The sequence below is a fragment of the Bubalus bubalis genome, chromosome 1, assembly GCF_019923935.1.
Source record: "Bubalus bubalis isolate 160015118507 breed Murrah chromosome 1, NDDB_SH_1, whole genome shotgun sequence".
NCBI lineage: Eukaryota > Metazoa > Chordata > Mammalia > Artiodactyla > Bovidae > Bubalus > Bubalus bubalis.
In genome coordinates, this window is record NC_059157.1 from 176644497 (window position 1) to 176716585 (window position 72089).

Here is a 72089-nt window from a genome sequence, read left to right on the forward strand (position 1 = left end):
CCATTCTTAGTTGAATTCTCTGCTGCTGCTGCTAAGTCACTTCACTGGACCTTTATAATTTGTGTGTTGAAGTTTTTCATGTAATAAATTTGTTGTATTTCTGATTCTACTTGTATTTCTGATTCTACTATCCACATGACTGGTCTTTCTCATTTCCTTTAGTACCTCTTTTATTTATGAATTTCCTCTATATTATCTAAGAATTTACATGGCTTTCCACCTCTCTTCATTAGGTTTTTATACATCCTTGAGTTTTTGAGCCTCTGTTTTAGACTTTGCTTTTAGCCTCCTATTACCTTTTTAAGTCTTTACAGTATTTACACATTTTTCTGCAGTTTTTCAGTTTTGTAACTTTTTTCATTTTTAGCAATCTTTATTTATTTTAAACTTATCAACTCATCCAAGCCTCCTTGAAGAGTTGGTTCTGCTTCTCTGGTAGCTTCTTCAGCAGATGTTGCAGAATTGATGAATTGATTCAGGGTTGTTGCATTTACTTAGATTTATTCATTGTTTCCTAAGCCTACTCTGGAGGGTGGGGTGGGGTATTGCTTTTGTTTTTATCAGAGAAGGCCATTGTTTTTCTGTCACTGTAGTCGGAAGAATTTGGGCCTGTTTTTAAATCCACAATCTTCCAAGAAATCTTTGGTCATCTTTAAACCTTTTGCACCAGTCAAAACTCTTTCTCCTGATACTTCTTCATTTCCTTAAGTTTCTTTTCACACACCAAATGTCTCACTTGGAAGTTTAGCTTTGCATCGATTTTGGTATCAATTCTTTGTTCTCATAAGTCACTCCATGTGACTACAATGGAAATAACATATTTACTTCCTACAATAGCTAGCACAGGATTGACTTGTTTACTCTTACCTAGGGATTTAAAACTTTCCCTGTTAAAGTACCATTTTTTATTAGAGAAAATTTGGAATCTTGTATATACTTTTCTATCATCATTATTAAAAATATTTCTACATGTTATTACAAGGATGTGCATAAACCTACTTTTTTTAAAAAAAAGTACAAATATTGCTTTTGAGGCATTAATTTTTTATTTGGAAGCATCCAGTTTTATTTGTGTCACGTGGAATCTTAATTGTGCCATGTGGGTTCTTTTGTTGTGACACAGAATCTCTAGCTGTGGCGATGGCTTCAGTAGTTACAGTACATGGACTTACTTGTAGTTGCTCTGCAGCATGTGGGATCCTTAGTTCCCCAACCAAGGATTAAGCCAGCATTCCTTGCATTGCAAGGCAGATTCTTAACCACTGGATTACCAGGAAAGTCCCCATAAACTCACTTTTAATGGCTGAATCAGTTTGGTTCAGTTCAGTCGCTCAGTCGTGTCCGACTCTTTGCGACCCCATGAACCGCAGCACTCCAAGCCTCCCTGTCCATCACCAACTCCCAGAGTCTACCCAAACCCATGTCCATTGAGTCGGTGATGCCATACAACCATCTCATCCTCTGTCATCCCCTTCTCCTCCTGCCCTCAATCTTTCCCAGCATCAGGGTCTTTTCCAATGAGTCAGTTCTTCGCATCAGGTGGCCAAAGTACTGGAGTTTCAGCTTCAACACCAGTCCTACCAATGAACACCCAGGACTGATCTCCTTTATGATGGACTGGTTGGATCTCCTTGCAGTCCAAGGGACTCTCAAGAGTCTTCTTCACCACCACAATTAAAAAGCATCAATTCTTCAGTGCTGAGCTTTCTTTATAGTCCAACTCTCACATCCATATATGACCACAGGAAAAACCATAGCCTTGACTAGATGAACCTTTGTTGGCAAAGTAATGTCTCTGCTTTTTAATATGCTGTCTAAGCTGGTCATAACTTTCCTTCCAAAGAGTAAGCGTCTTTTAATTTCTTGGTTGCAGTCACCATCTGCACCGATATTAGAGCCCCCAAAAATAAAGTCTGACACTGTTTCCACTGTTTCCCCATCTATTTCCCATGAAGTGATGGGACCAGATGCCATGATCTTAGTTTTCTGAATGTTGAGCTTTAAGTCAACTTTTTCACTCTCCTCTTTCACTTTCATCAAGAGGCTTTTTAGTTCCTCTTCACTTTCTGCCATAAGGGTGGTGTCATCTGCATGTCTGAGGTGATTGATATTTCTCCTGGAAATCTTGATTCCAGCTTGTGCTTCATCCAGCCCAGCGTTTCTCATGATGTACTCTGCATATAAGTTAAATAAGCAGGGTGACAATATACAGCCTTGACATACTCCTTTTCCTATTTGGAACCAGTCTGTTGTTCCAGGTCCAGTTCTAACTGTTGCTTCCTGACCTGCATATAGGTTTCTCAAGAGGCAGGTCAAGTGGTCTGGTATTCCCATCTCTTTCAGATTTTCCACAGTTTATTGTGATCCACACAGTCAAAGGCTTTGGCATAGTCAATAAAGCAGGAATAGATGTTTTTTCTGGAACTCTCTTGCTTTTTCCATGATCCAGCAGATGTTGGCAATTTGATCTCTGGCTCCTCTGCCTTTTTAAAAACCAGCTTGAACATCAGGAAGTTCACAGTTCATGTATTGCTGAAGCCTGGCTTGGATAATTTTGAGCATTACTTTACTAGCATGTGAGATGAGTGCAATTGTGCAGTAGTTTGAACATTCTTTGGCACTGCCTTTCTTTGGGATTGGAGTGAAAACTGACCTTTTCCAGTCCTGTGGCCACTGCTGAGTTTTCCAAATGTGCTGGCATATTGAGTGCAGCACTTTCACAGCATCATCTTTGGCTGAATAGTATTCCATTAAGAGGCAGCACTAGTCCCCCACAGTGAGATATTTAATTTGTGAAGTTGGTGTGTGTTGTTTTGAGCTGCTAAGAATCCTTGTCTCCTTCTCCAGGTAATTACACTATCTCAACCCACCTTCTCTTTGGAGAACTGTCCTTCCCTTACCTCACATGTGGTCTTGGTGGTATTAATCTCAGTACCTGACTTCCAACCTCCCCCTGCCTCCAGCCCCAGTGACAGATGGGCATGTATCTCAGGTCTGGTTAATCCTAATTCCTATGGCACTTTGCACCTATTCCCAACAGTGCTTTTGGAACTATAGTCCTTCCCAGGTTCTATCATTTGGAATGCATTTGCTGATAGTGACAAAAAATCTAAAGAATGGCTTAGGGCTTCCCTCACCAGGGCTTCCCTCCAGTGGTTAAGAGCCTGTCTTGCAATGCAGAGGACACTGGTTCAATCCCTGGTCTACCAAGATCCTATATGCGACAGAGCTACTAAGCCTGCCAGCTGCAGCTACTGAAGCCCTCATGCTATAGAGTCTGGGCTCACAACAAGAGAAGGCACCACAATGAGAAGCCTGTGCACCACAACTAGAGAGTAGTCCCTGCTCACCTCATCTAGAGAAAGCCTGTGCAGCAATGAAAGACCAGTGAAGCCAAAAATAAACAATTGGTTAAAAAAAAGAACCATGACTTAAATCTTAGGGACATTTATCATTTTACTTAAGAAGTCTACAGGTAGTGATTGTTATGGGTTGATTTGTATCCCCCAAAAAGATTTGTTCAAGTCCTAACCCCAGTTCCTATCAGTGTGACCTTTTTTGGAAATAGAGATTTTTTCAAATGTTATCAAGTTAAGATGAGGTCTTTGGGGTGGGTGCTAATCTGGTATGCCTGCTGCCCTTATAAGAAGAGGAAAACTGGTGCGAAGACAGACACTCAGGGAGAAGGCCATGCAACAACAGAGGCAGAGACTAGAGTGATAGGGCTGCAAGCCAAGGAAAACTAAGGAGTGATGGCCACCTCAAGAAGCTTGGGAGAAGCAAGGAAAGATTCTCCCCTATGATTTTCAGAGGTAACGCAACCCTGCTGACATTTTGACTTGGACTTCTGGCCTTCAAACCCCCAAGAAATTTCTGTCGTTTCAAGTCACCCAGTTTAAGGTAACTTGTTACAGCAGTCTTAAAGAACTAACACAGCAATGCATGGAAGATCCCAGGAGACTCATAAAAAAAAACAAAAAGAAAACATCATCATATGTGCACAGAGACAAACTGGTCAATAAAGTCATATGACATGAAAGCTAGTACTCACTCATTAAAAAACAAACAAACAAACACATACATATTTATATAATGCTTACTATGGACCAAGAGCTGCAAAGTGGTAAAAGGGCAGCATCACCCAAATAATGCAGTGTAGGAATTTGTTATGATCGCTACTATTATTAATGTGGCATTTAACAAATGCACCTTTTGCTGAATATTATTACATGCCCAATCAAATACTTGGTACTTTCAAGGAATTATCTCTTTGTTATTTTAGCAACCCCATGAAATGACAGGTACCCTGATCTTTCACATGTCTAACAAAGAGAAAGCAAAGCTCTCAATGATGCATTTTTATGAACTATTGAGTTTAAGGAACATATGCAAGAGAACCTAGTGACAGCATCCACATCTCAGTCTTTGGAAAAAGCCCCAATAGTTCTCCCAGTACATGCATTGAAAACTCAGACCAAATTTGCTGGCCACTGCAGACGTGGCTCAGGACATTTGGCTTCTGCATGACCCCACACCAGGGCATCACATTCTATGAGGCATTCTCACAGCAAATTCCTTTCTAGGTCAGCATGAGGGCCCAGCCTTCACTACCCACCAGTCAACAGGTGTTTCTTAGGGTCCCACAGTTTATATTCACATTCCAAGTATAGTCTGAAATTTTCCAGTCCTCAAACACTGCATTGTCCAACACGTGTTTTGGTCAACATTATTTTATATATGAAAACACCAGTTAGAAATATACTTTGAGGTAGAAAATGAGTCCAGGATGTCTATGTTTAAGAGCTGAAGAGTGCTTACCAAACTGTGGATAGGTACAGGATTGTAGACGTTAGCTGGAGCCTCTCCAAAGTGGCTTCCTTATTTTAATAAATAAACAGACATAAGAAATACTGCATAGTAGGGACTCTGTGAAGTACTGCTCTCCAGAAACCAATTTCAACAGCACTTTTGATGCTGTTTGACCTAGTTTTCTCCCCTTGCCCTTTTCTCTCTCTCAATTACCTGGTAATGTCCAACAGAACCATGTATGTAGGACATCAGTTATGAAACCCTGAGTTAAAGTACATTGTAAAAGTGCCCTGGGAATGCTCACAGGAAGGTGAAGAGCCAGGTAATGGCGTGGATCATTTTAGGAAGGAGGTTCTGACTATACACATTGGAAAATACACACTGGGTAATACACACTGGGTAAAAGCTCCTTGGAAGAAGTTGGGTCCATCATAATGCCAAATAAGAGTAACAGAATTTGTTACAGAATTGTTAATAAAAATCATCTTTCATTGAGACATTCTTTGTAACTTATGGTTGGAATTTTAGCAACCCCAAACATTTTTGAAAGAATGCCATCTATCTCTCTCCCGAACTAGGCACACTGCTGACACCCAGTGCAGCAGTTTCACAGCCATAGTTTCAAGTAGTAAGACAGAAACCAGAGGCTTGCAATAGAAACAAGCATGTCTTCCCTTTTAAAAGTGAAGATCTATAATACATAGCACACGGAACTCTGCTTAACGTTATGTGGCAGCCTGGATGCAAGGGGAGTTTGGGGAAGAATGTATACATGTATATGTATGGCTGAATCCCTTCACTCTTCACCTGAAACTATCAAAACATTGTTAATTGGCTGGAAAGGCAAAAAGATATGGCACTGAAAGATGTACTTGCCAGGTCAGTGGCTGCCCAATACGCTACTGAAGAAGAGCAGAGAACTAGCTCCAGAAGGAATGAAGAGGCTGAGTCAAAGAGGAAACAATACCCAGTTGTGGATGTGTCTGGTGATGAAAGTAAAGTCTGATGCTGTAAAGAACAATATTGCATAGGAACCTGGATGTTAGGTCCATGAATCAAGGTAAATTGGAAGTGGTCAAACAGGAGATGGCAAGAGCGAACATCAACATTTTAGGAATCAGAGAATTAAAATGGACTGGAATGGGGAAATTTAATTCAGATGACCATTATATCTACTACTGTGGGCAAGAATCTCTTGGAAGAAAGGAAGAAGCCCTCATAGTGAACAAAGAGTCTATGAAGACCTGCAACAACTTTTAGAACTAGCACCAAAATAAAAAGACGTCCTTTTTATTATAGGGGACTGGAATGCGAAAGTAGTAAGTCAAGAGATATCTGGAGTGACAGGCAAGTTTGACCTTGGAGTACAAAATGAAATAGGGCAAAGGATAACAGAGTTTTGCCAAAGAGAACACACTGGTCATAGCAAACACCCTCTTCCAACAATACAAGAGACCACTCTAAGCATGGACATCACCAGATGGTCAATACCAAAATCAGATTGATTATATTGTTTGCAACCAAAGATGGAGAAGCTCTATATAGTCAGTAAAAACAAGACTGGGAGCTGACTGTGGCTCAGACCATGAACTCCATATTGCAAAATTCAGACTTAAATTGAAGAAAGTAGGGAAAATAACAAGGCCATTCAGGTATGACCTAAATCAACCCTTTATGATTAAACAGTGGAAGTGACAAATAGTTTCAAGGGATTACATCTGATAGAGTGCCTGAAGAACTACAGATGGAGGTTCATAACATTGTACAGGGGACAGTGATCAAAACGATTCCCAAGAAAAAGAACTGCAAAAAGGCAAAATAGTTGTCTGAGGAGTCCTTACAAATAGCTGAGAAAAGAAGAGGAGTGAAAGGCAAAGGCTAAAAGGAAAGATACATTTATCTGAATGCAGAGTTCCAAAGAATAGCAAGGAGAGATCAGAAAGCCTTCCTAAGTAAACAATGCAAAGAAATAGAGGAAAACATTAGAATGGGAAAGACTAGAGGTATCTTCAGGAAAATTAGAGATACCAAGGGAATATTTCATACACAGCTGGGCACAATAAAGGACAGAAATTATATGGACCTAACAGAAGCAGAAGATATTAAGAAGAGGTGGCAAGACTACACAGAAGAACTATACAAAAAAGATCTTCAGTTCAGTTCAGTTGCTCAGTCGTGTTTGACTCTTTGGGACCCCATGAATCGCAGCACGCCAGGCTCTCTGTCCATCACCAACTCCCAAAGTTCACTCAGACTCACGTCCATCGAGTCAGTGACGCCATCCAGCCATCTCATCCTCTGTTGTCCCCTTCTCCTCCTGCCTCCAATCCCTCCCAGCATCAGAGTCTTTTCCAATGAGTCAACTCTTCGCATGAGGTGGCCAAAGGACTGGAGTTTCAGCTTTAGCATCATTCCTTCCAAAGAAATCCCAGGGCTGATCTCCTTCAGAATGGACTGGTTGGATCTCCTGGCAGTCCAAGGGACTCTCAAGATTCTTCTCCAACACCACAGTTCAAAAGCATCAATTCTTCAGTGCTCAGCTTTCTTCACAGTCCAACTCTCACAATCCATACCTGACCACAGGAAAAACCATAGCCTTGACTAGATGGACCTTTGTTGGCAAAGTAATGTCTCTCCTTTTGAATATGCTATCTAGGTTGGTCATAACTTTCCTTCCAAGGAGTAAACGTCTTTTAATTTCCTGGCTGCAGTCACCATCTGCAGTGATTTTGGAACCCCAAAAAATAAAGTCTGACACTGTTTCCACTGTTTCTCCATCTATTTCCCATGAAGTGATGGGACCGGATGCCATGATCTTCGTTTTCTGAATGTTGAGCTTTAAGCCAACTTTTTCACTCTCCACTTTCACTTTCATCAAGAAGCTTTATAGTTCCTCTTCACTTTCTGCCATAAGGGTGGTGTCATCTGCATATCTGAGATTATTGGTATTTCTCCCGGCAATCTTGATTCCAGCTTGTGCTTCTTCCAGCCCAGCGTTTCTCATCATGTACTCTGCATAGAAGTTAAATAAGCAGGGTGACAATATACAGCTTTGATGTACTCCTTTTCCTGTTTGGAACCAGTCTGTTGTTCCATGACCAGTTCTAACTGTTGCTTCCTGACCTGCATACAGATTTCTCAAGAGGCAGGTCAGGTGGTCTGGTATTCCCATCTCTTTCAGATTTTTCCACAGTTTATTGTGATCCACACAGTCAAAGGCTTTGGCATAGTCAATAAAGCAGAAATAGATGTTGTTTTGGAACTCGCTTGCTTTTTCCATGATCCAGCAGATGTTGGCAATTTGGTCTCTGGTTCCTCTGCCTTTTCTAAAACCAGCTTGAACATCAGAAGTTCATGGTTCACGTATTGCTGAAGCCTGGCTTGGAGAATTATGAGCATTACTTTACTAGCATGTGAGATGAATGCAATTGTGCAGTAGTTTGAGCATTCTTTGGCATTGCCTTTCTTTGGGATTGGAATGAAAACTGACCTTTTCCAGTCCTGTGGTCACTGCTGAGTTTTCCAAATTTGCTGGCATATTGAGTGCGGCACTTTCACAGCATCATCTTTCAGGATTTGAAATAGCTCCACTGGAATTCCATCACCTCCACTAGCTTTGTTTATAGTGATGCTTTCTAAGGCCCACTTGACTTCACATTCCAGGATGTCTGGCTCTAGGTCAGTGATCACCTATCGTGATTATCTGGGTCGTGAAGATCTTTTTTGTACAGTTCTTCTGTGTATTCTTGCCACCTCTTCTTAATATCTTCTGCTTCTGTTAGGTCCATACCATCAGTCACTCAGTCATGTCCAACTCTTTGCGACCACATGAATTGCAGCATGCCAGGCCTCCCTGTCCATCACCAACTCCTGGAGTTCACTCAGACTCACGTCCATTGAGTTGGTGATGCCATCCAGCCATCTCATCCTCTGTCATCCCCTTCTCCTCTTGCCCCCAATCCCTCTCAGCATCAGAGTCTTTTCCAATGAGTCAACTCTTCGCATGAGGTGGCCAAAGTACTGGAGTTTCAGCTTTAGCATCATTCCTTCCAAAGAAATCCCAGGGCTGATCTCCTTCAGAATGGACTGGTTGGATCTCCTTGCAGTCCAAGGGACTCTCAAGATTCTTCTCCAACACCACAGTTCAAAAGCATCAATTCTTCGGTGCTCAGCTTTCTTCACAGTCCAACTCTCGCATCCATACCTGACCACTGGAAAAACCATAGTCTTGACTAAACGGACCTTTGTTGGCAAAGTAATGTCTCTGCTTTTGAATATGCTATCTAGGTTGGTCATAACTTTCCTTCCAAGGGGTAAGTATCTTTTAATTTCCTGGCTGCAGTCACCATCTGCAGTGATTTTAGAGACCAAAAAGATAAAGTCTGACACTGTTTCCACTGTTTCTCCATCTATTTCCCATGAAGTGATGGGACCGGATCCCATGATCTTCATTTTCTGAATGTTGAGCTTTAAGCCAACTTTTTCACTCTCCTCTTTCACTTTCATCAAGAGGCTTTTTAAGATAAGAACAATGGTGTGATCACTCACCTAAAGACAGACATCCTGGAATGTGAAGTCAAGTGGGCCTTAGAAAGCATCACTACAAGCAAAGCTAGTGAAGGTGATGGAATTCCAGTTGAGCTATTTCAAATCCTGAAAGATGATGCTGTGAAAGTGCTGCACTCAATATGCCAGCAAATTTGGAAAACTCAGCAGTGGCCACAGGACTGGAAAAGGTCAGTTTTCATTCCAGTCCCAAAGAAGAACAATGTGGCATCCAGTCCCATCACTTCATGGCAAGTAGATGGGGAAACAATGGAAACAGTGACAGACTTTATTTTCTTGGACTCCAAAATCACTACAGATGGTGACTGCAGCCATGAGATTAAAAGATGCTTACTCCTAGGAAGAAAAGCTTTGACAAATCTAGACAGAGTACTAAAAAGTAGATACATTACTTTGCCATCAAAGGTCCATATAGTCAAAGCTATGGTTTTTCCAGCAGTCATGTATGAATGTGAGAGTTGGACCATAAAGAAGGCACAGTGCCAAAGAACCGATGCTTTGAACTCTGGTTCATAGATAAGACTCTTTAGAGTCCCTTGGGCTGCAAGGAGATCAAACCAGTCAATCCTAAAGGAAATAAACCCCAAATATTCTTTGGAAGCTGCAATATTGATGCTGAAACTGAAGCTCCAATGCTTTGGCTACCTGATGTGTAGTGCCAACTCATTAGAAAGGACCTTGATGCTGGGAAAGATTCAAGGTAGGAGGAGAGGGGGATGACAGAGGACAAGATGGTTGGATGGCATCACAGACTCAATGGACATGAGTTTGAGCAAGCTCTGGGAGATGGTGAGGGAAAGGGAAGCCTGGCATGCTGCACTCCATGGTGTCACAAAAAATCAGACACGACTGAGTGATTGAACATCAACAGAACAAATAGTCTAAAAAATAAAAGTGAAAATTGTCTTGATATAGTTTAGGGAAAACCACTCAACTAGGCACTTAGACAAGCACAGTTCCAGGCACCAGAAATAGAGGGAGGTAGAACTTAGTCTTTGCCCTTAAAGGGCTCATAGTCTGCTGGAAAAGACAAGGACAGGCCAATGGGATGAATGGGATAGAAAAAGGATATCAAGAAGAGAACCACACCTGCATAGGTTCTTGGGAGACTCACTGAGGAGGTGCTTATGGAGCTGAGCCTTGAAGGATGAGTGAGATATGCCCAACAGGACATGAAGAAAACACATGTCCAAAGACACAGAGACTAACAACTATCTCTGCAGGGCTCAGGCACAGAGTGGTAGGTGTACAGGGTGGGGAGGAGAATGAGAGAGAGGCTGACGGGTATGTTGAGAGAAACTTAAAAACCTAGTAGAGGATGCAGATCTACCACTGAATTGACTGTGTGACCTTCGTCAATATGTCATCTGCCCTTTATGGGCCTCGTGTATTTCATTAAAAGCAGTTTCTAGAGGCAGATTCTCACTCTAGCACTTACTTATGTGCTCTAGAGCAAGTTACTTAACCTCTCTTTGATTTAGTTTTTACCACTATGAAATAGTATCAACCTTCAAGAGTTGTTGAAAGAGTTGTTGTAATGTTATCTGTGCTTGATACAAAATGAACATGTGTCAGTGTCTGGGATTGTTGTTGTTATTGATGATACTATTATCATTATAGCCAACATCCAGAAGGATAAGGCTAAGATAATGTTCGTGAAAGTGCTTGGTAAACTGAAAAGCAGAATATAATAGCTGTTCTCACCATGCCAAGTGATCTGCTCATTAGACCAGTATCCCTTCACCAAGGCTGCTTGCTGGGCCACCATGAATGTCCCCACAGATGGTGCAGTGTGCACCTGCAGGAACACGAGTCATACATCAGGGTTAGTAGAGATGTTTCATGTGTCCTTTGGAGTGTTGGTCACATGGGTATAACCCTATTTCAAAGCCAATAAAGCCATTCATTTAAGACCTGTTTATTTTTTTAAAAAATTAAGAGCAAAATTTTGTCATTTGCAGCAACTTGGATGGACTTGGAGGGCATTATGCTTAGTGAAATAAGTCAGACAGGGAAGGACAAATACTATATAATATCACTTATGTGGAATCTAAAAAAAATACAATAAGCTAGTGAATGTAACAAAAAAAGGAGCAGTGTTATGGAGAGAACAGACCAGCGGTGGGGGGACAATATAAGGGTAGAAGAATGGGAGGTACAAACTATTGCATGTAAGGTTACAAAGCTCTATTGTACAACATGGGGAGTATAGCCAATATCCTGGAATAACTAAATGGAATGTAAGACTTGAAAATTGTATAAAAATTTTATAAAATAATAAAAATCAAAAATACATTTTAAAAATCAAAAATATATATGATATTTTAAATATATATTTAAAAATCAAAAATATGTTTTAAAAATCAAAGGGGCAGCGTGGAGACTGCCCCTTTGTCTCTGATTCAGTGCTGGCCCAGATTCATTCCTCCACAGGCTGGAAAGACCTCAAATGACCTCCCTTTCTCCATTTCTACCAGTTCCCTGTCTCTTCAGGTAAAGAAGTGAGGGTGGGGAGAGGGGGATCACTCTGCTTGTAAGTGAAATGTTTGCCTCGATCTAGTCCTGGGATTCTCTCTCCTCACAGCTGGCTGGGGGCGCTCAGCTTGGCTCACTTGCCTCAGGACAAGTTTTGAATTCCCAAACTGCCCCAGGTTGCAGAATGCCTTTTTGAGAAGCCAGTTTCCCTTACGCAAAACAACACCTTTGAAAATCCAAATGATTTATTTTTTTGCATATTCTTAAATCACTTGACATCACCAGTACTTGCCAGCAGTGCGCAGCCACATTATCAATCAAGGTGTGGGGTCTGCAGGGAGCAGGACACCGAACAAAGCAAGAGGCACAAATTAAGGATGTTTTCTGTGCTGAGCCTCTGGTGATCAGGGGCCCTGTCTGGCTGAATTGCTTTGTGCCACACAGACGAGAAGAAAGGAATGATTTTTGATATTAGTGATGGTTAAGTGTGCTTGCTGTGGGCCTACAGAAGTGAGTAAAGGCCAGAGCTATCTGGGGTGTTTGAGAGATTTTCTTGAGGGGAACACAGCACCTAAATCCTCAAGCAGGATGAAATCTCCTGGTGCAGAAATCATGGAAAAAAGACTAGAATTGCCTCTGAGTGCCAGATGCCTCACAGGATTCCCACTGATTTGTTTATGACTCTTGAAAGACATGCCATCAACTACAAATGGTTTCACAAAAACTGGGGACCAAGTATCTATTTCAGAGGGTGTTCTAAGCAGCTTCCCATGCCCAGAGCCCCCAAGGAGACCACCGTCCCCCTGCTCACCTTATGAGCCTCTTTCATCCAAGCTGCATTTCCCTGACTCTGCTAGGGTGTGTTCTAAGAGAGATCACGGAGTCAAACAACTGTGTGGGTCTTGCTTTCTCTGTCTTTTCTTCTCTCCTTTTTCCCTTCTCCCTCCCTCTATTCCTCTCTCCTCTCCTCTCTCTCTAAACCTTTTACACTGCAGTTGAACAAGCCCCTGGATAAAGACTTTATCCAAAAACCCCCTCTTTAAAGTTATTTCAAATTTCTCTGCAAGGCTTTCAGAAATCTGTTTGTTTGAGGGCAGAATTAGATGTGACCGGCGTTTTATTGTGACATAAAACCATATTTCTTCCCTGGAAGATTAAAAAATAAAATCGGTTAATAAGAAAAGCTGTCAGCAACAGAAAATGGCTGACATAATCCGTTTATCCTCCGAGCAATAAAGATATTGGTCCTTGGGAGTCTATCCTCTCTCTCATGTTATTTCGCCCAAAACATTATCTTCCCAGCATTCTGATGGATTAAGAAGTCATATGGGAGATAGCAGGGAAATGACAGATACAAAAAAATATATAATATCCTTTCATTTCCCCTCCTCCCTCCACACTCACTCATATTCCCCCTTTCTCCCTCCTCCACCCAAAACACACACACACACACACACACACACACACACATTTTATTTTCTGTCTTTTCCCTCTCCCTGACACCCTCCCATTTTTCTCACCCTTTGGAAAAGAAATAGATCTTCTTTTACCCACAATTCCAATACTCTGATAATCCTAATAGGGGTGATGATGCAAACTGGCACTGAAGTCAGTTCCTGCTGTGTGTGTGTGTTTGACTTGCACACATCTATCAATACATAGACATAGATCGCCAAATGAAGAGATGGACCCTTGATATGGGTGTTGAACACATACAGAAAAAGAGAGTTAAGTATATCTAGCTACACTACTAGATTTTTAATCTAGGATTTCTGACAATAGCATAAATTTCAGGAACAAAGCTGAAGGCACCACAAGCTAAGGGAAACAATAAAAGGAACTTTGAAAAGGCAGCAACTAAATTACTGTTTAGGTTTTAGAGGATTGAGAAAACCATTTTTTAAAAAGCAGTGTGGCCAAACTTGTTTTTGTCTGTTCTCAATTAATGGTACCAATCACCATCTTTTCTCTGATGCTTGCAGGTTGTTCTGGGGCAAAGATTCCTGAGATTACCCATCAGAAGCCTCGGGATACTTTGAACTGCTTTGCAAATATCGCTAAAACCCCTCCTAGGATGTGAAGGAGGGATAATAGGAATGCAAATAGAAACTAAGTGCATCTCTCAGATATAGTCTTCAGCTTCTCTTTTCCAACCAAGTCTCTCCACTCATTTTTCTAACTCAGCACGTCTCTCAGGTAGAATCCAGCATTTGGTGAGTCATCTGAATTTTGTACAAACAGCTAAATGGTTAGAGTCCTATTGACAAAGCCTTAGTTGTGTTTCATAGCAATTTGAACAAAAGAGTTTACCCTGGACATGTGTGCTATTAGGTAAGATGACAGGAATGTGTAGAGGGAATCATAAATATCATTAAGAGATAGTAAGTCCAATAAATGGGTGTATAATGGAGGATTTCTGGAAATGATTTTCAGTGTTTCCATGAGAGTGGACAATTGCATACGCACATATGTATAAATACACATATATCTCAATATCTAAAAATCAGCTAAAACATACCATTCACAATTACTTAAGTTTATCAATCTATCCTCACTCAAGTTACCAGAAATGGAAAACAGTAAAAGTTTCCACTTTTCTAATAGCTAATCCTCACATACATCTGTGGCTACAATATCCTCACATGGTTTTAGGGATGAGACTAGACCAGATTAAGGGTCAGAGAGGAGGCAGGATGAGGGAGAAGGAGGATGTGGTTTAGGGCTTCCATTCTATAAATTACCTTTTTTTTCTCAAAACATTTGACAGTTTGCAAATAATTTAACAGAAATACCATCAGTGTTCCATGGAGAAAATAATTTTGATTCCTTTTAATACATATACTTCTATTTGGTCACATCTTTCTATAGCAAATGTCTTTGGGGATCATAACTTTCCATACATTTTGAGAGCCAGTTGTTATAGAAGCCTTTACTTGAATTACGCAAGCAAGATAAACTCCCATAAAAAATGATGTTACCCACTCAAAACAAATATACACACTTTATTACAGCAAAACTGTTTATTTAAATGGCTATAAAACTAGATGTTGAGCAAATGTCTACAGCAATTAAAAACAGGGAGTAAATTCATAAACTTCATTTACTGAAGCTAAATGTTTAATTGAAATAAAGGCTGTTCTTCAATTAAAGGCCTTTAGTAAATAAAGCTGCCTGAATTTTAAGTATGTTTAAATTCTAAAACATGAAACAACTCCTCATATACCTCCATGTGATAGTATTCATGGTTAAAATGGAAGCTCTGAATTAAATTAATTCCTAGTTTGACAATTGACCATGTCTAAAACACAATTCATTTATTACTTCATTGAGTCTGTTATTGTTGTTGTGTTAAACCAGGCATCATAAATCATTCTAATGCAAGGTTTAATATGGCCATAAGCCACAACTAGGAATTGACTGGGAATTAGCTTGGAGTTGATTGCAATCCCTGGATTATACACTTTGCCTATAACATTTGTTCATTCTTTCAACAATCATTTATTGATCACTCATTGTGTGCCGGGTGCAATGCTAGACACTGGAGAACTGCAGATCAACAGGACAAGATTGCTGCCCTCTGGAATGCCACCATCTGGCAGGAGAGGCAGATCAAAGACAAGCAGTGACACCTCAGTGTGGTGGGTACTCTGACAGAGGAGGTAGAGGGCTGGGGAATGGCCAGTCATCCTGCAGATGTAGAGGCTCTAACCCAGCCTGGGGGTACTGCCATGGAAACCCATTCTTCACACATTACTGGGCCACTCAGTTACCCAAAAACATCCTGATTCTAGGAGAAAGACTCCAAGGTCTTGTTCCCAGAGTCCTTCCACAATTTATCTGCAGGAGAGTTTATGGGAATTGCAATGGTAAACACTTGTTGTATCTCTACTGTGGGTTATTTGCCCATCACTCTTCTAATCTAGTGGCCCTGAAATCATTACAGATGACTAAAATGGAAGAGGTTAAACACAGATATGAATATTTTCTCCAAAAACACTTTAGCACTTATCAGATTATTTTTTATTACAAAAATCACAAAGTCAAGACACTTGTGTTGCCACCATCATAGCACTGATACCATGTACAGAAATTCTTAATGACATGTCTGTCTTCCCCCATGATATTAAGAGATCTTTGGGAACTGGATTGGTTCAAGGAGTGTCTGTCAAATAGAAATATTTTTTAGTTAATGAAAAATATGAGCCATCAATGTTTAAAGTAATTCAGTTTGTCAATAACAAAGTTACTTTTCCCTCAGTGGTAATCTTAGCAAGATTTCTAGACTGTTGATCTACATAACTCTTGATCTGATCATGGACCAGGTTGTTCTCTTTAATTGTTCAATTTTACAGTTTACCCAAAATACTTTGAGTTACCAATTTAGGAAAGATATCTTAGAATACAATATAATTCACTGTGCACTATAACTAAATGGACAGGATTAAATTGTTGAAGAATCAGGAGACAGGTCACTGTGAAGATCATGTATTACTTGCTTAGAAGGTGCACATGCCAGTTAACAGCATTCTTTCATGAATACCACTGAAGTGAGAGACTGTTCTGAAATGAAACCCTAGATTTGTTCAAGTCTACAATAAACTGTGGAAAATTCTGAAAGAGATGGGAATACCAGACCACCTGACCTGCCTCTTGAGAAACCTGTATGCAGGTCAGGAATCAACAGTTAGAACTGGACATGGAACAACAGACTAGTTCCAAATAGGAAAAGGAGTATATAGGGGCTGTACATTGTCACTCTGCTTATTTAACTTATATGCAGAATACATTGTGAGAAACGCTAGGCTGGAGGAAGCACAAGCTGGAATCAAAATTGCCAGGACAAATATCAATCACCTCAGATAAGCAGATGACACCACCCTTATGGCAAAAAGTGAAGAAGAATTAAAGAGTCTCTTGATGAAAGTGAAAGGGGAGCGTGAAAAATTTAGCTTAAAGCTCAACATTCAGAAAACTAAGATCATGGCATCCGGTCCTATCACTTCATGGCAAATAGATGGAGAAACAGTGGAAACAGTGGCTGACCTTTTTTGGAGGGCTCCAAGATTGCTGCAGATGGTGACTGCAGCCATGAATTTAAAAGACACTTACTCCTTGGAAGGAAAGTTATGACCAGCCTAGACAGCATATTAAAAAGCAGAGACATTACTTTGCCAACAGAGGTCCGTCTAGTCAAGGTTATGGTTTTTCCAGTAGTCATGTATGGATGTGAGAGTTGGACTATAAAAAAAAAAAAAGAAAGAAAGAAAGAAAGTTGAGCGCTGAAGAATTGATGCTTTTGAACTGTAATGTTGGAGAAGACTCTTGAGAGTCCCTTGGACTGTGAGGAGATACAACCAGTCCATCCTAAAAGAGATCAATCCTGCGTGTTCATTGGAAGGAATGATGCTGAAGCTGAAACTCCAGTACTTTGGCCACCTCATGCGAAGAGTTGACTCATTGGAAAAGACTCTGATGCTGGGAGGGATTGGGGGCAGGAGGAGAAGGGGACGACAGAGGATGAGATGGCTGGATGGCATCACTGACTTGATGGACATGAGTTTGAGTGAACTCAAGGAGTTGGTGATGGACAGGGAGGCCTGGTGTGCTGTGACTCATGGGGTCACAAAGAGTCAGACACGACTGAGTGACTGAACTGAACTGAACTGAACTGATGTACAGTATCATATCATCTGCAGACAATCAGAGTTTTACTTCTTTTCCAATCTGAATTCCTTTTATTTCTTTCTCTTCTCTGATTGCTGTAGCTAGGACTTCCAGAACTATGTTGAATAATAGTGGTGAAAGTAGACACCCTCGTCTTGTTCCTAATCTTAAGCGGAATTCTTTCAGATTTTCACTGTTGAGAATTATGTTTGCTGTAGGCTTATCATATATTGCCCTTACTATGCTAAGGTAGGGCTTCCCTAGTGGCCAGACGGTAAAGCATCTGTTTGCAATGCAGGAGACCTGAGTTTGATCCCTGGATTGGGAAGATCCCCTGGAGAAGGAAATGGCAGCCCACTCCAGTACTCTTGCCTGGAAAATCCCTTGGACCACGGAGCCTGGTAGGGTACCGTCCATGGGGTCGCAAAGAGGCAGACATGACTGGGCGACTTCACTTTCACTTTATGCTGAGGTAGGTTCCTTCTATGCCCATTTTTTGAAGTGTTTTAATCATAAATGGATGCTGAATTTGGTCAAAGGCTTTTTCTCCATCTATTGAGATTATCATATGGTTTTTATCTTTCAATTTGTTAATATGGTGTATCACATTGATTGATTTGCATTTATTGAAGAATCCTTGCATCCCTGGAATAAAACCAAGTAGGTTATGGTGTATGAGATTTTTGATGTGTTGCTGAATTCTGTTTGCTAAAATTTTGTTGAGGATTTTTGCATCTATGTTCATCAGTGATATTGACCTATAGTTTTCTTTTTGTGTGTTGTCTTTGTCTGGTTTTGGTATCATGGTCATAGTTGCCTCATAGAATGAGTTTGGAAGTGTTCCTTCCTCTGCAATTTTTTGAAAGAGTTTTAGAAGAATAGGCGTTAACTCTTCTCTAAATATTTGATAGAATTCTCCTGTGAAGCTATCTGGTCCTGGGCTTTTGTTTGGGGGGAAATATTTGATCACAGCTTCAATTTCAGTACTTGTAATTGGGTTGTTCATAATTTCTATTTCTTCCTGGTTCAGTCTTGAAAGATTGAACTTTTCTAAGAATCTGTCCATTCCTTCCAGGTTATCCATTTTATTACCATATAGCTATTCATAAATATCTTATACTCCTTTGTATTTCTGCATTGTCTGTTGTAACTACTCCTTCTTTATGTCTAATTTTGAGATTTGAATCTTCTTTTTTTCTTGACGAGTCTGGGTAAAGATCTGTCAATTTTGTTTATCTTCTCAAAGAGCTTTTTTATCTACTTACCAGCTTTTCATTTTATTAATTTTTACTATTGTTTCTTTCATTTGTTTTTCATTTATTTCTGCTTGGATCTTTATGATTTCTTTCCTTCTGCTAATTTTGAGGCGTTTTTGTTCTTCTTTATTCGGTTGTTTTAGGTGTAAAGTTAAGCTGTCTATTCGAAGTTTTTCTTATTTCTTGAGGTAGGATTGTATTGCTATAAACTTCCCTCTTAGAACTGCTTTTGCTGAATCCCATAGGTTATGATTTGTCATATTTTCATTTCCATTTGTTTTTAGAAATTTTATTTCCCTTTTGATTTCTTCAGGAACCTGTTGATTATTTAGAAACATATTGTTTAGTCTCCATGTGTTTGTGTTTCTTACAGTTGTTTTCTTGTAGTTGGTATCTGGTCTCATAGCATTGTGGTTGGAGAAGATGCTGGATATGACATCAATTTTCTTAAATTTACTGAGGTTTGATTTATGACCCAAGATGTGGTCTATTTCCCCAAGATGGGGAACATTTCATGAAAGGTGGGCTCAATAAAGGACAGAAATGGTATGGACCTAACAGAAGCAGAAGATTTTAAGAAGAGGTGGCAAGAATACACAGAAGAACTGTACAAGAAAGATCTTCACGACCCAGATAATTATGATGGTGTGATCACTGACCTAGAGCCAGACATCCTGGAATGTGAAGTCAACTGGGCCTTAGAAAGCATCACTACGAACAAAGCTAGTGGGGGTGATGGAATTCCAGTGGAGCTATTTCAACTCCTGAAAGATGATGCTGTGAAAGTGCTGCACTCAATATGTCAGCAAATTTGGAAAACTCAGCAGTGACCACAGGACTGGAAAAGGTCAGTTTTCATTCCAATCCCAAAGAAAGGCAATGCCAAAGAATGCTCAAACTACTGCACAATTGCATTCATCTCACATGCTAGTAAAGTAATGCTCACAATTCTCCAAGCGAGGCTTCAGCAATACATGAACCATGAACTTCCAGATGTTCAAGCTGGCTTTAGAAAAGGCAGAGGAACCAGAGATCACATTGCTAACATCTGTTGGATCATGGGAAAAGCAAGAGAGTTCCAGAAAAACATCTATTTCTGCTTTATTGACTATGCCAAAGCCTTTGACTGTGTGGATCACAATAAACTGTGGGAAATTCTGAAAGAGATGGGAATACCAGACCACCTGATCTGCCTCTTGAGAAACCTGTATGCAGGTCATGAAGCAACAGTTAGAACTGAACATGGAACAACAGACTGGTTCCAAATAGGAAAAAGAGTACATCAAGTCTGTATATTGTCATCCTGTTTATTTAACTTATATGCAGAGTACATCACGAGAAATGCTGGGCTGGAAGAAGCACAAGCTGGAATCAAGATTTCCGGGAGAAATATCAATCACCTCAGATATGCAGATGACACCACCCTTATGCCAGAAAGTGAAGAGGAACTAAAAAACCGCTTGATGAAAGTGAAAGAGGAGAGTGAAAAAGCTGGCTTTAAACTCAACATTCAGAAAACGAAGATTATGGCATCTGGTCCCACCACTTCATGGGAAATAGATGGGGAAACGGTGGAAACAGTGTCAGACTTTATTTTGGGGGGCTCCAAAACCACTGCAGATGGTGACAGCAGCCATGAAATTAAAAGACGCTTACTCCTTGGAAGGAAAGTTATGACCAACCTAGATAGAATATTCAAAAGCAGAGACATTACTTTGCCAACAAAGGTTCATCTAGTCAAGGCTATGGTTTTTCCTGTGGTCATGTATGGATGTGAGAGTTGGACTGTGAAGAAGGCTGAGCGCCAAAGAATCGATGCTTTTGAACTGTGGTGTTGAAGAAGACTCTTGAGAGTCCCTTGGACTGCAAGAAGATCCAACCAGTCCATTCTGAAGGAGATCAGCCCTGGGATTTCTTTGGAAGAAATGATTCTAAAGCTGAAACTCCAGTCCTTTGGCCACCTCATGCAAAGAGTTGACTCATTGGAAAAGACTCTGATTCTGGGAGGGAATGGGGGCAGGAGGAGAAGGGGACGACAGAAGATGAGATGGCTGGATGGCATCACTGACTTGATGGAGGTGAGTCTGAGTGAACTCCAGGAGTTGGTGATGGACAGGGAGGCCTGGCGTGCTGCGATTCATGGGGTTGCAAACAGTCGGACATGACTGAGTGACTGAACTGACTGAACTGATGTGATCTATCCTGAAAAATGTTCCATGTGTACTTGAGAAGATGTATTCTTTTGCATGGGGATGGAATGTCCTGAAGATATCAATGAGATCCATCTCGTATTGTGTATCATTTAAGACTTATGTTTCCTTAGTTATTTTCTGTTTTGATGATCTGTCCATTGGTGTGTGGTGGGGGGGTGGGGGGTGTTAAAGTTTCCTACTATTATTGTGTTACTGTCCATTTCTCCTTTTATGTCTGTTAGTGTTTGTCTTATGTATTCAGTTGCTTCTGTGTTGGGTGCATAGATATTTATAATTGTTATGTCTTCCTCTTGGATTCATCCCTTGAGCATTATGTAGTGTCCTTATCTCTTGTAATCTTCTTTATTTTAAGATCTATTTTGTCGATATGAGGATTGCTACTCCAGCTTTCTTTTGCTTCCCATTTGCATGGACTATATTTTTCCATCCTCTCACTTTCAGTCTATATGTGTCTTTAGGTCTGAAGTGGGTATCTTGTAGACAGCATATATATGGGCCTTGTTTTGTATCCATTCAGCCTGTCTGTGTCTTTTGGTTGGAGCATTTAGTCCATTTGCATTTAAAGTAATTATTGATATATATGTTCCTACCGCCATTTTCTTAATTCTTTGGGGTTGATTTTGTAGATCATTTTTCTTGTCTTGTATTTCTTGACTATATAAGTCCGTTTAACATTTGTTGAAAAGCTTGTTTGGTGGTACTAAATGCTCTTAACTTTTGCTTGTCTGAAAAGTTTTTGATTTCTCCACCAATTTTGAATGAGATCTTTGCCAGGTAGAATAATCTTGGTTGTAGATTTTTCCCTTCAGCACTTTAAGTATATCCTGTCATTCCCTTCTGGCCTGCAGAGTTTCTGCTGAAAGACCAGCTGTTAAGCATATGCGGTTTCCCTTCTATGTTACTTGTTGCTTTTTGCTTGCTGCTTTTAATATTCTTTCTTTATGTTTAGTCTTTGTTAGTTTGATTAGTATGTGTCTTGGCACGTTTCTCCTTGGGTTTATCCCATATGGGAGTCTTGCTCCTCTTGGGCTTGATTATTTCCTTTTCCATATGGGGAAATTTTCAACTATAATCTTGCAGGGGTTCTGGCAGCACCAGGTTCTCAGGGGAGCTGGCAGCTAGGGCAGCAGGAAATATAGTGCTCTAGAAGGGTAGGAAGTCAAGAAACACCTGGAGTAACAGGCAAATTTGGCCTTGGAATACGGAATGAAGCAGGGCAAAGACTAATAGAGTTTTGCCAAGAAAATGCATTGGTCATAACAAACACCCTCTTCCAACAACACAAGAGAAGACTCTACACATGGACATCACCATGGTCAACACCGAAATCAGATTGATTATATTCTTTGCAGCCAAAGATGGAGAAGCTCTATACAGTCAGCAAAAACAAGACCAGGAGCTGACTGTGGCTCAGACCATGAACTCCTTATTGCCAAATTCAGACTCAAATTGAAGAAAGTAGGGAAAACCACTTGACCATTCATGTATGACCTAAATCAAATCCCTTATGATTATACAGTGGAAGTGAGAAATAGATTTAAGGGCCTAGATCTGATAGAGTGTCTGATGAACTATGGAATGAGGTTCATGACATTGTACAGGAGACAGGGATCAAGACCATCCCCATGGAAAAGAAATGCAAAAAAGCAAAATGGCTGTCTGGGGAGGCCTTACAAATAGCTGTGAAAAGAAGAGAAGTGAAAAGCAAAGGAGAAAAGGAAAGATATAAGCATCTGAATGCAGAGTTCCAAAGAATAGCAAGAAGAGATAAGAAAGCCTTCTTCAGCGATCAATGCAAAGAAATAGAGGAAAACAACAGAATGGGAAAGACTAGGGATCTCTTCAAGAAAATCAGAGATACCAAAGGAACATTTCATGCAAAGATGAGTTCGATAAAGGACAGAAATGGTATGGACCTAACAGAAGCAGAAGATATTAAGAAGAGATGGCAAGAATACACAGAAGAACTGTACAAAAAAGATCTTCACGACCCAGATAATCATCATGGTGTGATCACTGACCTAGAGCCAGGCATCCTGGAATGTGAAGTCAAGTGGGCCTTAGAAAGCATCACTATAAACAAAGCTAGTGGAGGTGATGGAATTCCAGTGGAGCTATTTCAACTCCTGAAAGATGATGCTGTGAAAGTGCCGCACTCAATATGCCAGCAAATTTGGAAAACTCAGCAGTGGCCACAGGACTGGAAAAGGTCAGTTTTCATTCCAATCCCAAAGAAAGGCAATGCCAAAGAATGCTCAAACTACTGCACAATTGCATTCATCTCACATGCTAGTAAAGTAATGCTCAAAATTCTCCAAGCCAGGCTTCAGCAATATGTGAACCGTGAACTTCCTGAATGTTCAAGCTGGTTTTAGAAAAGGCAGAGAAACCAGAGACCAAATTGCCAACATCCTCTGGATCATGGAAAAAGCAAGAGAGTTCCAGAAAAACATCTATTTCTGCTTTATTGACTATGCCAAAGCCTTTGACTGTGTGGATCACAATAAACTGTGGAAAATTCTGAAAGAGATGGGAATACCAGACCACCTGATCTGCCTCTTGAGAAATCTGTATGCAGGTCAGGAAGCAACAGTTAGAACTGGACATGGAACAACAGACTGGTTCCAAATAGGAAAAGGAGTACGTCAAGGCTGTATATTGTCACCCTGCTTATTTAACTTATATGCAGAGTACATCATGAGAAATGCTGGACTGGAAGAAACACAAGCTGGAATCAAGATTGCTGGGAGAAATATCAATCACCTCAGATATGCAGATGACACCACCCTTATGCCAGAAAATGAAGAGGAACTAAAAAGCCTCTTGATGAAAGTGAAAGAGGAGAGTGAAAAAGTTGGCTTAAAGCTCAACATTCAGAAAACAAAGATCATGGCATCTGGTCCCACCACTTCATGGGAAATAGATGGGGAAACAGTGGAAACAGTGTCAGACTTTATTTTGGGGGGCTCCAAAATCACTGTGGATGGTGACTGCAGCCATGAAATTAAAAGACGCTTACTCCTTGGAAGGAAAGTTATGACCAACCTAGATAGCATATTCAAAAACAGAGACATTACTTTGCCAACAAAGGTTCGTCTAGTCAAAGCTATGTTTTTCCTGTGGTCATGTATGGATGTGAGAGTTGGACTGTGAAGAAGGCTGAGTGCCGAAGAATTGATGCTTTTGAACTGTGGTGTTGGAGAAGACTCTTGAGAGTCCCTTGGCCTGCAAGGAGATCCAACCAGTCCATTCTGAAGGAGATCAGCCCTGGGATTTCTTTGGAAGGAATGATGCTAAAGCTGAAACTCTAGTACTTTTTCCACCTCATGCAAAGAGTTGACTCATTGGAAAAGACTCTGATTCTGGGAGGGAATGGGGGCAGGAGGAGAAGGGGACGACAGAGGATGAGATGCCTGGATGGCATCACTGACTCGATGGTCGTGAGTCTGAGTGAACTCCGGGAGTTGGTGATGGACAGGGAAGCCTGGCGTGCTGCGATTCATGGGGTCGCAAAGAGTCGGACACGACTGAGCGACTTATCTGATCTGATCTGAGAAGGGTATGGCAACCAATATTGGCCAATACGCTCCAGTATTCTTGCCTGGAAAACCCCCGTGACTGAGAATCCTGGCAGGCCACAGTCCACAGGGTTGCAAAGAGTTGGACATGACTGAAGCAACCCTGCACGCATAGACACAAGAATTTTTTTTGCCTGTGTCAGCTATGCCTCAGTGAGAGTTGAGCATGAAGGTGGCACAGGTGCTTGGCTTGCGTGGACCATGGTGGCACCAAGTGTGCAGGGACACAGACTGCCTCTGCCCCAGGATTTATGGCCCTATCAGTCTTTTTTGAGCCTCTTGTAGCTGGCAATCAGAAGGCCTCTTTGGCTGGTCTTTCTCCATAGCTCCATCCATTCAGGCACTTAGAGGGCTCCCTTGCCTGGGGTCCTTCTCTGTTTTCAGTGCATCAGGCACATAGAGGGGTCCTCCTGGCTGGGGTCCTACTCTGTAGTTCAGTGCCTCAGGTGTTTGATGGGCCGGCTTCTCTATTATTCAGCTGCCCATGATGGCGTGTAGGGAGAGAGAGGCTATGGTGATGGCTCCACCCCTATGCATGACTCAGCAGTATCGCCTTGCTTCCATGGCTGCCTGGCTTTCCTCCACAGGCATTTCCCACCACAATCTCCTCCCTCACGTCCTTTCAATCTGTCTCTCCACAGTCAACAGCAGCCCCCACCCTGGGATTGCTCCACAATCCCTAAACTCCAACTCCAGTTGCTGTGCCTTCCAGGGGCCTGCATCCCTGTCTGGGGTATGTATGTCTGCGGCAAGGACTGTCTGATTCTCATTCCATTTAGGCTGCCACAGATCAGCTGTTTCATTCTCAGCCTTAAATGTTTCTCCTCTGACTGAGACAGTGGCCCCAATGTGGGGATCACACCCCTGCTTCAGTTCCCCCACTGGCCAAGGGAAGGTCCAGTCCTACTAACACTCCTGTTTGTCCTCCTAGTTCCTTTGTCCTACTGAGTTTTGTGTAGTTCTATATATTCTTTTCTGGTGGTCAGGTACTCCCGTCCACTCTCAGTTGGTATTCTACATACACCTCTGTGTCTGAAGGTGTGTTCCTGATGTGTCCATGGAGAGAGATGTATTGCATGTCCACCTACTCTTCCGCCATCTTGTTCTCCTCCCTTTCAGTTCAGTTCAATTCAGTCACTCAGTCGTGTCCGACTCTTTGTGACCCCATGAATCGCAGCACGCCAGGCCTCCCTGTCCATCACCAACTCCTGGAGTTCACTCAAACTCATGTCCATTGAGTCGGTGATGCCATCCAGCCATCTCATCCTCTGTTGTCCCCTTCTCCTCCTGCCCCCAATCCCTCCAAGCATAAGAGTCTTTTCCAATGAGTCAACTCTTCGCATGAGGTGGTCAAAGTACTGGAGTTTCAGCTTTAGCCTCATTCCTTTCAAAGAACACCCAGTGCTGATCTCCTTCAGAATGGACTGGTTGGATCTCCTTGCAGTCCAAGGGACTCTCAAGAGTCTTCTCCAACACCACACTTCAAAAGCATCAGTTCTTCGGCACTCAGCTTTCTTCAGAGTCCAACTCTCACATCCATACCTGACCACTGGAAAAACCATAGCCTAGACTAGACGGACCTTTGTCAGCAAAGGTTTTATATCTCCACTTAAAAAGTTCAGCTTGGTTCTTCTCAGTGGGATTTAAAGTTATATTCTGGTGTAAGGATGAATTTCTCTGTAATCTCAACTCTCTTAGGAGAGAACCATTTCATGCCTAATCTTTTGAATGGGGTAGTTGCTAGAGAATGATTAAAATGAAAAATGACTAGCAAACACCAAGGATCTAAATTCTTAACATAACAGGGAATTTAGGACAACTCAGAAGTCAGAAAAACAGTTTTGGTGGTGTCTGGAGTAGCACAAGGTATTGTACCTTGCTCTGTGGTCTCCACCATTTTTAATTTAGCAGCAAAGGTTTGCTAAGGCCTCTAGGCCAAAACTCACTTGAAGCCCACAGTTTATGAATGTCTTACAGCAGGAAGCTTTGCAGAGGTCCTTCCTTCATATCAGCTGTCTTGTTGAGGAAGCCCTTTAGCTATTACTAGTTCCTGTATCTATCTTCTGAGCATTATTGCCTAGAATCTCATATACTGATGTGTTGTCCAATTGGTGATTATCATTATGTTCACTTGCTTTGTATGTTATTTATCAGAGAGATACTTCGGGTTTATCCTTAATTGGAAATAAAGTAGTGGGTAAGATAGAAAAATGCATTTAGATCTATGTGGAGTATGGCTTTAGAGTACCAGGAAGGATATTCTCATGTATAAACCTGAAACTGTCAGTGGTCATCTTCTTCAGCTTTGAAAAATCACAAAGAAAGAATAGCCAAAGGCTGAATTAGTAGAGGCCTCATTGATATTGTTTAAGCTCTGGATCCCACTTACCAGAATTCAGATTCACCTGGTTAGAGAGAAATGAGGGTCTGTTGTAGGTGTGTGTGTTTATTTGCTAAGTCATGTCCAACTCTTTTAAGACCTCATGGGTGGTAGCCCACCAGGCTCCTCTCTTCATGGAGTTACCCTGGAAAATTTCCCAGTAGGTTGCCATTTCCTACTCCAGGGGAATCTTCTCAACCCAGGCATTGAACCCACATCTCCTGCATTGGTAGGCAGATTCTTTACCACTGAGCCAACCAGGGAAGCCCATGCATGAAACTTAAAGAGTTCAAAGTAATAAATTTCAAGACTTTTTGCTTGTATTTAAATATGTACATATATCAACATATAAAATAAACATATGCACATAAGAATAACACTGTATTATTATTCAGTGACTTTTTTCATTTAACAAGGAAGCTTGAAGATATTTCCATGTCAAAATATACAGATCTACTTTATTCCTCTTAATAATCATATAACACTCCATATTTTGCATGATGATTAATTTTCTGTGTCAACTTGACAAAGCCATGGGGTGCTCAGATATTTGGTCAAATATTACTTTGAATCAATCAGTAGACTGAGTAAAGCAGATTGACCTCCTCAATGTGGATGGGCCCCATCTGGTCAGTTGAAGGCCTGAGTAGAACAAAATGGTACAGTAAAAGAGAATTCCTTCTGGCTGGCTGCTTTCAAGCTGGAATATTGTTTTGTTTTGTTTTTTAATCTACCTTTTATTAGTCTCAGTCCTGCCAGCTTCCAGACTGGAACTATACCCTCAGCTCTCCTTGTGTCCAACTTGCTGACTACACTTCTGAGGACTTGTCAGACTCTTAACCATGATTCAATTCCTTATAATAAATTTATATATACATTTATATGTAAAGACATGTATATTGGCTTTTTCTCTGGAGAACTCTGACTAGTAGGCTATTATTTCTTTGATCATTCCCCAATTATAGGTCATTTATATTGTTTTCAATATGCTATTTTTAAAAATGCTAAACCCATATGACTAGAATGGGCTTATTTCCTTAGGAGAGATTCCCCAGAGCAGAATAGCTAAGACAAAGTATAAAAGTTTAAAATCTTACCTTTTGATCTATATTTCAAATTTTCCTTTCTGAAAAGCTTTTCTAGATTTTATTCTAATCAGCAACGTATCAACAGTGGTTATTTCTCTATTTGCATATGTGCATTGGATATTAAAAATATTTTAATATTTTAAATTTGATAATCTGAAGAGTAAAAAGCTTTCGTGTATATATTACTTTAAATTGCATTTACTTGCTTGATTTGAATTTACAAAGTTATAATTTTGAAGTTTTTTTTTAATGTCTTTATCAGGCATTTGTGTTTACTGCTATTTTCCTATCAGGTAATTTTCTTTTTTCCTGCTGATTGGTATTTGGTACTTACATATTATTGATATTAATTTTATAATTGTTATATAGATTGCAAATATTTGTCCCTGGTCTATCACTTGTTTTTATCATTGTTTATGACATCTTCATAGCAGTAAGATCACAGAATAGTGGTTATTTGCTCTGGAATCAGACAGCCTAGGTTCAAATAGTACTTCTACAACTTACTAGCTACATAACTTTGTAAAATCACTAATGCTTTTTAAGACTTAGTTTGTGTTCTTAAAGTAGGGATCTGTTACAGTGGTACCCACATCTTGAATTATTGTGAGCATTAAATGAGACAATTTGTGTAAAGTGCATACTGCATCATCTAGCACCTTGAAAGTGCTCAATTAATGGCAACTATTATGAGTTTTATGATTACTAAGTCATATTAAAGAGTACATTTCAATGGAGTCACATCTGTCAAATATGAGTTAGGCTATCACTTAGAATACCTTTGGTTGCAAGAAACAGAACATCAAACTAAAAAATGACTCAAAATAACCACCTATCCAGTCATTTTTATAGATTTTAGAAGCAACTAATTTTCTATATTTAATTCTTTTCTGCTTGAAATAACTAGTGTGGTCTCCATTTTCTGTGGTAGAATTCTGTGCTGCACCAGACTATAAAAATGTTCCCCTATATTTTTGAAACTTTAAAATTTTTGTTTTTGATATGCATTCTAGAATTAATCTTAACTATTGTATGAGAGTAATCTAAATTAAAAATAATAATCCACTGTCCCAACATCATTTATTAAACAGTCTTTCTCCACTACTTTTTAAATGATATATTAATCATATACTACCTCCCTTATTGGAGAAGGCAATGGCACCCCACTCCAGTACTCTTGCCTGGAAAATCCCATGGATGGAGGAGCCTGGAAGGCTGCAGTCCATGGGGTCGCTGAGGGTCTGACACGACTGAGTGACTTCACTTTCACTTTTCACTTTAATGCATTAGAGAGGGAAATGGCAACCCACTCCAGTACTCCAGTACAGAATCCCAGTGATGGGGGAGCCTGGTGGGCTGCAGTCTATGGGGTCACACAGAGTCGGACAAGACTGAAGTGACTTAGCAGCAGCACTTCCCTTATTAAGGGGCTCTGATAAACTGAAGGAGTATTACTGTACTACAATAAAAATTATGGTAGTATGTCGTGAAATGCATATGATTGCATTTGGACAAAAAGCCTTTCAACAAGGGAAAACACATTTTTTAGATATGGTAGCTTTCAATCACCCTGTGTAGTTGTCCTAGTATCAAGATATAGTTGACTGATAGAAATAAAGAGGGAGAAGACCGCATAATGTCACAAACTTTCAAACACAGAAGACTGAATCAAAAGCAGACACTGTCTAGGGAAAATGTTCACTCTTAGGTATATCCACTCTGATTGCAGGCACCCTTATTCATTCATAACTATATTATAGTTAATAAGAAAGCCACTGAAAAATTCAATGAACTCCAAAGAACACATTTCCATGTAGTTTAGTTACTTTTATCTTGGGGCAAGTAATGAACTCATTGTGTTGAAGAGTGAACAAAAAATAATTTACAAGTAGATGGACTTTGGGGCTTCTCTGGCAGTCCAGTGGTTAAGACTTCACTCTTCCAATGCAGAGAGCACAAGTTTGATACCTAGTCAGGAAACTAAAATCCTACATGCTGCTCAGCATGGTTAAAAACTAAAGTAAAACATTTAAAAAGAAATAAACAAAGCGAGTGATGAACTTGGTGGTATTTAGAGTGGTATACCACATATACCTATTATTTTCCCTCTGACTTGGTCAGGACTTTCAGATTCACCTGTTGCCTCATGTTTGCTCTACCAGCATTTCTTCAAGGAATACAATAAAACTCATTCTCCCTATCACCTGGGTGCAAGAACTGCAGCAATTGCATCCAATTTGAATTACTCTCTGTCTTTTCTGCTGCTGACAAGGTGTGGGCGGGGGTAAAGTTCAATCCAAGGCTCTTAGAAGGAGTAAAAAAGACTCAATTACAACATCTTTTGGTTTGTTGCAGTATTCTTTTATAAACTTGTCTATTTTAGTGCCAACACCAAAGTGTTAAAATTGCTATGACATTATAAAATATGTTAATATCTGGTAGGCAAAAGCTCCTCATTGTTCTCTTTAAAATTCTTTCCTTAGTACCTTCATGCACATTTTCCTTGCTAGGCAAACTTTAGAATCGTCCTTTCAAGTTTCATAAAATATCATTTTAAGCTTTTGATTGACATTTATTTGCATTTACAAATTAAATTTCTGGAGAATTGCCATCTTTACAATTTCAAGTCTTTCCTTTCAAATGATCTTATGTCTCTATTTAGCATTTCTTCAGTTTTTCAGTAAAGTTTTATCCTCCTTTATAGGAATTTCATACATTTCCCATTAGGTCTATCCCTAAGTATTTTGTTGCTGTTGTGAATGTCACTTTTCTGCATTGCATTTTCTATGGGGTCATTGTTAGTCTATAATGAAGTTACTGGTTTTTGAATGTTGATTTTATACCCACATGTCTTACTACTTTAATAGTTCTAATCATTTTAACATTGTTTTTCTTGGATTTTTTAGGGAGACAATCATTACATTTTCAAATAATAATTGCTTAATCTCTTCCTTTCCAATAATTGTACCATTCTTCATATCTTGTTGTAATATGCAGTACTTCCAAAATAATGATAAATGATAGCACTAAAAATCCTATCTACTCTTGTTCTTACCTTAAAAAACTACTTCTAAATCTTCACCATTGAGTATAATATTTTCAATATTTCTGTTGGGTATATCTTATGAAATTAAAAAATTTCCACCTATTTATATTGCTACCTTTCTATGAATATTATAGCAATTTGCTTTATATGTATTTTTCTTTAATAAAAACATATGCTGAATTTTTATCAAATGCTTGTTTTAGCATCAATTGGAATAATCATATGGTTTTTCTTCTTTAATTTCTTAAGAAACTGATCCTTATTAATAATTTCTAAAGATAACCCAGGCTTACATTTCTAGTATAAAATCTACTTGGTTATAATTGACCATTTTGCATGGTGATTTGATTTGGGGTTTATGGATGTATGGCTCTTCAGAATCTCTGTTGGAACATAGACTCAGGGACCTGTGGTACTACAACAAAAGTTTTAACATTTGTGTCATCAGAGTCCCAAAAGGAAAGGAGAAAGAGGGCCAGGTTGAAAAAAATACTTGAAGTAATAATAATTGAAACTTCCCAAATTTGTCAAGGGACATAACCTTACAGATTCAAAAAGGTGAGTGAACCCCAAACAGAATAATTACCCCAAAAATCCATACCAAGACATATCATAATTAAACTTCTGAAATTAAAGATAAGGAAAAATCTTGAAAGCAGCCAGAAAGGCATATTACATAAAGGGAAGTAGCAGTTGGAATGACTTTTTCTCCTCAGAAATCATGGAGACCAGAAGGAAATAGCATGATCGTTTCGAAGTGTTGAAAGAAAATATCGTCAAACCCAGAATCCTATACCCAAGGGAAATATCCTTCGGGAATGAAGGAAAAATCCAGACATTCTCAAAGAAGGAAAACCAAGAAAATTTCTTACCACCAAACCTATCCTGAAGGAATGGTTACACAAAATTCTCTATACAGAAAAGAAATGAGGAAAGAACGAACCTTGGAACATCAGAAGAGAAGAAAGAACATGACAAGCAAAACTATAGATGAATACAATAGGTTTGTCTCCTGCTCTTGAGTTTTCTAGATCATGTTTGAGGATTGAAGCAAGAATTGTAACACTGATTGATGCAGTTTTAAATGTATATGAAAAAAATATTTAATACAACTATTTTATAAACAGGAAAGGCTAATGGTATATAAAATGAGGTCACCTGAACTGGTGAGATGGCTGCACCAGTACACTGTAATAAGATAAAGATATATATGTACAGGCATGCATACCTCATTATATATATATGTATATGTATATAAATTCTCTTAACTTTCCTTCCTTTGAAAATGTCTGGATTTTTCCTTCATTCCTGAAGGATATTTTCACTGGGTATAGGATTCTGGGTTTGATGATATTTTCTTTCAACACTTTGAAACAATCATGCTATTTCCTTCTGGTCTCCATGTATATATATATATATATATATATATATATATAATGAGGTATGTCTGTATATATAAGCATAATATTCTTTATTACGCTTCACTTTATTATGTTTTGCAGATATTGTGTTTGTTTGTTTTTTTTTTAATTGAAGGTATGTGGCAATCCTGTATTGAGCAAATCTATCAGTGTCATTCTTCCAACAGCACTTGCTCACTTTTTATTTCAATATCACATTTTGGTATTTCTCACAACATTTCCATTTTTTTCATTATCATTGTATTTGCTATGGTGAACTGTGATTAGCGATCCTTGATGTTACTGTTCTTTCTAGCTGAAGACTCAGATGATGGCTAGCATTTTTTAGCAATAAATTATTTTTAAGTTAAGATATGTACATTGTTTTTTTAGATATAATGCTATTGCACACATAATACTCAACCACATTAAAGAGTAAACATTACTTTTCTATGCACTCAGAAGCCAAAAATATTTGTGTGACTTTCTTTATTGTAATATTTGCTCTGTTTTGGTGATCTGGAACTGAACTTATAATATTCATGAGAAGGTGTGCCTGTACATGTGTGTATGTGGGTATGTGTTTGTGTAAAGATATATAATCTAATACCTAGAAATACCACCAAAATAAGTTATACCATCAGATATATTCAAGAATACTATTAATAAATCAAAGTAGAATTTTTTAAAACTGTTTAAACTAGTCCACAGAATACAGGAAAAATAAAACAGAAATACAAAAGCAAAGAAAACAAAAACAAAAAAGCAAAACAGGCAAATTAAAACTTAACTTAATAATTACGTTAAATATGAATGGCTTAAATACACTGACAGTATCTCTCATGAGAAACATGATTTAGCAAATAAACTATATATAAAACAACTAACTTCAAATATTATGATGCAGACAGGTCAGGAGTAGAAGGATATAAAGATACATATTTAAAAAATGGAAAACAAGAGTGGATAAATTAATATCAGATAAAATAGACATCAGAGCAAATAAAATTACCAGAAATTGAGAGAGACATAATATAACGATAAAAGTCATCCTCCAAGAAGACATAGCAATCCTACATCTGTATGCACCAAACAACAGAACCAATGCATGCAAAGCAAAACTTGACAGAAATGAAAGGAGAAATAGATAAATCCACAGTTATTTGGTTCCTTCAAAAATCCTCTCAAAGAAACTGATAGAGCATATCCATAGTAGATGAGCAAGGGTACAGAGCTCTATAATGTCATCAACCAACAGGACCTAATTGGCATTTACAGAACACTCTATCCAACAGAATCTGCCTGCAATGCGGGAGACCCAGGTTCAGTCCCTGGATTGGGAAGATCCCCTGGAGAAGGGAGTGGTAACCCACTCCAGTATTCTTTCCTGGAGAATCCCATGGACAGAGGAGCCTGGTGAATTACAATCCATGGGGTTGCAAAGAGTCGGACAGACTAAGTGACTAATACTTTAACTTTCTTTTTCACAGAACATAAACCAAGCTATACCATATTCTGGGCCATAATACACATCTCAACAGATTTTTCTTTAATTGGAACTGTATAGAGGGTGTTCTCTGCCACAAGGATTCTAATCAAAGTTAGAATCAAAAACAGAAAGATAATAGCAAAATCTCCAAATACTTGAGAACAAAACAACACAGTACTAAATAATCCAGTGATCAAAGAGGCATCTGAAAATACAAAAATTTACTTAACTGAATGAAAATGAAATACATCAATTGTTGTGGGATACAGCTAGAGAAGTGTTCAGTTCAGTTCAGAAGCTCAGTCATGTCTGACTCTTTGCGACCCCATGAACCGGAGCATGCCAGGCCTCCCTATCCATCACCAACTCCCGGAGTTCACCCAAAACCATGACCATCAAGTCAGTGATGCCATCCAACCACCTCATCCTCTGTTGTCCCAGTCAGAGAGGAAGATACATAGCACTATATTCATACATTAGAAAAAGATCAAGTTTTAAATCAATAATCTAGGGGGAAGGAGCCAAGATGGCGGAGGAGTAGGAGGAGGAGAACACTTTCTCCCCCACAAATTCATCAAAAGAGCATTTAAACGTCGAGTAAATTCCACAAAACAACTTCTGAATGCCGGCAGAGGACATCAGGCACCCAGAAAAGCAGCCCAACTCTTCGAAAGGAGGTAGGAAAAAATATAAAAGACAAAAAAAGAGACAAAAGAGGGAGGGACGGAGTTCCGTCCAGGGAAGGGAGTCTTAAAAAGAGAGAAGTTTCCAAACACCAGGAAACCCTCTCACTGCCGAATCTGTGCCGAGCTTTGGAAGCACAGAGGGCAACATAAAAGGGAGGGGAAAAAAAAATAAACAATTAAAAATCGCAGACTGTGAGCCCTACGGTAACTCCCCCAGCGGAGAAGCAGCGCAAACGCCTGCACACGGCATTAGCAAGCGGGGGCTGGGCAGGGAAGCGCGGCGCGGGCTGTGTCCCTTAGAGTAAGAATCGGGCCGAATGTCCTGAGTGCTATCTGAGCGAAATAATTTGGGCTAGCAAACCAGACTGTGGGATATCTACCACGCGAAAAGCCAGCCCTAACCTAAGACACCGCCAGGCCCGTGCACAGAACAAAGGACTGAACAGAGATAGCCGGCTGCAGACCTTCCCCCTCTGGTGACAGGCAGCCAGAGCCGGAAGGGGGCAATCGCAACCCCAGAGAGACACTATCTATAAAACTGTAAGCAGGCTTCTTTGCTAACTAAAACTTCTTGGGGGTCTGGACGGTCAACATCTGCCTGAGAAGGTGCGCCGGTTTTACACCCAGATAACCAAGTGGGGGGGAGGCGATAAGTCGCAGCATTGGCGCCCGCCAAACACATCACCTGAGCTGCTCGGATCTGGGAAGAACACAAAACGCAGGCCCAACCGAGTCTGTGCCTCTGAGGACTACCCGAGTGCCTGAACCTGAGCGGCTTGGACCTGGGAGCTCAGCCCAGGGCCGGCCTCTGATTGTTCCCGGCGGAACAACCTAGAGCCCGAGCAGTGTGGGCAGGGAGGCTACACGCGCCATGAGCGGGGGCAGACCCAGTGTGGCTGAGGCACTGCGAGCACATGCCAGTGTTATCTGTTTGCAGCATCCCTCCCTCCCTCCCCACAGCGCGGCTGAACAAGTGAGCCTAAATTAAAAAAAAAAAAAAAATAGTGTCCTCAACCATCCCCTTTGTGTCAGGGGGGGAACCAGACACTGAAGAGACCAGCAAACAGAAGAAGCTATAACAGAGGGAAACGCCTTGGAAGCTACAGGCCATAGATTAAAACCCTGTGGTTACTACGGATTACATAGGAAGGGGCCTATAGATCTTGAGAAATATAAGTCGGACTAAGGAACTGCCAAAAATGAACTGAACCCACAATACTCACAACAAAACCAGAGAAAGACCTAGATATATTTTTACTATTTTTATGATCAATCTTTCTTTTTTTTTATTAAAAAAAAAATTTTAAGTCCTCTATTGTCCTTTAATTTTCACTTTTATAACTATTATTTTGCAAAAAAAAAAAAAAAGACCCTATTTTTTTTTTCTTCTTCAGCAAACTTCATATATATATTTTATAATTTTTTGACCGTGTTTTTTTTTTTTTTCTTTTTCTTCTTTTCTTTAACATTGTATTTTTGAAATTCCAAACTCTACTTTAGAGCTTTAATTTTAGCCTTTTGGTATATGTTATCAATTTTGTACCTATAGTTTTTTTCATAATTTCTGTGACTTTTTTTTTCCCTCTGTTTCTTTCTCTTCTTCTTTTATATAACATCGTATATCTGCAATTCCAAACTCTACTCAAGATTTTTAATTTATGCTTTTTGGTATTTGATATCAATTTTGTACCTGTATTTTCTTTATAATTTTTGCGACATTGTTTTTGTTGGTTTGTTTGTTTTCTCTCTTTATTTTTCTTCTTCTTCTTCTTTTTTTTTTTTAACATTGTATTTTTGAAATTCCAAACTCTATTCTAGATTTTTAATTTTTGCTTTTTGGTATTAGTTATCAATTTTGTACCTGTAGTTTCTTTATAATTTTCACGACCTTGTTTGTTTTTCTTTGTTCGTTTTTTCTCTCTTTCTTTTCCTTCTTCTTTTCATTAACATCGCATTTTTGAAATTACAAACTCTACTCTAGATTTTTAATTTTTGCTTTTATGTATTTGTTACCAATTTTGTACCTTTAAGAACCCAATCTTCAGGACCCATTTTTCACTAGTGTACGAGATTACTGGCTTGACTGCTCTCTCTCCCTTTGGACTCTCCATTTTCTCCACCAGGTCACCTGTATCTCCTCCCTAACCCCTCTCTACTCTACCCAACTCTGTGAATTTCTGTGTGTTCCAGACGGTGGAGAACACTTAAGGAACTGATTACTGCCTGGATCTGTCTCCCTCCTTTTCATTTCCCCCTTTTATCCTTCTGGCCACCTCTGTCTCCTGCCTCCTTCTTCTCTTCTCTGTATAACTCCGTGAACATCTCTGAGCGGTCCAGTTGTGGAGTGCACATAAGGAAGTGACTACTGGCTAGCCCACTCTCTCCACTATTGATTCCACCTCATCTCATTTGGGTCACCTCTAACTCCCTCCTCCCTCTTCTCTTCTCCATGTAATGCTGTGAACCTCTCTGAGTGACCCTCACAGTAGAGAAACTTTTCATCTCTAACGTAGATGTTTTATCAGTGGTACTGTATAGAAGGAGAAGTTTTGAAACTACTGTAAAAATAAGACCGATAACTGGAAGTAGGAGGCTTAAGTCCAAACCCTGACTCCAGGGAACTCCTGACTCCAAGGAACATTAATTGACAGGAGCTCATCAAACGCCTCCATACCAACACTGAAACCAAGCACCACATAAGGGCCAACAAGTTCCAGGGAAAGACATACCAAGCAAATTCTCCAGCAACAAAGGAACACAGCCCTGAGCTTCAAGATACAGGCTGCCCAAAGTCACCCCAAAACCACAGACATCTCATAACTCATTACTGGACATTTCATTACACTCCAGAGAGAAGAAATACAGCTCCATCCACCAGAACATCGACACAAGCTTCCCTAACCAGGAAACCTTGACAAGCCACCGGTACAAACCCACACACAGCGAGGAAATGCCACAATAAAGAGAACTCCACAAACTGCCAGAATACAGAAAGGACACCCCAAACTCAGCAATTTAAACAAGATGAAGAGACAGAGGAATACCCAGCAGATAAAGGAACAGGATAAATGCCCACCAAGCCAAACAAAAGAGGAAGAGATAGGGAATCTACCTGATAAAGAATTCCGAATAATGATAGTGAAATTGATCCAAAATCTTGAAATTAAAATGGAATCACAGATAAATAGCCTGGAGGCAAGGATTGAGAAGATGCAAGAAAGGTTTAACAAGGACCTAGAAGAAATAAAAAAGAGTCAATATATAATGAATAATGCAATAAGTGAAATTAAAAACACTCTGGAGGCAACAAATAGTAGAATAACAGAGGCAGAAGATAGGATTAGTGAATTAGAAGATAGAATGGTAGAAATAAATGAATCAGAGAGGACAAAAGAAAAACGAATTAAAAGAAATGAGGACAATCTCAGAGACCTCCAGGACAATATTAAACGCTACAACATTCGAATCATAGGGGTCCCAGAAGAAGAAGACAAAAAGAAAGACCATGAGAAAATACTTGAGGAGATAATAGTTGAAAACTTCCCTAAAATGGGGAAGGAAATAATCACCCAGGTCCAAGAAACCCAGAGAGTCCCAAACAGGATAAACCCAAGGCGAAACACCCCAAGACACATATTAATCAAATTAACAAAGATAAAACACAAAGAACAAATATTAAAAGCAGCAAGGGAAAAACAACAAATAACACACAAGGGAATACCCATAAGGATAACAGCTGATCTTTCAATAGAAACTCTTCAAGCCAGGAGGGAATGGCAAGACATACTTAAAATGATGAAAGAAAATAACCTACAGCCCAGATTATTGTACCCAGCAAGGATCTCATTCAAGTATGAAGGAGAAATCAAAAGCTTTTCAGACAAGCAAAAGCTGAGAGAATTCTGCACCACCAAACCAGCTCTCCAACAAATACTAAAGGATATTCTCTAGACAGGAAACACAAAAATGGTGTATAAATTCGAACCCAAAACAATAAAGTAAATGGCAATACTTATCAGTAATTACCTTAAACGTAAATGGGTTGAATGCCCCAACCAAAAGACAAAGACTGGCTGAATGGATACAAAAACAAGACCCCTACATATGTTGTCTACAAGAGACCCACCTCAAAACAGGGGACACATACTGACTGAAAGTGAAGGGCTGGAAAAAGATTTTCCATGCAAATAGGGACCAAAAGAAAGCAGGAGTAGCAATACTCATATCAGATAAAATAGACTTTAAAACAAAGACTGTGAAAAGAGACAAAGATGGTCACTACATAATGATCAAAGGATCAATCCAAGAAGAAGATATAACAATTATAAATATATATGCATCCAACACGGGAGCACCGCAGTATGTAAGACAAATGCTAACAAGTATGAAAGAAGAAATTAACAATAACACAATAATAGTGGGAGACTTTAATACCCCACTCACACCTATGGACAGATCAACTAAACAGAAAATTAACAAGGAAACACAAACTTTAAACGATACAATAGACCAGTTAGACCTAATTGATATCTATAGGGCATTTCATCCCAAAACAATGAATTTCACCTTCTTCTCAAGCGCACATGGAACCTTCTCCAGGATAGATCACATCCTGGGCCATAAAGCTAGCCTTGGTAAATTCAAAAAAATAGGAATCATTCCAAGCATCTTTTCTGACCACAATGCAGTAAGATTAGATCTCAATTACAGGAGAAAAACTATTAAAAAATCCAACATATGGAGGCTGAACAACACGCTGCTGAATAACCAACAAATCACAGAAGAAATCAAAAAAGAAATCAAAATTTGCATAGAAACGAATGAAAATGAAAACACAACAACCCAAAACCTGTGGGACACGGTAAAAGCAGTCCTAAGGGGAAAGTTCATAGCAATACAGGCACACCTCAAGAAACAAGAAAAAAGTCAAATAAATAACCTAACTCTACACCTAAAGCAACTAGAAAAGCAAGAAATGAAGAACCCCAGGGTTAGTAGAAGGAAAGAAATCTTAAAAATTAGAGCAGAAATAAATGCAAAAGAAACAAAAGAGACCATAGCAAAAATCAACAAAACCAAAAGCTGGTTCTTTGAAAGGATAAATAAAATTGACAAACCATTAGCCAGACTCATCAAGAAACAAAGGGAGAAAAATCAAATCAATAAAATTAGAAATGAAAATGGAGAGATCACAACAGACAACACAGAAATACAAAGGATCATAAGAGACTACTATCAACAATTATATGCCAGTAAAATGGACAACGAGGAAGAAATGGACAAATTCTTAGAAAAGTACAACTTTCCAAAACTCGACCAGGAAGAAATAGAAAATCTTAACAGACCCATCACAAGCACGGAAATTGAAACTGTAATCAAAAATCTTCCGGCAAACAAAAGCCCAGGTCCAGACGGCTTCACAGCTGAATTCTACCAAAAATTTAGAGAAGAGCTAACACCTATCCTGCTCAAACTCTTCCAGAAAATTTCAGAGGATGGTAAACTTCCAAACTCATTCTATGAGGCCACCATCACCCTAATACCAAAACCTGACAAAGATCCCACAAAAAAAGAAAACTACAGGCCAATATCACTGATGAACATAGATGCAAAAATCCTTAACAAAATTCTAGCAATCAGAATCCAACAACACATTAAAAAGATCATACACCATGACCAAGTGGGCTTTATCCCAGGGATGCAAGGATTCTTCAATATCCGCAAATCAATCAATGTAATACACCACATTAACAAATTGAAAAATAAAAACCATATGATTATCTCAATAGATGCAGAGAAAGCCTTTGACAAAATTCAACATCCATTTATGATAAAAACTCTCCAGAAAGCAGGAATAGAAGGAACATACCTCAACATAATAAAAGCTATATATGACAAACCCACAGCAAACATTATCCTCAATGGTGAAAAATTGAAAGCATTTCCTCTAAAGTCAGGAACTAGACAAGAGTGCCCACTTTCACCATTACTATTCAACATAGTTTTGGAAGTTTTGGCCACAGCAATCAGAGCAGAAAAGGAAATAAAAGGAATCCAAACTGGAAAAGAAGAAGTAAAGCTCTCACTGTTTGCAGATGACATGATCCTCTACATAGAAAACCCTAAAGACTCCACCAGAAAATTACTAGAACTAATCAATGACTATAGTAAAGTTGCAGGATATAAAATCAACACACAGAAATCCCTTGCATTCCTATACACTAATAATGAGAAAACAGAAGAGAAATTAAGGAAACAATTCCATTCACCATTGCAACAGAAAGAATAAAATACTTAGGAATATATCTACCTAAAGAATCTAAAGACCTATATATAGAAAACTATAAAACACTGGTGAAAGAAATCAAAGAGGACACTAACAGATGGAGAAATATACCATGTTCATGGATTGGAAGAATCAATATAGTGAAAATGAGTATACTACCCAAAGCAATCTATAGATTCAATGCAATCCCTATCAAGCTACCAACAGCATTCTTCACAGAGCTAGAACAAATAATTTCACAATTTGTATGGAAAAACAAAAAACCTCGAATAGCCAAAGCGATCTTGAGAAAGAAGAATGGAACTGGAGGAATCAACCTACCTGACTTCAGGCTCTACTACAAAGCCACAGTTATCAAGACAGTATGGTACTGGCACAAAGACAGAAATATAGATCAATGGAACAAAATAGAAAGCCCAGAGATAAATCCACACACATATGGACACCTTATCTTTGACAAAGGAGGCAAGAATATACAATGGATTAAAGACAATCTCTTTAACAAGTGGTGCTGGGAACTCTGGTCAACCACTTGTAAAAGAATGAAACTAGAACACTTTCTAACACCATACACAAAAATAAACTCAAAATGGGTTAAAGATCTCAACGTAAGACCAGAAACTATAAAACTCCTAGAGGAGAACATAGGCAAAACACTCTCTGACATACATCACAGCAGGATCCTCTATGACCCACCTCCCAGAATATTGGAAATAAAAGCAAAAATAAACAAATGGGACCTAGTTAACCTTAAAAGCTTCTGCAGCACATCAAAGGAAACTATTAGCAAGGTGAAAAGACAGCCTTCAGAATGGGAGAAGATAATAGCAAATGAAGCAACTGACAAACAACTAATCTCGAGAATATACAAGCAACTCCTACAGCTCAACTCCAGAAAAATAAATGACCCAATCAAAAAATGGGCCAAAGAACTAAATAGACATTTCTCCAAAGAAGACATACAGATGGCTAACAAACACATGAAAAGATGCTCCACATCACTCATTATCAGAGAAATGCAAATCAAAACCACTATGAGGTACCATTTCACACCAGCCAGAATGACTGCGATCCAAAAGTCTACAAGTAATAAATGCTGGAGAGGGTGTGGAGAAAAGGGAACCCTCTTACACTGTTGGTGGGAATGCAAACTAGTACAGCCACTATGCAGAACAGTGTGGAGATTCCTTAAAAAACTGGAAATAGAACTGCCTTATGACCCAGCAATCCCACTGCTGGGCATACACACTGAGGAAACCAGAAGGGAAAGAGACATGTGTACCCCGATGTTCATCGCAGCACTGTTTATAATAGCCAGGACATGGAAGCAACCTAGATGTCCATCAGCAGATGAATGGATAAGCAAGCTGTGGTACATATACACAATGGAGTATTATTCAGCCATTAAAAAGAATACATTTGAATCAGTTCTAATGAGGTGGATGAAACTGGAGCCTATTATACAGAGTGAAGTAAGCCAGAAAGAAAAACAGCAATACAGTATACTAACGCATATATATGGAATTTAAAAAGATGGTAACAATAGCCCTGTGTACGAGACAGCAAAAGAGACACTGATGTATAGAACAGTCTATGGACTCTGTGGGAGAGGGAGAGGGCGGGAAGATTTGGGAGAATGGCATTGAAACATGTAAAATATCATGTATGAAATGAGTTGCCAGTCCAGGTTCAATGCACGATACTGGATGCTAGGGGCTGGTGCACTGGGACGACCCAGAGGGATGGAATGGGGAGGGAGGAGGGAGGAGGGTTCAGGATGGGGAACACATGTATACCTGTGGTGGATTCATTTTGATATTTGGCAAAACTAATACAGTTATGTAAATTTTAAAAATAAAATAAAATTTAAAAAAAAATAAAAAAAAAAATAAAATAAATTAAAAAATAATAATAATAAAAATAAATAAATAAATCAATAATCTAAGCTCCAACCTAAAGAAATGAAAAAAAAAAAAAGAGCAGATTCATCCAAAATTCACACAAGGAAAGAAATAATAAATATAAAAGCAAAAATCAATGAAAGCGAAAACAGAAAAGCAATACAAAATTGAAATAAAAACCCAATTCTCTGTAAAGATCAATAAAATTCATAAAACTTAGCAAGAAAGAGGAGGAAAAAGAAAGATGACGCAAATTGCCAAAGAGAGGGGGAGATGACACAAAATGCTAAAATCAGCAGTGAAATGGAGACTATCATTACTGACTCTGCAGACATAAAGGGGTAACTGGGTAACATTATGAACAACTCTAGATCTATAAATTTGACAACTTAGATGAAACGGACCAATTCCTCAAAAAGGATAAACTGTCCAACCTACACAATATAAACTAGTTAATTCATATATCACATCCTCAGTCACTCAGTTATGTCTGACACTTTGCAATTCCATTGACTGCAGCCTTCCATGCTCCTCTGTCCATGGGATTGTCCCCAAAAGAATACTGGAATGGGTTGCCATTTCCTCCTCCAGGTCATACATCATATAATTTATCCATTTAAAGTGTACAGTTCAATGGCTTTTAGTACATTCATAGAGTTGTACATACATTGCCACAATCAATTTTACTATACTTTTATTACCCCAAAATGAAACCTCACTCACTTCAGCCATTTCCGTGCATTATTCCAATCCCACATAGCCCTAGAAAACTACTAATTTACTTTCTGTATTTATAGATTTGCCTACTCTGGACATTCTTATAAATGAAATCATACACTATGCAATCCTTTTTGAGTGGCTTCTTTCACTTAGCACAATGTTAGTACTTATTTCATTTTCATTGCTGAATAATACATTTAGTGCACAAATTTTAATGCAAATGTTTTCATTTCTTTTGGGCATTTGCTTAGGAGTCAGTTCAGTTCAGTCACTCAGTCGTGTCTGACTCTTTGCAACCCCATGACTTGCAGCACGTCAGGCCTCCCTGTCCATCACCAACTCCCAGAGTTCACTCAAACTCACGTCCATTGAGTTGGTGATGCCATCCAGCCATCTCATCCTCTGTCGTCCCCTTCTCCTCCTGCCCCTAATCCCTCCCAGCATCAGAGTCTTTTCCAATGAGTCAACTCTTCGCATGAGGTGGCCAAAGTACTGGAGCTTCAGCTTCAGCATCAGTTCTTCCAATGAACACCCAGGACTGATCTCCTTTAGGATGGACTTGTTGGATCTCCTTGCAGTCCAAGGGACTCTCAAGAGTCTTCTCCAGCATCACAGTTCAAAAGCATCAGTTCTTCGGCGCTCAGCTTTCTTCACAGTCCAACTCTTACATCCATACATGACCACAGGAAAAACCATAGCCTTGACTAGACGAACCTTTGTTGGCAAAGTAATGTCTCTGCTTTTGAACATGCTACCTAGGTTGGTCATAACTTTCCTTCCAAGGAGTAAGCGTCTTTTAATTTCATGGCTGCAGTCACCATCTGCAGTGATTTTGGAGCCCCCCAAAAATAGTCTGACACTGTTTCCACTGTTTCCCCCTCTATTTCCCATGAAGTGATGGGACCAGATGCCATGATCTTCGTTTTCTGAATGTTGAGCTTTAAGCCAATTTTTTCACTCTCCTCTTTCACTTTCATCAAGAGGCTTTTTAGTTCCTCTTCACTTTCTGCCGTAAGGGTGGTGTCAGCTGCAAACCATTCAATATCACAGTAATCCAAGTCTATGCCCCAACCAGTAACGCTGAAGAAGCTGAAGTTGAACAGTTCTATGAAGACCTACAAGACCTTTTAGAACTAACACCCAAAAAAGATGTCCTTTTCATTATAGGGGACTGGAATGCAAAAGTAGGAAGTCAAGAAACACCTGGAGTAACAGGCAAATTTGGTCTTGGAATATGGAATGAAGCAGGGCAAAGGCTAGTAGAGTTTTGCTTAGGAATGGAATTGCCAAATCATATGGTCACTGTGTTTAACCATTCAAGGAATTGAAAGACTGTTTTCCAAAGCAGCTTCCTCAATTTACATTCCCACCAGCAGTGTATGAAAGTTCCAATTTTTCTAATACTTGTTACTGTCTTTTTAAATTATAGCCATCTTAGTGAGTGTGAAGTAGAATTAGCCATTTCCTGATAATTAATGATGTTAGTCATTTTTCATGTCCTTTTCAGCCATTTGTATCTCTTGTTTGGAGAACAGTCTATTCATTTACTTTGCTCGGTTATTCATGTTTTTGCTGTTGACCTATAATAATTCTTTATGTATTCTGGATACTAAATATGCAACTATACGATTTACAAATATTTTCTTGCATTTTGGGGGTTATTTTTTAATTTACCTGTAGTGTCCTTTGAAGCACAAGTTTTAAATCTTGAACAAGTTCAGTGGGTATCATGTCTAAGAAAGCATTGCCTAATCAAAGGTCATAAATATTTATACCTATGATTTGTCTTAAGAATTTTATGGTTTTAGCTCTTATGTTTATGTCTTTAATCTATTTTTATTTATTTTATTTTAATTGTAGGCTAATTACTTTACAATATTGTGGTGGGTTTTGCCATACATTCACATGAATCAGCCAGGGTGTACATGTGTTCTCCATCCTGAACCCTCCTCCCACCTCCCTCCCTATCCCATCCTTCAGGGTCATCCCAATGTACCAGCCCTGAACACCCTGACTCATACATCGAACCTGGACTAGTGATCTATTTCACATATGATAAATATACATGTTTCAATGCTATTCTTTCAAATCATCCCACCCTTGCCTTCTCCCACAGAGTCCAAAAGTCTGTTCTTTACATCTGTGTCTCTTTTGCTGTCTTGCATATAGGGTCATAGTTACCATCTTTCTAAATTCCATATATATGCATTAGTATACTTTATTGGTGTTTTCGTTTCAACTTACTTCGCTCTGTATAATAGGTTCCAGTTTCATCCACCTCATTAGAACTGACGCAAATGCATTCTTTTTAATAGCTATTAATATTCCATTGTGTATATGTACCACAATTTCCTTATCCATTTTTCTGCCGATGGACATCTAGGTTGCTTCTATGTCCTGGCTATTGTAAACAGTGCTGCAATGAACATTGGGGTACACGTGTCTCTTTCAATTCTGGTTTCCTCAGTGTGTATGCCCAGCAGTGAGATTGCTGGGTCATATAGCAGTTCTATTTCCAGTTTTTAAAGGAATCTCCACACTGTTCTCCATATGGCTGTACTAGTTTGCATTCCCACCTACATTGTAAGAGGTTCCTTTTTCTCTGCACCCTCTTCAACATTTTTTTTTTTTTAGACATTTTGATAGCAGCCATTCTGACCAGTGTGAGATAGTACCTCATTGTGGGTTTGATTTGCATTTCTCTGATAATGAGTGATGTTGAGCATCATTTCATGTGTTTGTTAGCCATCTGTATGTCTTCTTTGGAGAAATATCTGTTTAGTTCTTTGGCCCTTTTTTTATTGGGTCGCTTATTTTTTGGGAATTGAGCTGCAGGAGCTGCTTGTATATTTTTGAGATTAATTCTTTGTTGCTTCGTTTGCTATTATTTTCTCCCATTCTGAAGGCTGCCTTTTCCTCGATTATAGTTTCCTTCATTGTGCAAAAGCTTTTAAGTTTACTTAGGTCCCATTTGTATAATTTTGCTTTTATTTACATTACTCTGGGAGGTGGGTCATAGAGGATCCTACTGCGATTTATGTCAGAGAGTGTTTTGCCTATGTTTTCCTCTAGGAGTTTTATAGTTTCTGGTCTTACATTTAGATCTTTAATCATTTTGAGTTTATTTTTGTGTATGCTGTTAGAAAGTGTTCTAATTTCATTCTTTACAAGTGGTTGACCAGTTTTCCCAGCACCACTTGTTAAAGAGATTGTCTTTTCTCCATTGTATATTCTTGCCTCCTTTGTCAAAGATAAGGTGTCCATAGATGCATGAATTTATCTCTGGGCTTTCTATTTTGTTCCATTGATCTATATTTCTGTCTTTGTGCCAGTACCATACTGCCTTGATGACTGTAGCTTTATAGTATAGCCTGAAGCCAAGCAGGTTGATTCCTCCAATTCCATTCGTCTTTCTCAAGGTTGCTTTGGCTATTCGAGATTTTTTGTATTTCCATAGAAATTGTGAAATTATTTGTTCTAGTTCTCTGAAAAATACCACTGGTACCTTGATAGGGATTGCATTGAATCTATAGATTGCTTTGGGTAGTATACTCATTTTCACTATATTGATTCTTCCAATCCATGAACACAGTATATTTCTCCATCTTTTTGTGTCATCTTTGATTTCTTTCATCAGTGTTTTATAGTTTTCTATATATGGGTCCTTTGTTTCTTTAGGTAGCTTTATTCCTAAGTATTTTATTCTTTTCATTGCAATGGTGAATGAAATTGTTTCCTTAATTTCTCTGTTTTCTCATTGTTAGTGTATATGAACGTAAAGGATTTCTGAGTGTTAATTTTATATCCTGCAACTTTACTATGTTCATTGATTAGCTCTATTTTCTGGTGGAGTCTTTAGGGCTTTCTATGTAGAGGATCATGTCATCTGCAAACAGTGAGAGTTTTACTTCTTTTCCTATCTTGATTCCTATTATTTCTTTTTATTCTCTGATTGCTGTGGCTAAAACTTCCAAAACTATGTTGAATAGTAGTGGTGAGAGTGGGCATCCTTGTCTTGTTCCTGACTTTAGGGGAAAATGCTTTCAATTTTTCACCATTGAGGATAATGTTTGCTGTGGGTTTATCATATATGGCTTTTATTATGTTGAGGTATATTCCTTCTATGCCTGCTTTCTGAGAGTTTTTATCATAAATGGATGCTGAATTTTGTCAAAGTCTTTCTCTGCATCTATTGAGATAATCATATGGTTTTATCTTTCAATTTGTTAATGTAATGTGTCACATTGATTGATTTGTGAATATTAAAGAATCCTTGCATCCCTGGGATAAAGCCCACTTGGTCATGATGTATGATCTTTTTAATATGTTGTTGGATTCTGCTTGCTATAATTTTGTCAAGGATTTTTGCATCTATTTTCATCAATGATATTGGCCTGTAGTTTTCTTTTTTTGTGGCATCTTTGTCTGGTTTTGGTATTAGGGTGCTGGTGTCCTCATAGAATGAGTTTAGGAGTTTACCTTCCTCTGTAATTTTCTGGAAGAGTTTGAGTAGGATAGGTGTTAGCTCTTCTCTAAATTTTTGGTAGAATTCAGCTGTGAAGCCATCTAGTCCTGGGCTTTTGTTTGTTGGGAGATTTCTGATTACAGTTTCAATTTCTGTGCTTGTGATGGGTCTGTTAAGATTTTCTATTTCTTCCTGGTTCAGTTTTGGAATGTTATACTTTTCTAAGAATTTGTTCATTTCTCCCAAGTTGTCCATTTTATTGGCATATAGTTGTTAATAGTAGTCTCTTATGATCCTTTCTATTTCTGTGTTGTCTGTTGTGATTTCTCCATTTTCATTTCTAATTTTGTTGATGTGATTCTTCTCCCTTTTTTTCTTGATGAGTCTGGTTAATGGTTTGTCTATTTTATTTATCTTCTCAAAGAACCAGCTTTTAGCTTTGTTGAGTTTTGCTATGGTCCCCTTTGTTTCTTTTTCATTTATTTCGGCCCTAATTTTTATTATTTTTTCCTTCTACTAAACCTGGGGTTCTTCATTTCTTCTTTTTCTAGTTCCTCTAGGTTTAGAGTTAGGTGATTTATTTGATTTTTCTCCTGTTTCATGAGGTAGGCTTGTATTGCTATGAACCTCCCCTTAGCACTGCTTTTACTGAATCCCATAAGGTTTGGGTTGTTGTGTTTTCATTTTCTTTCATTTCTATGCATTTTGATTTCTTCTGTGATTTGTTGGTTATTCAGAAGTGTGTTGTTTAACCTCAATATGTTTGTATTATTAATAGTTTTTTCCCTGTAGTTGACATTTAATCTTACCGCATTGTGATCACAAAAGATGTTTGAGATGATTTCAATTTTTTTGAATTTACAAAGGCTAGATTTATGGCCCAGGATATGATCTATCCTGGAGAAGTTTCCATGTACACTTGAGAAAAAGGTGAAATTCATTGTTTTAGGGTGAATTGGCCTATAGATATTAATTAGGTCTAACTGGTCCATTGTATCATTTAAAGTTTGTGTTTCCTTGCTAATTTTCTGTTTAGTTGATCTATCCATAGGTGTGAGTGGGATATTAAAGTCTCCCACTATTATGGTGTTACTGTTAATTTCCTGTTTCATACTTGTTAGCATTTGCCTTACATATTGTGGTGCTCCTATGTTGGGTGTGTATATATATATATAAATATATATATATATATATATAATTGTTATATCTTCTTCTTGGATTGATCCTTTGATCATTATGTAGTGTTCTTCTTTGTCTATTTTCACAACCTTTATTTTCAAAGTCTATTTTATCTGATATGAGTATTGCTACTCCTGCTATCTTTTGGTCTCCATTTGCATGAAATATCTTTTTCCAGCCCTTCACTTTCAGTCTGTATGTATCCTTTGTTTTGAGGTGGGTCTCTTGTAGACAGCGTGTTTAGGGGTCTTGTTTTTTCTTCCATTCAGCCAGTCTTTGTCTTTTGGTTGGGGCATTCAACCCATTTACATTTAAGGTAATTATTGATAAGTATGATCCCATTGCCATTTAGTTTGTGGTTTGGGGTTCGAGTTTATACATCTTTTCTGTGTTTCCTGTCTAGGGAAGATCCTTTAGCATTTGTTGAAGAGTTGGTTTGGTGGTGCTGAATTCTCTCAGCTTTTGCTTTTCTGTAAAGCTTTTGATTTCTCCTTCATATTTGAATGAGATCCTTGCTGGGTACAGTAATCTGGGCTGTACATTTTTCTCTTTCATCACTTTAAGTATGTCCTGCCATTCCCTTCTGGATTGAAGAGTTTCTATTGAAAGATCAGCTATTATCCTTATGTGAATCCCCTTGTGTGTTATTTGTTATTTTTCCCTTGCTGCTTTTAATATTTATTCTTTGTGTTTGATCTTCATTAATTTGATTAATATGTGTCCTGGGGTGTTTTGCCTTCAGTTTATCCTGTTTGGGACTGTCTGGGTTTCTTGGATTTGGGTGGCTATTTCCTTCCCCATTTTAGGGAAGTTATCAATTATTATCTCCTCAAGTGTTTTCTCATGGCCTTTCTTTTTGTCGTCTTCTCTGGGACTCCTATGATTCAAAATTGGGGCATTTAACATTCTCCTAGAGGTCTTTGAGGTGGTCCTCATTTCCTTTAATTCTCTTTTCTTTTTTTTTTTCTCTGCTTCATTTATTTCCACCATTGTATCTTCCACCTCACTTATCCTATCTTCTGCCTCAGTTATTCTACTGTTGGTTCCCTCCAGAGTGCTTTTGATCTCAGTTATTGCATTATTCATTATTGATTGACTCTTTTTTATTTCTTCTAGGTCCTTGTTAAACTTTTCTTACGTCTTCTCAGTCCTTGTCTCCAGACTATTTATCTGTAACTCCATTTTGTTTTCAAGATTTTGGATCATTTTTACTATCATTATTCTGAATTCTTTTTCAGGTAGACTCCCTATGTCCTCCTCTTTGGTTTGGTTTGGTGGGCTTTTATCATGTTCCTTTATCTGCTGAATATTTCTCTGCCTTTTCATCTTGTTTAGATTGCTGTGTTCGGGGTGGCTTTTCTGTATGCTGGAAGTGTGTGGTTCCTCTTTATTGTGGAGGGTCCTCCCTGCGGGTGGGGTTGAACAAGTGTCTTGTCAAGGTTTCCTGGTTAGAGAAGCTTGTGTCGGTGTTCTGGTGGGTGGAGCTGGATCTCTTCTCTCTGGAATGCAATGACATGTCCAGTAGTGAGTTTTGAGGTGTCTATGTGTTTGGTGTGACTTTGGTCACCTGTATTTTAATGCTCAGGGTTATGTTCCTGCATTGTTGGAGAATTAGCTTGGTATGTCTTGCTCAGAAACTTGTTGGCTCTTAGGTGAAGCTTGGTCTCAGTGTAGGTATGGAGGCTTTTAAATGGGCTCTTGTTGATTAATGTTCCCTGGAGTTAGGAGTTTTCTGGTGTTCTCAAGATTTGGATGTAAGCCTCCTGCCTCTGGCTTTCAGTCTTATTCTTACTGTAGCCTCAAGACTTCTCTATCCATACAGCACCAATGATAAAACATCTAGGTTAATGGTGAAAAGCTTCTCCACAGTGAGGGACACCCACAGAGGTTCACAGAGTTACATGGAGAAGAGAAGAAGGAGGAGTGAGATAGAGGTAACCAGGAGAAGAAGAGGGGGAATCAAAAGGGGAGAGAGAAATCTAGCCAGTAACCAATTCCCTATTTGCTCTCCACAGTCTGGAACACTCAGAGAGGTTCACGGGGTTACATAGAGAAGATAAGAGGGACGAAGGAGATAGAGGTGACCAGGAGGAGAGGAGGGGGAGTCAAAAGGAGAGAGACCAATCTAGTCAGTAATCAGCCCCCTACATGTTCTCCACAGCCTGGAACACCTAAAGAGATTCACAGTATTAAGTAGAGAAGAGAAGGGGGAGGGAGGAAATAGAGGTGACCTGGGGGAGAAAAAGGATAGTCAAAAGGGGGAAAAGCAATTAAGCCAGTAATCACACTCCTAAGTAAAAATGGGTACTGAAGATTGGATTCTTAAAGGTACAAAATTGATAACAAATACCAAAAAGCAAAGATTAAAAATCTAGAGTAGAGGTTAGACTCTCAAAAATACAGTATTAAAAAAACAAAACAAAATTGCAAAAATTATAAAAATATATATATATATGAAATTTGCTTTTAAAAATAGGGTCTTTTTTTTTTTTTTTTTTTTTTTTTGCAAGGCTGCAAGGAGATCCAACCAGTCCATCCTAAAGGAGATCAGTCCTGGGTGTTCATTGGAAGGACTGATGCTAAAGCTGAAACTCCAATATTTGGGCCACCTGATGAGAAGACCTGTCTCATTGGGAAAGACCCTGATGCTGGGAAAGATTGAGGGCAGAAGGAGAAGGGGACAACAGAGGGTGAGATGGCTGGATGGCATCAGCGACTCAGTGGACATGGGTTTGGGTGGACTTCGGGAGTTGGTGATGGACAGGGAGGCCTGGCGTGCTGAGGTTCATGGGGTCGCAAAGAGTCAGACACGACTGAGTGACTGAACTGAACTGAATAGTAGGTTTAAAAAATGAAAATTAAAGTAGTAGCAAAGAACTTAAAAATTTTTTAAAAATTTAAAATGGTAATAGTAAAATATATCTAGACATTCTCTGGAGCTGTTGAGGGGAGTGTGGGGTCAGTTCAGTTTCAGATAGTACTTTATTCCAGCTTATACTTCTTCTCAAGGTCTTCCAATGTAGTCAATGCTAACTACAGGGTTTTAATCTGTTGCACCTGTCACTTCCCAAGTGGTTCCCTCTTCTTTGTTTATTTGGGTTTCCTCTGTTTGCAAGTCTCTTCAGTGTCTAATTTCCACCCTGACACAAGGGGGTGGAGGTGGTCACTTATTCAGACTCACTTGTTCAGTTGTTCTATGGGGAGGGAGGAACACTGCAAACAAATATCACTGACGTGTGTGGGGAGTGTTTGCAGTGTCTGGGCCACACTGGGTTTGCCCCCATTCACGGCGTGTGTGCTTTCCCAGTCTATACTGCTCAGGCTCCAGGTTGCTCTGCAGGGGAACTCTCTAAAGCGGGCCTTGGGTTTCGTGCACTTCCCAGGTCTCAGGCTCTCGGGTTCAGGTTCTCAGGTACTCTACAAAGGCACAGGCTCGGTTGGGCCTGCATTTTGTGCCCTTCCCAGGTCCAAGCAGCTCAGGTGAGCAGGTGCTTGGTGAGCGCACACTCCCCAAGTGGGAGGTGCGTCTTAGCACCTCCCCCATCCCAGCTGCTCAGTTTCCTGGATGTGCAGTGGGGGCACCATTTCAGGTGTGCCATGTGTCTCCTCTGGGGAGCCAATCTCTGCCTGCAACCCTCTTGGCAGCAGTCAACCATCCAGGATCCCAGGAAGACTTGGTTAGCAACTGGGAGCCTGCTTGCAGTTTGGTAGAGGATGCCATCTCTGGGGCTGAGTTTGCCCCTCGCCTTCCAGCTCTGTCTGTCGCCCACCTGCCTCTCTGCCTCTGGTGGGGGATGGACTGGTCCACAGCTAGCTAGCTCTTCTCTGGTATTCACTCAGTCCTTTGTTCTGTGAACGGGCCCAGCAGTCCCCTAGGTCAGAGCCTTTCATGGGAAAGTTCTCTCTCTCTTTCCTTTTTTCCCCCCCTTTTTCTCTCTCTCTGGCTATCCCGCAGTTTGTTAGTTCCCTCAGATTGTCCTCAGGGCATTCAGGCCCAGTCCTTATCTTAAGCAATGCAGCCACACCTCCCTGTTCAGCCCCTGCTCTCTGGTGGCAGACGTGAGCGTCTGGGCTACTTCTCCACTGGGAGCTGTGGTTAGGCGTGTAATCTGTGGGTTTTATTTATTTTTTTCCTCCCAGTTTCGTTGCCCTCTGAGATTCCAAAACTCCCCACAGACCCGCCCGTGAGAGGGTTTCCTGGTGTTGGAAACTTCTCTTTTATGACTCCCTCCCTGGGACAGGTCTCCATCCCTAACTCTTTTGTCTTTCCTTTTATCTTTTATCTTTTTTCCTACCTCCTTTCGAAGACAATGGGCTGCCTTTCTGGGTGCCTGGTGGTCTCCACCAGCATTCAGAAGTTGCTTTGTGGTATTTGCTCAGCATTCAAATGATCTATCAATGAATTTGTGAGGGAGAAAGTGGTCTCCCCGTCCTATTCCTCCACCATCTTAGAACTGCCCCCTTTAATCTATTTTTAGTTAATTTTTACATAGTGTGAGATAGTGGTCCAACTTCATTCTTTTGTGTGTGGATATCCAGTTGTTCTGGCATTTTTTGAGAGATTATTCTTTCCCTATGGAATTGTCTCAGAACTCTTATTGAAAATCAAGTGACTATAGACTCATGGATTTTTTTTCTGGATGCTCAATTCTGTTCCACTTAGCTGTATTTCATTCTTATGCCAGTTCCACATTATCCTGATTACTGTAGCTTTGGAGTAACTCATGAAACCAGGAAGTACTCCAACTTTGGAGTCCTCCAATTTTGTCATTTTTCAATATGTTTGGAGTCTGGGTCCCTTGAATTTCCATATGAATTTTAGAATTTTTGTATTTTCAAAGAGGTTAGCTGGGATTTTAATAGAGACTATATTGACTCTGTACATCATCTAGAGAGTATTAACATTTTGACAATATTGTCTTCCAACTCATAACCATGGAATATCTTTAAATTTATTTATATCTTTAATTTCTTCTGTTTTGTAGTCTTGTTCCCAAGTATTTATTCATTTTATATTATTGTAAATGGAATTGTTTTCTCAATTTTATTTTTTAATATATATACTTTATTGAGGTATAGTTGACTTACAATGTTTCAGGTGCACAGCAAAGTGATCCAGTTATACATATACACATATATTACTTTTGAAATTATTTTCCATCATTGGTTATTATAAGATATTGACTATAGTTCCCTATGGTATACAGTAAACCTTTGTTGCTTGTTGCATATCTATTTTTCAATTAGAAGTCTAGCATTCTATTCATACTAAGTCAAACAAATGGAATCAAAATGTCATAATTTTTTCACTTAGGCAAAAATTCACAAGTTTTCTAAACTATATATATTAAATATTATGCATATTTTTATATATGTATGCAAAAGTTTTTCTACTATATTTGATAAAGGCTTGAGAAAGACCAAAAGATCAAGAAGAGGAGATGGAGAAATTGGAGAACATAAACTAAATGAAATGGGAGCACTGAATATGAAATAGAAAAAGTGAAACAAACTAGATAACAGTAAAAGATCATCATATAGTCCAGTTGTTTTTAAACGTGACTGCTCATTAGAAATGTATCTAGAGCTCTGGAGGAAAAAAGCAATACCTAAACATTTGTATTTTTCAAAAAATTTCAAGATAATTCTGATATGCATCTGGATTTAAAAGTGATGATGGATTTTCCTTTTAGATCCTAGCTTTGGTGAAATAGAATTCTATTATTTTCCTGTTGACCAATAATGATACAATGTATTAAGTGAGTAATAGTTACATAATCACAATAGTAAAAGATGTTTATCAGTTTTCACAATCAATAGCCAGACAAAAAATAATATATAATTACAATTGCAAGTCAAAATGGGAACATGGTTAACTTAACAATATAAAATAATTATATACAATGGGGGGGGGGTTCAAGCAGAATGATGTGGTAAGTGGAAGTACATACATGCACATGTTTTCATCCACCCAGTCAGTCTACGTCTTTTGGTTGGTGCCTTTAATCCATTTATATTTAAGGTAATTAGCTACAAGTCCATGGGGTTGTGAAGAGACACAACTGAAGTGATCCAGCGTGCACACATGATCTTATTAGCATGTTCTTACTTGTTTGGGGTTTATTTTCTGTAGGTCTTTTTCTTCTCTTGTGTTTCCTGCCTAGAGAAGTTCCTTTAGCATTTGTTGTAAGGTTGGTTTGGTGGTGCTGACTTCTCTTAACTTTTGCTTGTCTGGAAAGCTTTTGATTTCTCCATCAAATCTGAAGGAGAATCCTGCTGGGTAGAGTATTCTTGGATGTAGATTCTCTTTCATCACTTTAAATATATCTTGCTATTCCCTTCTGGCCTATAGAGTTTCTGATGAGAAATCAGCTGATAGCCTGATGGGAGTTCCCTTGTATGTTATTTGTCATTTTTCCCTTGTTGTTTTTAATACTTTATCTCTGTCTTTGATTTTTGTCAATTTGATTACTATGTGTCTTGGTGTATTCCTCCTTGGGTTTATCCTTCCTGGGACTCTCTGTGCTTCCTGGACTTGATTGACTATTTCCTTTCCCATGTTCAGGAATTTTCAGCTATTATCTCTTGTATTTTCTCAGGTCCTTTCTCTCTTTTTTCTCCTTCTGGGACCACTATAATGTGAATGTTGGCACATTTAGTGTTGTCCCAGAGGACTCTTAGGCTGTTTTCATTTCTCTTCATTCTTTACTCTGTTCTGTGGCATTGATTTCCACCATTCTGTCCTCCAGGTCATTTATCCATGCTTCTGCCTCAGTTATTCTGCTATTCATTCCTTCTAGTGTATTATTCATCTCTGTCTGTTTGTTCTTTAGTTCTTCTAGGTCTTTGGTAAACATTTCTTTCATTTTCTCAATCTTTACCTCCATTCTTTTCCCGAGATTCTGAATAATTTTCACTATCATTATTTTGAATTCTTTTTCTGGAAGGCCGCCTATCTCCAGTTCATTTAGTTGTTTTTCTTGGGTTTTATCTTGTCCTGTCTTCTGGGACATAACGTTCTGCTTTTTCATCATGACTAACTTTCTGTAATATGGTTTTTGCTTTAGCCACTGTGAGACTGTGCTTCTTCTTGCTTCTTCTGTCTACCCTCTGATGGAGGAGGCTAAGAGGCTTGTGTAAGCTTCTTTTTTTTTTTAATGTGTTTATTTTTAAATTGAAGGATAATTGCTTTACAGAATTTTGTTTTCTGTCAAACCTCAACATGAATCAGCCATCAGTTCAGTTCAGTTCAGTCGCTCAGTAGTGTCTGACTCTTTGCGATCCCATGAATTGCAGCACACCAGGCCTCCCTGTCCATCACCAACTCCCAGAGTTCACTCTAACTCACGTCCATCGAGTCGGTGATGCCATCCAGCCATCTCATCCTCTGTCATCCCCTTCTCCTCCTGCACCCAATCCCTCCCAGCATCAGAGTCTTTTCCAATGAGTCAACTCTTTGCATGAAGTGGCCAAAGTACTGGAGTTTCAGCTTTAGCATCATTCCTTCCAAAGAACACCCAGGACTGAATCAGCCATAGGAATACATATATCCCCTCCCTCTTGAAACTCCCTCCTATTTCCTTCCCCATGCCATTCCCTAGGTTGATACAGAGTCCTTGTTTGAGTTTCCTGAGACATGCAGCAAATTCCCATTGACTATCTATTTTACATATGGTAATGTGAGTTTCCATGTTATTCTTTCCATATATCTCACCCTCTACTCGCCTCTACCCATGTCCATAAGTCTATTCTCTATGTCTGTTTCTCCATTGCTGTCCTGTAAATAAATTCTTTCTAGATTGCATATATGTTAGTATATGATATTTATCTTTCTCTTTCTGACTTCACTCTGTATAATAGGCTCTAGGTTCATGAACCTCATTAGAACTGACTCAAATGTGTGCATTTTTATCACTGAGTAAATTTGTATATATGTACATTGTATATATGTACCACTTCTTTATCCATTTATCTGTCAATGGAAATCTAGGTTTCTTCCATGTTCTAGCTATTATAAATAGTGCTGCAAAGAACAATGGGATACATGTGTCTTTTTCGATTTTGGTTTCCTCAGGGTATATGTCTAGGAGTGGGATTGCTGGGTCATCTGGTGGTTTTATTCCTAGTTTTTTAAGGAATCTCCATACCGTCTTCCCTAGTGGCTGTATAAATTTACATTTCTACCAACGGTGCAAGAGCATTCCCTTTTCTCCACACCCTCTCCAGCATTTATTGTTTGTAGACTTTTTGAAGATGACCATTCTGATCGGTGTGAGGTAATATCTCACTATAGTTTTGATTTGCATTTCTCTAATAATGAGTGATGTTGAGCATCTTTTCATGTGTTTTTTAGCCATCTGTATGTCTTCTTTGGATAAGTGTCTATTTAGGTCTTTTTTCCCACTTTTTGATTGGGTTGTTTGTTTTTCTGGTACTGAGTTGTATGAACAACTTGTATATCTTGGAAATTAATTCTTTGTCACTTGTTTCATTTGCTATTATTTTCCCCCATTCTGAGGGTTGTCTTTTCACCTTGCTTATAGTTTCCTTTGCTGTGCAAAAGCTTTTAAGTTTAATCATGTCCCACTTTACTTTTGCTTTTATTTCCATTACTCTAAGAGGTGGGTCATATAGGATTTTGCTTTGACTTATGTCATCAAGTGTTCTGTCTATGTTTTCCTCTAAGAGTTTTATAATTTCTGGTCTTACATTTAGGTCTTTAACCATTTTGAGTCTATATCTGTGTATGATGTTAGGAAGTGTTCTAATTTCATTCTTTTACATGTAGCTATCCAGTTATCCCAGCAGCACTTACTGAAGAGACTATCTTTGCCCCACTGTATATTCTTGCCTCCTTTCTCAAAAAAAAAACAAAAACAGGTATCCATAGGTGCATGGCTTTCTTTCTGGGCTTTCTATCTTGTTCCGTTGCTCTATATTTCTGTTTTTGTGCTAGGACCATACCGTCTTGATGACTGTAGCTTTGTAGTATAATCTGAAGTCAGGAAAGTTGATTCCTCCAGTTCCATTCTTCTTTCTCAAGACTGCTTTGGCTATTCAGGGTCTTTTGTGTTTCCATATGAATTGTGAATTTTTTTTGGTTCTAGTTCTGTGAAAAATGCCATTGGTAATTTGATAAGGATCACAGTGAATCTGAGATTGCATTTGGTAGTATAGTCATTTTCACAATATTGATTCTTCCTACCCAGGAACATGGAATAGCTCTCCATCTGTTTGTGTCATCTTTGATTTCTTTCATCAGTGTCTTATACTTTTCTGTATACAGTTCTTTTTTCTCCTTAGGTAAGTTTTTTCCTAGATATTTAATTCTTTTCATTGCAATGGTGAATGGGATTGATTCTTTAATTTCTCTTTCTGATTTTTCATTGTTATTGTAAACAAATGCAAGTGATTTCTGTGTATTGATTTTGTATCCTGTGACTTTGCTAATTCATTGATTAGCTCTAGTAATTTTCTGAATATATCTTTAAGGTTTTCTATGTATAGTATCATGTCATCTGCAAACAGTGAGAGTTTTACTTCTTTTCCAATCCAGATTCCTCTTTCCCACCCCGCCCCCTCCCCTCTTCTCTGATTGCTATAGCTAGGACTTCGAAAACTATGTTGAATAACAGTGGTGTAACTGGACACCCTTGTCTTGTTCCGGATCTTAGGGGAAATGCTTTCAGTTTTTCACCACTGAGACTAATGCTTGCTGTGGGCTTATCATATACGGCCTTTACTATGTTGAGGTAGGTTACTTCTATGCCCATTTTTTGAAGAATTTTAATCATAAATGGGTGCTGAACTTAATCAAAGGTTTTTTGTGCATCTATTGAGATTATCATATGGTTTTTACCCTTCAATTTATTAATATGGTGTATTACTTTGTTAGATTTGCATGTATTGAAGAATCCTTGTATTCCTGGAATAAACCCAACTTGGTCATGGTGTATGAGCTTTTTGATGTGTTGCTGAGTTCTGTTTGCTAAAATTTTGTTGAGGATTTTTGCATCTATGTTTATCAGTGATATTGACCTATAGTTTTCTTTTTTGTGTGTTGTCTTTGTCTGGTTTTGGTATCAGGGTGATTATGGCCTTGTAAAATGAGTTTGGAATTGTTCCTTCCTCTGCAATTTTTTGAGAGTTTTAGAAAGACAGGCATTAACTCTTTTCTAAATGTTTGATAGCATTCTCCTATGAAGCCATCTGGTCCCGGGCATTGTTTTTTGAGATATTTTTGATCACAGCTTCGATTTCAGTGCTTGTAATTGGGTTGCTCATAATTTCTATTTCTTCCTGGTTCAGTCTTGGAAGATTGAACTTTTCTAAGAATCTGTCTATTTCTTCCAGGTTATCCATTTTATTGCCATATAGTTGTTCATAATAGTCTCTTATAATCCTTTATATTGCTGCATTGTCTGTTGTAACTGCTCCTTTTTCATTTCTAACTTTGTTGATGAGTCTTCTTTTTTTCTTGATGAGTCTGGCTAAAGGTTTGTCAATTTTATCTTCTCAAAAAACCAGCTTTTAGTTTTATTAATCTTTATTATTGCTTCTTTCATTTCTTTTTCATTTATTTCTGCTCGGATCTTTATGTTTTCTTTCCTTCTGCTAATTTTGGGGTGTTTTGTTCTTTTTTATTCAGTTGTTTTAAGTGTAAAGTTAGGTTGTCTATTCGATGTTTTTCTTATTTCTTGAGGTAGCATTGTATTGGTATAAACTTCCCTCTTAGAACTGCTTTTGCCACATCCCATAGATTTTGAGTTGTGCTGTTTACATTGTCATTTGTTTCTAGGAATTTTTTTATTTCCCTTTTGATTTCTTCAGTAACTTGTTCATTATTTAGAAACACATTGTTTAATCTCCATGTTTTTATGTTTCTTACAGTATTTTTTTTTCTTGTAATTGATATTTAGTCTCATAGTGTTGTGGTTTGGAAAAGATGCTGGGTATGATTTCAATTTTCTTAAATTTACTGGGATTTCATTTGTGACCCAAGATGTGGTCTATTGTGGAGAATGTTCCATGTGCACTAGAGAAGATGGTGTATTCTTCTGCATGTGGATGGAATGTCCTGAAGATATCAAAGAGATCCATCTCATATAGTGTACCATTTAAGACTTGTGTTTCCTTATTAATTTTCTGTTTTGGTGATCTGTCCATTGATGTAAGTGGGATATTAAAGTCTCCTACTATTATTGTGTTACTGTCCATTTCTCCTTTTATGTCTGTTAGTGTTTTTCTTATGTATTGAGGTGCACCCATGTTGGGTGCATAGATATTTATAATTGTTGTCTTCCTCTTGGATATATCCCTTGATCATTATTTAGTATCCTTCCTTATCTCTTGTATTTTAAGATTTACTTTGTCTGATATGAGGAGTTTACTCCAGCTTTCTTTTGCTTCCCATTTGCATGGAATATATTTTCCCATACTCTCACTTTCAGTCTATTGTATGTTTAGGTCTGAAGTGGGTATTTTGTAGACAGAAATATATGGGTCTTGTTTTTGTATCCATTCAGCCAGTCTGTGTCTTTTGGTTGGAACTTTTAATCTGTTTACATTTAAGGCAATTATTGATATATCTGTTTCTGTTGCCATTTTCCTAATTGTTTGGGGTTTGTTTTTGTAGATCTTTTTCTTGTCTTGTATTTCTTGACTATATAAGTCCCTTTAACATTTACTGTAAACTTGGCTTGGTGGTACTGAATTCTCTTAATTTTTGTTTGTCTGAAAAGCTTTTTATTTCACCATCAATTTTGAATGAGATCCTTGCCAGGTAGAGTAATCTTGGTTGTAGATTTTTCCCTTCCAGTACTTTAAATATATCCTGTCATTCCCTTCTGGCCTGCAGAGTTTATGCAGAAGGATTAGCTGTTAAGCATATGTTGTTTCCCTTATGTTACTTGTTGCTTTTCACTTGCTGCTTTTGGTATTCTTTCTCTGTGTTTAATCTTTGTTAGTTTGATTAGTATGTGTCTTGGTGTGTTTCTCCTCGAGTTTATCTTGTATGGGACTCTTTGTGCCTCTTGAATTTGATTGACTATTTCCTTTTCCATGTTGAGGAAATTTTCAACTATAATCTCCTCTAAAATTTTTCTCTTCTTCTTCTGAGACCCCTATAATTCAAATGTTGGTGAATTTGATATTGTCCCAGAGGTCTCTAAGACTATCTTCAGTTCTTTTCATTCTTTTTACTTTATTCTGCTCTTCAGCAGTTATTTCTACCATTTTATCTTCCAGCTCACAGATCTGTTCTGCTTCAGATATTCTGCTATTGATTTCTTCTAGAATATTTTTAATTTCAGTAATTGTGTTGTTTCTGTATGTTTATTCTTTAATTCTTCTATGTCTTTGTTAATTGATTCTTGCATTTTCTCCATTCTGTTTTCAAGGCTTTTGATCATCTTTACTATCATTATTATGAATTATGTTGCAGGTAGTTTGCCTATTTCCTCTTCATTTATTTGGACTTGTGTTTCTACTTTATTCCTTCATTTGTGCAGTATTTCTCTGTCTTCTTATATTTTTTTAAACTTATTGTGTTTGAGGTCTCCTTTTTCCAGGCTTCAAGTTTGAATTTTTTCTTCATTTGGGTTCTGCACTCCTGAAGTCCAGTGGTTTGTGTAAGTTTTGTACAGGGTGAGATTTATGCTGAGTTCTTTTATTTTTTCCTCTGATGGGCAGGGCTGAGTGAGGTGGTAATCCTATCTGCTGATGATTGGGTTTGCATTTTTGTCCTGTTTGCTGTTTGGATAGGCGTCCTTCACAGGGCTCTACTGGTGGTTGGGTGATGCCAGGTCTTGTATTCAAGTGGTTTCCTTTGTGGGAGTTCTCAATATTAGACACTCCCTAGGGTTAGGAGTACTCTGGTCATCTAGGGTCTTGGAGTCAGTGCTCCCACTCCAAAGGCTCAGGGCTTGATCTTTGGCCAGGAGCAAAGATTCCACAGGTGGTTTGTTATGGCATTAAGTGAGATTAAAACAAATACCCAAAAATGAGAAACCAAAGGTGAACCCCAGACAAATGGCAGTTACAAAATCAGGCAACTAATAATTAAAATAATGGAATATACACATATATTTGTACACCCACAAAAAATCAAAACAGCCCAACAAAAATAAAGTACAATAGATTGACCTGGTGAATAAAAGAAACTAAAAATGATATGTACCAGTTAAGAACAAAACTAACTAAAGCACAATCTGGAAAACAAAACTAAGGTAAGGTGCCTAGGGGGGAAAAAAAGTAATGGAAAAAAAAAAAACTAACAAATATGGTGCAAGGAAAGGAAAGAAAGAAAATAAAAAAGGAATAGATATGGAAAGCTAAATAGAAGTAGATAAAGAAGATTTATATACATTAAAGTTAACTGCACAGGAAAAAGAACAGTAGGAAAAGCAAACAAAGGAATACATGTAGAAAAATAATAACAAGTTTAAATTTTTTTTAATTAAAATTTTTAAAGAGATAAATCAAAAGAAGGAAAAAAGTGGGAGGGGAAACTCTACAGAAATACAAAAGGCCAACATAGAGGCAGAGGTTTATAAGAACAATAAAAAGTGTGATTATTAAAAAAAAAAAACTCAAAAACTTAATTAGATTTCATAGTGCTAATAAAATTGACAACTATAACAGAGGAAGAAAAAGGGAAAAAAAAGGAAAAACTTCCAAAAGAAACTGCAGAACAAGACAAAATATAAGAATAGTAAATATTTTTCAAGTCACTGCTGTCTGCATCCTTTCCCTTACTAGAAGTCATAGTCCACCTCACCCACCTAGGGTCCCTTCCAACAATGCTCCGGTCTCTGGACCTGCTGTAGGGGCAGATCAGACTCTAATCTGGTCTTACTCCTGTGTTTTCTTGCCTCCAATGTGCACAGATATCAAAACCAGTGCATTTTCTTTTGTGGGAGCTCTCAATGTCCTTTTGTATATTCTGTAGGCACAGAGTCTGCCTAGTTGATTGTGTGGATTTAATCAGCAGCTTTATAGCTGGTGGGAAGGTTTTGGTTCTTCTTCCTTTGCCACACTGACCCTGGGTTTCAATTGTGGTTTTATTTCCACCTCTGCATGTGGGTCGTCCCCTGGAGTTTGCTCCTGAGGCTGCCCTGGAAGACTTCAGCCTGCCCCAGTGAAGGCAGGTGTGGTGGTGGTACAGCTGCTTGGGTCGCAGGGATTCTGGCAGCACCAGGTACTCAGGGGAGTTGGCAGCTAGGGCAGCAGGAAATACAGTACTCTAGAAGGGTATGGCAATCAGTGTTGGGCAATAAACTCCAGTATTCTTGACTGGAGAACCCCACTGACAGAAGCCTGGCAGGCCACAGTCCACAAGGTTGCCAAGAAATGGACACGACCAAAGTGAGCCCGCATGCATAGATGCCAGACTTCTTTTGCCTGTGGCAGTTCTGCCCCAGTGAGGGTTGAGTGTGAAGGTGGTGCAGCTGCTAGGGTTGTAGGAACCCTGGCAGCACCAAGTGCTCAGGGACACGGCCTGCCTCAGCAGTAGGAGTTATGGCCCTGTCGGAGTCTTTTTTTGAGCCTCCAGTAGCTGGCAATCAGAAGACCTCCTTGGCTAGTCTTTCTCCATAGCTCTGCCCATTTGGGCATATAGAGGGGCCCCCCTGGTTGGGGTTCTACTCTGTAGCTCGGTGTATCAGTCACTTAAAGGAGCACCCTGGGTGGAGTCCTACTCTGTAGTTTGGTACATCAGGCACTTTATGGGCCAGACACTCTATTGTTCAGCTGCAAATGCTGGCATGTGGGGAGAGAGAGGCTACGATGATAGCTCCACCCCCTACATGTGACTCAGAACTATTGCCTTGCTTCTATGGCTGCCTGGCTTTCCTCCACAGGCATTTCCCACCACAGTCTCCTCCCTCATGTCCCTTCAGTTTGTCTCTCTGCAGTCAACAGTGCCCTTGCCCTGGGATTGCTCCACAATCCCTAAACTCCAGCTCTCAGCTGCTGGTCTTTCCAGGGGACCTGCATCCCTATCTGGGGTATATATGGCTGTGCCAAGGACTGTCATAGTCTCATTCCGTTTGGGCTACCACAGATCAGCTGTTACACTCCCAGCCTTAAATGTTTCTCCTCTGATCCAGACAACTGCTCCGATGTGGGGATAGGACCCCTGCTTCAGTTTTCCCACCTGCCAAGGGCAGGTCTAGTCCTGTTAACACTCCTGTTTTTCCCCCTAGTTCTTTTGTCCTACCAAGTTTTGTGTGGTTCTATATTTTTTTTTCCCGTGGTCAGGTACTCCTGTGGTGTTCTGCAAGCACTTCTGTGTCTGAAAGCGTATTCCTGAAGAATCTATGGAGAGAGATGTACTCCACTTCCACCTGCTCCTCTGCCATCTTGTTCTCTCTCCTTGTGTAAGCGTCTTGATGGGAGGGACTCTCAATGGGAAAAACTGGGTCTTGCTCTGGTGGGCAGGGGTTTGCTCAGTAAAGCTTTAATCTAATTATCTGCCATTGAGTGGGGTTGCACTCTCTCCCTGGTAGTTGTTTGAGACAACCCAGCCCTGGGGTCAACAGGCTCTATGGTAGGGTTAAAGGCTAACTCCAAAAGAGTTTATGCCAAGGGGGAAGTTCCAGTACCCCTCTACCTATGGTGAGCCCCTGCCAACCCATGCCTCCACAGGAGTCCCTCCAACAGTAGCATGTAGTTTTGATTCAGTCTCCTGTTGGGTTACTGCTCCTCTTCTCTGGGTCTTGGTGCATGCAAAATTTTGCTTGTGCCCTCCAAGACTGTAGTCTCTGTTTCCTCCAGTTCTCTGGAAGTCCTATTATTAAATCCCACTGGTCCTCAAAGCCAGATTCCCAGTCCCTTTGTCAGATCCCCAGGTTGGGAAGCCTGACGTGGGGTTCAGAACCTTCACAATAGTGCAAGAACTTCTTTGGTATTATTGTTCTCCTGTCTGTGGGTCACCCACTTGGCAAGTATGGGATTTGATTCTTTTTTTAATTGTTGCCTAGTTTTATTTATTATATCATCTTTGTCTATTTGTATCACAGGTTTTTTTTGTTTGTTTTGTTGTTGTTGTTGTTGTTTAGTCACCAAATTGTGTCCAACTGTCTATGACCCCATGTCCTGTAGCATGCCAGGAATCCCTGTGCTTCACTGTCTCCTGGAGTTTGCTCAAATTCAAGTTCATTGAGTCAGTGATGCTGTCCAACCATCTCACTCTCTGTTCCCCCTGTCTCCTCCTGCCCTCAATCTTTCCCAGCTTCAGGGTCTTTTCCAGTGAGTTATCTCTTTGCATTAAATCACTGCAGATGGTGATTGCAGCCATGAAATTAAAAGATGCTTACTCCCTGGAAGGAAAGTTATGACCAACCTAGATAGCATATTCAAAAGCAGGGACATTACTTTGCCAACAAAGGTCCGTCTAGTCAAGGCTATGATTTTTCCAGTGGTCATGTATGGATGTGAGAGTTGGACTGTGAAGAAAGCTGAGCACCGAAGAATTGATGCTTTTGAACTGTGGTGTTGGAGAAGACTCTTGAGGGTCTCTTGGACTGCAAGGAGATCCAACCAGTCCATCCTAAAGGAGACCAGTCCTGGGTGTTCATTGGAAGGACTGATGCTGAAGCTGAAACTCCAATACTTTGGCCACATCATGCAAAGAGTTGACTCATTGGAAAAGACCCTGATTCTAGGAGGAATTGGGGGCAGGAGAAGAAGAGGACGACAGAGGATGAGATGGCTGGATGGCATCACTGACTCCATGCACATGAGTTTGGGTGAACTCTGGGAGTTGGTGATGGACAAGGAGGCCTGGCTGCGATTCATGAGGTTGCAAAGAGTCGGACACGACTGAGTGACTGAACAGAACTGAACTGATCTCTTTGCATCAGGTGACAAAATGTTAAAGCATCAGCTTCAGCATCAGTCCTATTATTCAAGGTTGATTTCCTTTAGAAAATCGAAGTTACACTGAATTCATAAAATGAATTGGAATGTGAACCTTTTCCATTTCTTGAAAAAGCTAGGGAAAATTTTTTTTTAATTTTTATTTTATTTTTAAACTTTACAGTTTTGTGAAACGTTTGGTTTAATTCCTTTGTGAAGCCAGCTGGTCCTAGACTTTTCTTTGTGGGAAGTTTTTTGACTACTATTTCAATTTCTTTGTTATAGGTTTATTGAGATTTTCTATTTCTTGAGTCAATTTCCGTAGTCTGTGTCTATCTAAGAATTTGTCCATTTTATCTAAGTTATCTAGTTTGTGTTGTACAGTTGCTCATAGCATTTTTTTATAATTCTTTTTGTATCTGTAAGTGTTAGTGTTAGTCACTCAGTCATGTCTGACTCTTTGCAACCCATGAACTGTAGCCCACCAGGTTCCTCTGTCCATGGAATTCTCAAGTCAAGAATACTGGAGTGGGTAGCCATTCCCTTCTCCAGGAGAGCTTCCCGATTCAGGGATCGAACCCAGGTCTCCTCCATTGCAGGCAGATTCCTCAGTGTCTGAACCATCAGGGAAGCCTCTGTATTTTTAAGATCAGTAGTAATAGTCTCTCTTTTATTCTTGATTTTAGTGATTTGAGACATCTCTTATTTTTCTTGGTTAGTTTAGCTAAAAGTTTGTCAAGTTTTTTGATTTCCTCAAAATAACAACTTTTGGTTTCACTGATTTTCTCTATTGTTATTCTATTCTCTATTTTATTAATCTCTGCTCTAATCATTATTTCCTTTCTTCTGTTTGCTTTGGGTTTACTTTGCTCTTCTTTTTCTTGTGTTTTAAGATGGAAGATTAAGTTGTTGACTTGAGATTTTTTTTTAATGTAAGAATATATTTTTAATTGCTATTTTATTTTTTTATTCATGGATTATTTAGAAATTATTCATTAACTCCTAAGTAGTGAAAATGAACATGAATTTTCCAGATACACTTTTGTTATAATTTCAATTCCACTCTCATCAGAAAAGAGTCTGTATGATTTCAGTCCTTTGAAATTTGTTGAGGTTTGCTTTATAGTCAATTTTCTTTATACAGTTAATTTTTATAAATATTCTATGGTGATTTAAAAGAATATCTATTATTTTAAATGGGTAGAATGCCTGTGCAATTTCATATTTTCTATAACTTTAATGACTTTCTGGTGTTTTTAAAAATCAGTCATTTAAAGATATATCATAATCACTCATTATGATTGTGAACTTAATCTCCTTTAATAGCTCTGTAAATTTTCATATATTTTCATTTCATAAATTGAGCATGTATAAATTTAGAATTGCTATATATTTGAGTTAAACATTTATTACTATAAAATGACCTTCTTTATCTTCAGTAGTGATTTCAATCTTAAAGTCTATTTTGCCTGATATTAATATGACCAAATCACCTTCATTAAATATTTCATTTATCACCAACAGTTTTTTATTCACATGTTTTACATGTGACTTTTATAAATACAGTACAGAAACTTTTAATGTTTATTCAGTCTGAAGTCTTTTTACTAAATCATTTAGTCATTTTAATTTTAATGAAATTACTGATATGTTTGGGTAGAATTTACCATACCTGTTCTATTTCATTTTTCTCTTCCTTTTGGCCTTTAATAATACTTTCTTGGTATTGTTTAAATTATTTAATTCCATACTATTTTCTTGGAGACTATATATTACTATCCTATTATAACAAGAACATTAGAAATTATCACATGCATCCTTCTAAGTACCTAATATTAATTGGTATTATACTCTTTACCCAGGCAATACAAAGTCATTAAAATTCTTTAGCTATAGTTACATACTCTCTCTGAGAGTATGTATCTCTCAGAGATTTATATCATTGTTGTCATGCATTTTAATGGTCTATAGGATCTTTTAAATCTAGTTAACATATTGTAATTGCTTTATACATCAATGTTTGCTTCTATTCACCAACATCATTTTCACTGTATTTCATTCTTCTTTTCTTCCATCTAGGATCATTCTCTATCTGCTTGAAGAGCATTTTTACTTCTGGGTCTCCTGGTGACAAATTCTCCAATTTTGTTTGTCTGAAAATATTTTTATTTTTCTTTCATTCTTGAAACATTTTTTTGCTAGATATAGATTTATAGTTTGGCTTTTATTTTCTTTCACACTTCAATATCATTGCACTGTTTTCTGGATACAATTGTTTCTATTAAGTGGCCAGAAGTCAGTCTAATTTATATTCCCTTGAAATAGTCTGTCAATTTTTTCCTCTGATAGGTTATGTATTATTAGTTGGCTTTGGTTTTCAGCAGTTTTACTCTATGATTAGGTATAGATTTATCTATCTGGTTCAGGGTTGACAGAGCTTCTTAAATCTGTGGCTCAATGTATTTCACCAATTCTTGGCCAGGTCTTCGTCTTCACCTTCTGCTGTCTTACTGTCTCCTTCTCTGACTCCAATTACACATATATTAGCATCTCTCCCTGTGTTTCCTATGTCTCTCACAATCCTCTGTACTTCCTGTATTTTTGTTCCTCCGTGTGTCATTGGTGCTGCTTTCTTCTGACCTACCTTCCAGTCCACTGATACCTGTAGTCTGACATGTCTAGTGAGCTCTCTAATGTGATGATTAACTTTTTCTCAGTTCTATAAATTTCATGTGGCATGGTTTTCAGTTCTTTGTAGAAAAAAAAATTTTTGAATATTGCTTTTTACCTCTTTGAACTACTAAACAGCTACTTTAAGGTCTATGTCTGGTCATTCCAATTATTTTCAGGCACTGTAGTACATGTTCTACAAACATTATCTCACACCAACACTAATGGATTACTTTTTACAGAAGAAACTGAGGCCCCCCAACACACACAATCTTTAAATAATAAAGCCAAGAACCAGGCTCAAGCTTCCCAACCTCAAAACACATGCTCTTAACTGTCTCTATTACAAGGCTGTGCAAGTCCCAGATATCCAACTAAAACAGTTCAGAAGTTGTAAGGTTAATTTATATCCCTAGCAGAGTAAGCGTTCCCGGTCCTTGTGATTGGTTTTCCACCAAATCCCATCATAACATTATTCCTGATTTTGTTTTCTTTTTATATGCCTTCCCATATTTATTCATTTACTTATCACTCAAAAGTATTTTTTAAGCATTTGTCACACTGTCCTACACCTTAAAGTTATCTGGTAAATAAGACAGTCATGATTTTTATCGTATGGAACTCCATTTTAGTGGGAAATAACAAAATAGTGAACATGTAAGCGAGCATATAAGGTAATATCAGGTTGTGATGAAGTCAATGAGGATGTAAAATAGTCCAATATAGTAGTCTGGGATGCTGAAGGATGACTATAGCTCATTGGTCAGCATAGACCTTCAGAGAAGGTGACATTTGAGCTGAAACTTGATTGAGAACAGTATTGTAGGGAGAAGAAAGAATAAGTGCAAAGTCCCCACAATTGAAAGATGCTTAGTGTATTTAATGGATAGAAGAAAATTGAGTTTGGCATGAAGAGAACGGTAGAACATGAGGTAGAAAAGTTGGCTGGAATGGAAATCAGAGCACTTTGCAGTATTTGAGATAAAAGATAATGGTAGCAATTTTCATTTCAAACTCTAAGAGAGGACTTGTGACTAGATTTCCCCTTCCACCATAAGCCACTAGAAAAGTGGACAACATATGTGAAACAATGATTTTCAGACATTGGGGGACAAGCAGCACAGAACTGTGATCCATGTAAGAGAGAAAACAAATAAAGTAGCTGTGATCACCATAGCGCTTTGCCTGAGAACACCGTCCAGAACTATAAGGCAGCAAAGGGAATCCCAACTGAGTCCATGGTCTCATTGAGTTGAAGAGATAGGTCTTCAGGGAGGTCAAGGTCTCTGGAAGTTACAGGGCAGAGTTTCAGAAAGAAGAGAACTATTCAGCAAAGGAATTCTGGAAATCTCTATAGGGATTCTCTTAAAAACTGCATTTTTCAAACAAGCCCCTCCTTCCCTCAGTTGATACTTGTGCACATTAAAATTTGAGAATTGCTATCCCAGAGATTTAAGAAATGGATGTAATAGACTCAAGGGAATAGGCTGCATTTTTTTTTTTTATTACCACCTGAGGTGGTGATGAATTTCACCACTGCAAATATACACTGACCTCTCTGTTTTAGACAAAGGTAAGTGGGATCAACGGAGAAGGCAATGGCAACCCACTCCAGTACCCTTGCCTGGAAAATCCCATGGATGGAGGAGCCTGGTAGGCTGCGGTCCATGGGGTTGCTGAGAGTCGGACACGACTGAGTGACTTCACTTTCACTTTTCACTTTCATGCCTTGGAAAAGGAAATGGCAACCCACTCCAGTACTCTTGCCGGGAGAATCCCAGGGTCAGCGGAGCCTGGTGGGCTGCTGTCTATAGGATCGCACAGAGTCAGACATGACTGAAGCGACTTAGAGCAGCAGCAGCAGCAGCAAGTGGGGCTCAGTGGTAAAGAATCCACCTGCAATTCAGGAGACGCAGGAGACAAAGATTTGATCCCTCGGTCAGGAAGATCCTCTGAAGAAGGAACTGGCAACCTACTCCAGGATTCTTGCCTGGATAGAGGAATCTGGCAGGCTACAGTCCATGGGGTCATGAAGAGTCAGACATGACTGAGCACGCATACACACACACAAGGCGGATCAGAAGTCTCTTGGCTTGTGAGAGTGAAGATTTCATAGGGCAGGAGAAACCATCTGGCAAAGAAGCCCTTCTTGACTCTCTCTGTTTCCATTTCAGAAGCCATCTCATTGATTAGGGTTTTCATCTCCTCAACCAGAAACACATGTGCATGGGGGCAGATTTTTTTTTTGCATTTCCCGGGTGTGGGTGCATGTTTCTTTGCTTATTGGTTGGATGAGTGATTGGATAAATGAATTAATTAAACCAGTGAGACCAGGATCTCAGAATAAGTAATTTGCATCCCACTCTGCTAAGGTTGGGTGAGGAAGTCAGCCATATTAACCCCTGGTTTTGAGAAACTCCCTAAGGGTCCCTGATGGTTCATCCATCATTCACTCTGTCCATCTAACTGTGGTCAAGGTAGACAATGACCCTCCAGTCTCCATGACCTGGTTAATACCACACCCAAAGGCAGGGACTGTAGTTGAGAAATTTTACTTTGATTGTCAGTACTCCAAGGATTCAGCATCCTGTCAAGGTTTGGGATCAAGCTTGGTTTTGAAAAGAGCAAACAGAATGACATAATTTAAAAATCAAAGAAATTCATTTTAGTAGTAAAAGGTTAACAGCCTTTAGGAGGAACGATTTTTAATCACCCTCGTCTAGACTCTATCACTGGAATCACCAGCCACTGAGTGAAATATGGCCCAACTGCCGCCACCAAACAGCTCCTAAAGACTGTTGTATTTAATCATGTCTGTGCACCACTTATGGATTTTCATTATGATTCCTGATGCTGTTGCGCTGGGTAAAATATTAATATCCATAGTAATGATGCATGAAGCTTGGAGTGTAATTTCTTCACTCTTCTTGTCTGATATTAAATTGTTACCACTTTATCATTTGTGTAGAACTGCACGTTTCAATTAATCTTTCCATATCAGCAGCCCTGATTAATATAGATCATGATTCATAAGCTTATCGTCACTATAGTTTTAACAGATCATTTATAAAGATCTTAAATTTCAGGGTCTGGGAGGTGCAGCTGCTGTGTCCAATGTGTCTCTTTATTCTCTGTTCCAACAGTGCTGCTATACACCGGCTGTCACCTCCTGTTGAATAATTAATTTCAGGAAACCAAATTTGCCCAAGTCAAAAAAAATAAAACCAGAATGAGGGGACTGGCGATTGGCAGGGCACTGGGCAATGTTTGTTCACCTTTCTATGCCCAGCCTGGATGCTTCTTGTTTCTCAATGGCAGAAACTGCTGCTCTAGGGGATGAACCACAGGTGTGCGGGGCTTC